The sequence below is a fragment of the Hyperoodon ampullatus genome (assembly GCF_949752795.1).
Source record: "Hyperoodon ampullatus genome assembly, chromosome: 1".
NCBI classification, from domain to species: Eukaryota; Metazoa; Chordata; class Mammalia; order Artiodactyla; family Ziphiidae; genus Hyperoodon; species Hyperoodon ampullatus.
In genome coordinates this window covers 159,783,656-159,855,744 of record NC_136914.1, presented here as the reverse complement: position 1 = coordinate 159,855,744, position 72,089 = coordinate 159,783,656, and the positions used below count along the sequence as shown (strand labels likewise).

Genomic DNA, 72,089 nt, shown 5'->3' with positions numbered 1-72,089 from the left:
CCCTTCCCAGGCAATCTCAACCATTTCCACAGCGGCAGCTGCATCTATTTTGTGGTGATGCTCAAATCGATATCATTGGTCCAGAGCTCTCTTCTACAGTCCAGTTTCTACATGTGAGTGTCCCACAGAAAAACTCAACCCCAAAGTGAACTCTCTTTTCTTATTATTTTATCCCCAAATGTATCCTTCCTGTGAACTACAAGTCTCCTGAATTGGTACTACCAACCAGCAAGCCAGAAACCTGGGATCATCTTAGAGCTTTCTTTTTCCTTCACCTCCATTTCTAATAGATGGACAAGTTCTATTGGTTCTACCTTTTTAATATTGCTTTATATTATGATTGCTTTATTCAGTCTCTTGCCTCTTCCACTGCTTCTTTGTTCTTCCCCATGTCTCCAGTCTTGTTCTCCTTCAAATGAGCTTCACTGTCACCAAAGTACTCTGTCTAAAGACAAAACTTATTTTTCTCCTTTATAGGGTACAACTTATTTTTCTACTTTATAGGGTACTTTATAGGGTACAAACTTCTGGGGTTCCCCTATGACATACAGAATTAAATCCAAATTCCTCAGTATGATATATTAAACCCTCTCATCTTCAGACTTGTCTGGACCTACATGCCCCTTCTCCCACTATAAGTTCTGGCTATCATGAGTTTGAAGTTGTCTACAAACAGAATGACATCCCAGGCTTTCCTGTTTCTCCAGGTCTGTTCCCTCATCGGAGAATGGCCTTTCTGCCCCAGTCCCAGCCCAATCCTTTCATCAAACCTTGATAACCGGTTCATTATTCCAGGCATCACTCAAGCATTACTCCAAGAAGCCCTCTCTGATACCCTCTTCCTAGATGGAATAAATCACCTTCTCTTGTGTGACTTCTCTGTACATTATATCTGCTTCTATCACATGTTCTATAATTCATAATTCACTTATGTGTTTACATGATTGACTCTTTTTCTACAGTTCAACTTCCTTAAAGGTAACAGCTATACATAACTTCTCGTGGTGTACTCCCAAGTCTATGTCAGTCAGTTCAGAAGACAGATGCCACACTCAGAGTTTGTAATTTGGGGGGTGTTTAATAATGAGACTCATTTCAAGGGGTGTGGTGGGAATTTGGGGGACCAATAATGGATGTCAGGACTTGGAAGCTAACATAGAGGAAAGCCATACTGAAGGATAAGGGGAGGGAGTAATTACAGAACCCGGAGAGGGTCGTTATATGGAAAGGGCCTCCTGTGACCCTGAAGCTGTGGCCTTTTCTACAGAGATAGCATCAGCCTGCAGACCCCAAAGGGAGAGAACTAAGGTAATAAATATTCCTGCTTCAGTGTCCTCCGTCTCTGCTAGTGTCTCCCATATTCTGAACCCAACCCACAAGCCAGAGGGAAATGAAAGTAGCCCACATGGTTAGCTTTTTGGGGTGGCAGTTGAGGGAAGAGCACACTGGAACAACAAAGGAAAATGATATACAGTGCAGGGTCTAAAGGGGCAGACAGATCCTAATTGCTTAAAAGGTGTATATTGAGTGAAAATTCACTGAAGGATTATTCATGTGCCTTGCAACTTGTACAAAATGGACAATAACGAGTTAAACACAAATGCTCTGAAATAGCATTTCTGCCAGCTTTATACAGGATTATGTTGTGCAGCCACTTAGCTGCTTCAGCAGAGAAATGCTTTAAAGGGAAAGAACGGGAAGCATTGGAGAGAAAGGTTTTTGTCATATTTCCTGGGGGAGAGATGTATTCCTGGTGGTGTTACCCAGAAGGGGTCCTTTCTAACAAAATGGTTATGTTTAATGGAGGATAGATGCAAAAAAAATTAGGAAGGCCTGCATACCACCACAAGTAAGCAAGTAGATATAACAAGACTGATGTCTAAATGAGAATGCCAACAGCACAGGGATAAAGAGAAGTGAGCGCAGAGAAGTAGCAGCAGCATGGCTACAAAGGAAGGAGAAAATGGAGAAATAAAGTGAGATAATAAGGATTTACTGCAAGGAAATCAAGCAGTAGTATCAGCAGGAAAATGAGATATCTGCGGAAGGAATTTGTAAATCTCCCATGAAACTTATAACAACTGTGAGAGCCTTGGAATAGCATGTCTGCCAGCTTGGAAAGATTGTCCAAGAAATGACAGACTGCTCAGCCAGCAGGATCTGCAAGGACAATGTAGGCTCTTAAGAAACACAAGGAAATAAGACCAAAAGAGGAGAAGATCTGGACCCAGGCCACCCAGATGGAAACAAATGCATTCCCAACAATTAGTTAGAGATTTCTTTCCTTAACTGTACATGCACAAATTAATTCTTTGATAAGCTGATTATCATTTTTACACTCTGTTATAATGAACTAGTTTCAAATGTATCATATAGTTGATTAAGGTTCTAATCATGTGGTGTCAAAATATCCTAACCAGGTACTGTTTTTGAAAGAAATGGGTGACTTCATCGATGACAACAAGGAAAAGTTATAGGAGGCAGTGTGACATCATGCTTAAGAATGTGAACTCCACATCAGACATACCTTTTTTTTTTTTTTTTTTTGCGGTACGTGGGCCTCTCACTGTTGTGACCTCTCCCGTTCCGGAGCACAGGCTCCGGACGTGCAGGCTCAGCGACCATGGCTCACGGGCCCAGCCGCTCTGTGGCATGTGGGATCTTCCCGGACCAGGGCACGAACCCGCGTCCCCTGCATCGGCAGATGGACTCTCAACCACTGCGCCACCAGGGAAGCCCAGACATATCTTTATGTCAATTCTTGCTCTACTAGCAAGCAGTTATGTTAACTTGGTTTCCATCTTAGTTTCTTCTTCTGTAAAATGAGGTTAATGCCAGTTCCTCCTTCAGAGGTTTCTTATGAGAATTAGAAGAGTTAAGACATTTTAAATTATACATAGTCAATGCATGTTAACACAGTGTCTGACACGTGTTCAAATCCTAAACTACTGTTACTTCTAATGGAGGCTACTTTTTTTACTTGATGTGCATGAGATTGAAAGGAACCTTTAAAAATTGTTATATTTTGAAGGTTGTGAAATATTGCACAAATTCATGATATCATCATTATTACATATAATTATTTATGATGTATCTGGTATGGAATTGATCTAAAAAGTAGTTTCAAAGTAGCAATTTGTAGCACATCAAAATGCCACACCTATATTAGATCGTTGGATCATTACATTGCATTATAGCGTCCCTCAGTATCCACAGAGGACTGGATCCAGGACTTGTTGCAGATACCAAAATCCAAGAATGCTCAAGTCCACAGTTGGTCCTCAGTATCCACAGTTCAGCATCCACAGATTTAACCAACCACAGATTGTGTAGTACTGTAGTATTTATTGGGAAAAAAAAAGCCCACGTTAGGTGGACCCGTGAAGTTCAAACTCGTGTTGTTCAAGGGTTAACTGTAATTATAGTGATGGATGAATGCAGAATATTATTTTATGAATTAACTATATGTTAGTCACTAAACTACAATGTCTTAAAGTGTCCCAGTTTTTTTTTGTTTTGTTTTGATTTTTTTTTTTTTTTTTTTATTGCAGTACGCGGGCCTCTCACTGTTGTGGTCTCTCCCATTGCGGAGCACAGGCTCCGGACGCACAGGCTCAGCCGCCATGGCTCACGGGCCTAGCCGCTCCGCGGCACGTGGGATCTTCCCGGACCGGGGCACGAACCCGTGTCCCCTGCATCGGCAGGCGGACTCTCAACCACTGCGCCACCAGGGAAGCCCCCCAGTTTTTTAAATTACATTTTTATTGAGTTACATGGTTTTAATGAATAAAATAAGCAGAGCATACTGTATTTGTAACATCTGAATCTTAGTTTCAAGAGTTATTTCACTTTACAAATAAAGCAACTACCTGTGCTTAACACATAGTGGGTTTTTCTGACCAAATAGGTAAGACTTGTTTTGATTAAAATTGTGGTATAACTCGGGAATAAAACACATGGAAAAAAAGCTTAATGATTAATCACTTTTAGCTAAATGAAAGTCTTTGTGAACATAATTGATGCATCTAACTGAAAATTGAACAGGTTTTAAATACTGAATTAACACATTTGAGCCAAGAAAAACATTGAAACATGCTCCACATTCCCACACCGCAATTCCCAACTACTTCCTCCAACAAATGAGAATTACAGGTAAGCCAAAATCCATTCTTGCATAAAGTAATATTTATCGTGTGGAATTTCTCTGCCATAACTTAAAATGGATGATTTTTGAGTCAAAACACTGATATTTTTTCTGTTCATTTCTAATTTATCTTGACTCATTGTAGAAGAATGTTCAAAAAATATCTTTTCATCAGAAGAAAGCAAATAAATGGGTTGGTTATGGTATACTTACTAGAAGTCATTGAGGCTGCAGTATACCCAGAACAAGTGTGCCTCCTTGGTATTTTCCTAGTTCTGGCAACAATGCAAACTGGTAAGAGAAGACACTTGAGGTTAGATATTTCAGCTATTTTAATCTAGAACTGACTGTCTCTATTATGTATCTAGAATGCCTATAAAATAAAATTCAAAGTCGTTCTTTGGCCCCAACATCCCTGAACAAAACATCACAGTGCACTACCCCCCTCCACTAACAGTGATTCACTAAAGCAGTGACAGTACTTCCAAAATTGGTGTGTAGAAGGGAAGCCAAATGGATCTGTGATTTTTATATGACCCCTAAATGATTCTATTGAGTTTTCTAAGAGAGCGGACCATTCTTCCTACTGTGTGCCTACTGAGAATCTATGGGCAGAAAACAAGGATCTCAATAATGTTAAATGGGAACTACTTCTTACGAAAAGTTGAAAAAAAAAAAGAAAATGACATTTAATCTTCATAAGCTAAAATTTATCTAGCACTTTTTAGATACTTTTAAAATATCTTTATTGGAGTATAACTGCTTTACAATGTTATGTTAGTTTCTACTGTATAACAAAGTGAATCAGCTATATGTATACATATATCCCCATATCTCCTCCCTCTTGCATCTCCCTCCCACCCTCCCTAACCCACCCCTCTAGGTGGTCACAAACCACCGAGCTGATCTTCCTGTGCTATGCGCTGCTTCCCACTAGCTATCTATTTTACATTTGGTAGTGTACATATGTCCATGTCACACTCTCACTTCGTCCCAGCTTACCCTTCCCCATCCCCATGTCCTCAAGTCCATTCTCTATGTCTGCGTCTTTATTCCTGTCCTGCCCCTAGGTTCTTCAGAACCTTTTTTTTTTCTCTTAGATTCCATATATATGTGTTAGCATACGGTATTTGTTTTTCTCTTTCTGACTTACTTCACTCTGTATGACACACTCTAGGTCCACCCACCTCACTACAAATAACTCAATTTCATTTCTTTTTATGGCTGAGTAATATTCCATTGTATGTATGTGCCACATCTTCTTTATCCATTCATCTGTTGATGGACACTTAGGTTGCTTCCAGGTCCTGGTTATTGTAAATAGAGCTGCAATGAACATTGTGGTACATGACTCTTTTTGAATTATGGTTTTCTCAGGGTATATGCCCAGAAGTGGGATTGCTGGGTCATATGGTAGTTCTATTTTCAGTTTTTTAAGGAACTTCCATACTGTTCTCCATCGTGGCTGTATCAATTTACATTCCCACCAACACTGGGAAACAGCATTTATTGTTTGTAGATTTTTTGATGATGGCCATTCTGACCAGTGTGAGGTGATATCTCATTGTAGTTTTTTTTTTTTTTTAAGAAATTTATTTATTTTTGGCTGTGTTGGGTCTTTGTTGTTGCACGCGGGCTTTCTCTAGTTGCAGAGAGCGGGGGCTATTCTTCATTGCAGTGCACGGGCTTCGCATTGCAGCAGCTTCTCTTGTGGAGCACGGGCTCTAGGTGCATGGGCTTCAGTAGTTGTAGCACGTGGGCTCAGTAGTTGTGGCTCGCGGGCTCTAGAGTGCAGGCTCAGTAGCTGTGGTGCATGGGCTTAGCTGCTCTGCGGCATGTGGGATCGTCCCAGACCAGGGATTGAACTCGTGTTCCCTGCATTGGCAGGTGGAGTCTTAACCACTGCACCACCAGGGAAGTCCCATCTCATTGTAGTTTTGATTTGCATTTCTCTAATGATTAGTGATGTTGTGACGCAGAGGCTGGTGTGATGTTGCAACAGCCTGAGGCGCGCTGTGTGTTCTCCTGGGGAAGTTGTCCCTGGATCTCGGGACCTTGTCAGTGGCGGGCTGCACAGGCTGAGGGGTGTGGATAGTGACCTGTGCTTGCACACAGTATTCTTGGTGGCAGCAGCAGCATTAGCATTTCATGCCCGTCTCTGGGGTCCGAGGTGATAGCCACGGCTCGTGCCCATCTCTGGAGCTCGCTTAGATGGTGTTCTGCCTTCTGTGTTCAGGCAGGGAAGGAATCCCTTCTCCTCGCACACCTCATAACTATGGTCTCTTGCCTCTCCGGCAGGTCCAGACTTGTTCCCGGACTCCCTCCTGGCTAATCGTCGGGCACTAGCCCCTTCAGGCTGTGTTCACGCCGCCAACCCCAGTCTTCTCCCTGGGATTTAAGCTCCGAAGCCCGAGCCTCAGCTCCAAGCCCCGCCCGCCCCGGCGGGTAAGCAGACAAGCCTCTTGGGCTGGTGAGTGCTGCTCGGCACCGATCCTCTGTGCAGGAATCTCTCCGCTTTTCCCTCCGCACCCCTGTGGCTGCGCTCTCCTCCGCGGCCCCGAAGCTCCCCCAACTCCGCCACCCGCAGTCTCCGCCCACGAAGGGGCTTCCTAGTGTGTGGAAACCTTTCCTCCTTCACAGCTCACTCTCACTGGTGCAGGTCCTGTCCCTATTCTTTTGTCTCTGTTTTTTCTTTTTTCTTTTGCCCTACCCAGGTACGTGGGGAGTTTCTTGCCTTTTGAGAGGTCTGAGGTCTTCTGCCAGCGTTCAGTAGGTGTTCTGTAGTTGTTGTTACACATGTAGATGTATTTCTGATGTACTTATGGGGAGGAAGGTGATCTCCACGTCTTGCTCCTCCGCCATCTTGAAGGTCCCCCCTCTTTTGACACTTTTGAAGGTTTTAAATATAGTGTTTCATTTGAAGTTCATAACAACATTAAGAGGTCCGACTTCCAGTTTCACAGGTGGAGTGCCTAGGCACTGAGTGGATAAAATACTTAACTAAGAGTATAGAGCAAGTTATAAGTGATAGAACCAAGATTTACAACTAGGCTGTCTAGCTCCAGAGTCCACACTGTAAACCATAATCTTATGTTGCACAGAAAATGTATTTTTGCTAAAATATAAACCAATCTGATTTTTTTTACATAAAAATACATAATTTTGTTGCTTTTCACCACCATGTTCTTGCTTATGCTGCCAAGTCTGTCCCTCTACTTTTTCTTTCCTTGCCTGATTGTTGTTCATCCTCTGAGACTCAGCTAGGTCACAGCCTCCTTCAAGACTTCCTTGGGATGAACAAAAGTTATCTGCTCTGTGCTCCCAAGTAAACCCAAGCATAACTCCATCAGTTTTTAATTCATTCCCTCTCCAATAACGTTCTCAGAGCTACCATGTGTCAGGTTCATGTGCTAGGTATATGTGTCATTTAAATGTCTTGTTTTGAGAACCTCTATCATTGATGGCAAGCCTTATTCAATTTTTCACCTCCTGAGTCTGGTAAAATGGTTGGCACATAGTGCACTTAATATTTTTTTAACTGAAATACAGATGAATACGTTGTATCTAGTTATGTTAGGGAACTTTTGACCAAAACCGCCTGCCTTCGCCAATCACGATAATAACCACTTGCCTGAGTTGTTGAAGAACAGGAGCTCCTGAACGCGGTGCTGCTGAGAAAAACTAACAGGGAGAATTCCAGAGGGGGCCAAAAGGAGGGAGGAGACGCCAGCCCATAATATGGCTAAGTTAACCCGGAAGACTTTGGGAGGGGCCAAAAGGAGGGAGGAGACGCCAGCCCATAATATGGCTTGTAAGCTAACCCGGAAGACTTTGGGAGGGGCCAATAAGAGGAGGGAGGAGAGACCGGCCCACCTGTCCTGCCGACCTCCCAGAAACGCTCACCCTGGAATCAATCTTGGCTGAGAGATGCGCCTGCCACCAGGAAGGACCCTGAGGTCAGACCGAATATGGGCCAAGCAAGATGATTGGCCAGAGACAACCCAGAAAGCTAACCCTATTACCATAAACCCTGCGACTGCGAGTCAAGGGGCAGAGCAGTTCTCCTGGGTTCCTTCTCCTGGGTTCGTTCTCTGCCCGGGCGCCCCTTTCCAATGAAGTCTTTTGCTTTGTCAGCACGTGTCTCCTCGGACAATTCGTTTCCCTGTGTTAGACGAGACTCCACTCTGGGGCCCTGGAAGGGGTCCCCCTTCCTGCAACAGTTATATAGGTATCAATGATCCATAGCACATAGGCCTGTTCAAAAGACCAAAAAAAACAAAGGTAGAGATTCAGGCAGGAATGTAAACCCTTGCTATAAAAGCTTCTTACAATTTGTTTAATTGTATTCACATTTTTAAGTAGTTCTATGTGTCAAGCCCTATGTTAGGTACTAAAGAGAGTATAAGTATAATGAATAGGGTTTATTCCCAGATCACAAGTAGCAATAGTATAGTGGGGAAAATAGAGTATGTACCAGCCCATTTCAAATGTATGTGACAACTACTGCATTCATAAAATTATAAAAAGAAAGCACCTTGGACTGGAGTGATTAAAGAGTGCTTCCAAGAAGAGAAGGCATCCAAATTGCAACTTGAATATATAGGATTCTAATTGGTAACAAAAAGGAATTTCAGGAACAGAGAGGAGCCTAAATAGAAACATTGTAGAGGAATAATATTTTGAGATATTAACTGAGATTTGCCTCTTGTAATGTATTTCCTTTTACTCTTTGCCCTGTATTCTTCCTCTCACTTTAGGAGAAAGATAGAATATCACTATATGCAGAGAAAAACCTTTTGATTTTCAAAAACTAAAGCTTTTAAATCTCAAAAAGCAAGGCTTTTGCAGTGAAAGAAACTAAGCCCTGAACCATTCAAGGTATAAAGTTTATGCCATAAACAAGGAATAAAGAAACATACCTCCCCATTCAGATTACATAAAGATTCCACAGACTGAAAAAAATGGAAGATAACCCGGGAGGAAGCTAGGGCTTAGACATTGTTAGATTCTTGAAAAGGACCCTGCCCTCTGCCCTACCTTAACTTTGGAAGGTATAATTAAACCTTTAGGCTTGAGATACCAAAAACAGGATGGGACTAATTCAAACCCAAAAATAAGAACAATAAGGGCCAGCCTTGATTAAGCACTTAATAGGGCCAGGCACTGTTCTCACCAAATTTTGAGTCCTAACCAGATTATGAGGGACTGACCATTATAGTATTCCCATTTTATAGATGATATGAGTAGGTCACAGAGAGGTTAAGTAATTTATCCAAAGTCATTCCATTAGAAATGGCAGAGTTGGTATTTGAATCTGTAGTCTGATTCTAAATAGGGCTCATAATCATTTTGTGCTATCTAAAGACACATTGTGCTACCTAAGACTTCGTTTCTAACCCCAGCTAGGTTTAGGGATCAACATGAAAACAAGTGCAGTTATAGAAAAAGAGAATTACATTTTTTTGCATGACTGAATTGTGGACATAATATCCATAATAATGAGAGCTTTTATGTGAATGATCTCCTTCAAATCCTCCAATGGCTCTATGAGCACAACTATAATTATAAATTTAAATATGAAAAACTGGAAGATCATATATATCAACTTGGCCAAGCTATCAAAATTAGTAGGTGGCCCATTTGTCTTTGAACTCAGGCAATCTTACTCCCAAATCCATGTTCGCAGTCACTATGCCATCCTTTTACAGGAAATGGCAACTGTGGTATCCCTGCAAATGCACTGCTTACATCTCCTATGGGCAACATGATTGACTGATGCCCCAACATGACTACTGTCCTGTTAAGTCCACCTCTGCCTTCATTTTAATGCTACACTTCTTACTATTTGCTCCCATGAAGTGACTGAGCATGGCAAGGCTATGCTCAGTCCCCTCCAAAATCCCCTCCAGTAGGGATTTTGGCTCAAGGATTCCCATTGGCCTAACCAAATCTTCATGGGAACTGTGTTACAGTCTGAGACTCTACCTAATTCCCCTTCCTTGTCTCTACCACAGCTGTCAAACCTATATCATGATCTGAACCTTGCCCTCACCTTCTGTTGCTTCTTCCCCCAATAAACCCCTTCCATGTCTAACCCTCTTTTGGCATTTGCTTTCCTGGGAGCCCCAACTAAGGCACGTGGTACAAAGTGCGGTCTGAGAAAACAAGTGGTAATATGGGAATTTGGTTATGTCTCACTAACCACCCATTCTGGGTGGAAGGAGGGTTGCAGAAAGTCCCTGGCACAAGGCCCAATTGCTAAAGATTTCACTGTGGATGATGATTTGCCTTTCAACTATAATGGTTCAGACATTTAAAATAGGGTGGATTTGGCTGATTACTGCTAAATTGTACTGATATTGACACCCTACAGAGAGTAAGACACTAAGAGCCATTATAAGTAGTTAATAAGTATAAGAACTAGAGGGACCCTTAGTAACCTACAAAAAGTCTTTGTCCCCTAGAATGGAAGAGCAGATCAGCTAAGTAGCAGACCAAAGATCTGTTAAGTCACAGAGTTCCACGGACTTTAGAATGCTCAGAGAGGAAGAGCTGTTACACTAAACTCAGGGCTCTCTTTGGGAAACCTGGGATCTTGAAATATGGGATGTGGACATGCAGACAGTTGCCACTGAGGATGTTTGCTCTGCACTGACCCCTCAGAACTTGCAAAGGTGGCCTACAGCTTCACTCCCCCCACCCCATGTTAGAAGATGCTGCAGAGACCACAATTCTGTATGGTAATGGGTATCCCCTAAAGGACCTACCCCTACCTCCTCTCCTGGCTTCCAGGACCTTAACTAAAGTTAAATCCCAGAATTATCCATCTGGGTGTTGCTGGGCTTGATAAGGGAGCACAGAGACTGTATTTGAATGTATTTGTAAGAATTAGCTAGCCTGTACCAGCAAAAGCCTGGAAAGCAGCCCTGGGGTTGCATCTAGAAAGTGCTTAATCAAGAGGGCCAGAATATAACACTGGATAAGGAAGAATTCATTGACTTGGAGGGAAGGGGCACTTTCTCCAGATTCAACCTTCTACAGATTTAACATCCTGACAAAGGCCCTCAGGGAATGGGCAAATTCACTGCTTGCATGGATCAGCTTAAGCAGATCTTTCTTGAAACTGTGCTACATGTCAATGCTCATGCTACCCAGTTTTTAATCCTGCACTTTCCTTATACAAGTCACACATCCCTTGTGTTCTCAAGGTTCTCCCCACCTTCTCCTGATCCTTCCTAGAATAATTTTCTTGTGCTTCTCATCCTGTATTATTGTGTGCTTCTAGGTGAACCTATACTAACACAAAAAGTAAACACAGTCAGCCAAAGGTTTTATAGGAGCAAAAATAGGAAATGAGGCTGGAAACTAAGGTCCAGATCTGATCATTCACCTTAAAAGCATGTCTTTACCCCTCAGTGACATGTTTTAGTGAGAACTGGTGATTTATAGCAAGTATTTAACATAAACAAAGGTTGCTGGGAGTATAATAATTGAGGAGTCAGGGTGAGAAAAGAAAAAGGGATTAGGAATCAGACATTTGAAAATCATACAAAATTTTTCAAAACTTGAGGTAATAATGCATATATCTTGGCATAGATAAGTAATATAGTTATGTTTAAATGATTGACTAACCAATGGGAAATAATAGGAGGTCAGTAATCCCCTTTTTCAATTTGCCTTGGAGCAGTCACCAAACCCCAAGGCCCACTTAGGAGGCCTTTTCATTCACCCCTAGCAGAGCTCTGGTGAAGTAAGAGATGGGGCAGCATCCATTTGAGAAAGTATACCTGATTGTATATGAAAGGTTAATACATTTAAGAATGAATTAGTTCATTTAAAAATTAATCACCACACATGCGTTGATGTCTGATAGAAAAAAATCATTAAGTAGTAATTAAGACGGGACTATTTGTCGTTGGATGAAAGAGGGTTTTCAGGGCTGAAGGCTGGGTAGGAGGGAGACCTCAACAGAGGCAGCTTCTTTTAAAGTTGCTAAAGTTTGTTTAGTGAGTTTTTTCAGCACTTTCCATTTCTTGAAATATGTTCTTGCTTACAAAATAGAAAATGATATAGAAGGATATCAATCATTCCTTTAAAAAAGAAAAATAAACTAAAATTAATGTCATGCTGATACAGACATCAAATGTAGATGAGGCTTATTTAAATGTATGTTTGTTTGGTGTCTAGTTTAACTGTATACTTGTTTTAGTGGAAGCTTTTGAGAAATATAATATTCATGTAATTATATAAGTTCGTGAGCTATTTGTGATATTAACTCTAAGAAGCTACCTTTTTAGGACTGAACAGAGCAATGGATCCACTTAGTTGACTTCCTCATCCTGAAGAAGGGACATGCAAATAAGTAATTGAACAATAACTTGTGTGAAATGTTACAGAAAAATAAAAGTAGCAGTAATTATATAAGAATTGTCTAATATCAAATTATATAAGAATTCTTTATGTCAACTATCATTTAGGCTTTTATATATGTGAATTTATCAATGTTATCAATGTTGTAAGCATAAATGTCTTATTTTTAGGATGACTACCATTGGTGTTTTAAAAATCACTCTTAATATGTATGTGTATATATTCTACTAATGACTCAGGAATGACAAATAAATTGAAAATTCATAAATATGGATAGTCATTATGAAGTCTAACCATTTATTTTAAATAAAGTATTCCAATTAGATTGAAAGCATTCATTGTCATAAATAAAAGCAAGCATTTTCCTACAAGCATAATTAAATTTCTTATAAGCATACTTAAATGTCATCCTTCTTGGATTTCACAGCAGTGTCCCTGGATCAGACTTTCCATGTTGATATCTGTAATAAAGGTCTATTTCAATCAAAAAGTTGTCTCTTACTATTCAAATATAAAGAGAATATTAACTCAGGATTTTACAAATTATTCTTTGTTAGCATTACCTATTTTATGTGTTTTACTTTTATACATATGTATTTTAATCTGGTTTGGCTTGTACTCATCCCTGAATCACTGGTCCACACATTTATTGATCAAAATGGGCTCGTGGGCTCCCTCCTCCCCCTTAATGTTAGGCGTGTGAAATCAGTCTACCTGAACCACAGGGACAGAGAGGAGAGAAGGGTCTCTCTCATGTTGGCCCCAAATTGAGTACAGATTCAAACACTTGGGAATACTACCATGTTTCTCCAACAATATCCCAGGCACCACTTACTTCTTTCTTCTCTAGCTAAGAGATTTAAGTGCCGGCAATGATTAGGGTGTCCATTTCCCTATGCAGTGGACAGTTACTGCATTTGCCTGCACTGCATCTACTCCCCCTTATCATGGTTTTTGACTCCTCTTTTCCTCCTACACTGATCCTCCACTCCTCTCAGTACAGTTGAGAGTGATACACTTTCTAGCTCTCTATATTTCTAAGTGGAAGTCCGGTGTACAGGAATTAGACTTTCCTTTTCAACAAACATACTAAGCTATCACTACCACCCATGGTTCAGCTTCTTCAATTGTGCCATCTTTGTCTTCAGAGTAATGTTGTTATAATCATTTAAGTATTTTATTACATGTAGTTTTATTATTTGATAAGATAACAGCATAAAGTGGGAAATATGACTTTGCTCTTCCTAAGAATAACAAATAAGAATTTTCTCATGAGCATAAAGTAGTTGAGTCTAAGATGAAAACATTAAGTGCGATGAAACTAGTAAACCTTTGGCTTCAATCATACTCATTGGGTCGAATCCAGTGAAATGAAGGTTCAACGATGAAGCAGCAAATACAACTTGAAGAATCTGTGCAAAATTCATGTTAGAGTTGGTGGCAAAAATCTGGATTGTATTTTGAGATTTTGTGATCTTGTCTTAGTTCCCTGAAACAATCCTCTCCTGTATAATCCTATAGCTAATCTTCTACACAATCAACATTTGTACCCATTTCTATAAAGTAATGGGGTAATTATAAGGAATGGAATTTTGCTGGTAAGTCTATCAAACTCATTGTAAATTGTCTTCTTTACCCCAGAAGTAGTGTTGTGCTCATGTAGATCCAATCAGAGACATAATGGTATTGTGTGCACCTGTGTGTTGTATGTGTGTTTACGCATCTACATGACTAATTAATAAAAATGGACCTTTCAAGTTAACCAAATAGAGTTATCATACAATTACACAGAAATTAATTATCCTATTGGAATTCCAGTGAAGATGTTTCTGTCTCCTCCTTCCTGCTGCTTCCTTGCCCATTAACCCTTCAATAAAACATAGTGTAGTAGGTATTTATCAACAGATCCCCTTCCTTCTTTCTTCCCTCTTCCCTCCTTCTCTCTCTCTCCCTCCCTTCTTCCCTCTTCCTTCCTTCCTTATCTTATCTCTCCTTTCTCTCTTACTTTCTCTCCTTCTTCTCTTTTCCCTTCTTCAATCCTTTCTTGCTTCTTTTCCTTCCTGTCATTCTATTTTTTTTTTTTCTGCCCAGTATCAATTTCCTTTTTTGATTCTATCATACCCTGATTTTCCCTGGATTACTATTCTTTCATTCTCAGTAAATGTGGTAGGGAGAGGTTTATCTCCACCCCGATCTTAAGGATAGGTTAAGATTAAACAAAATTTTGCATTTTGCATTTGTATAAGATAAACCAAAGCGTCCCTCTTTACAGTGACTAGTTAATGTGTTGGGCACATAATCCAATATAGGCCAAGGATTTGTTCTGTGATTTTTGCTGAACTTGTCAGGAAAGAAAATTTTTTCCTATAAAAGCATTCCTAGCAACAGAAAATAAATATTTAGAGGCGCTAGTGGCCACAACATAAACAAATAAGGCCTCAGAATAAAGCCAACTGAGAGTACCATAGCGACAGACAGAATAACATAAAATAGTGTGATCCTTGTTTTAGTCTTTCCTCAGGACTTTTCAGTTACCTGAAATAATAAATTCCTTTCATTGTTTACACCATTGTGAGTAGTTACACTTTTTATCTTCTTTAAGGTGTGGCTGACATAAAAAGTTCTGACTGGAGCCATTTTTATAGAAACCAGCACTTCATTTACTCTTCTAGAAAACAGGAATACTAATGATATTGAATCTAACCATCTGATTTGTGGTTCCAACTTAGCAACTCAGAAAAAGCCTGAGAAAGTTGGGACTACGATTATGAGGATATGGATACACTAGATTTTTTATATTATCTGATATTTATTTTTTCCTCCTTTCTCTATACAACTCTGCTGTAAGTCCTAATTTGACTACAAGCATAAAGTAAGGAGTGACACACTTTACTTCCTTTTAAATGCTTTAGGACTTCTAGTGAAATGCCTTTTTCAAACTATAACCCATCATTTAAAAACCTGTTTACCCACTAGTCTCTGAAGAAACCAGTAAGTAGTCTGTTAAATGAGGCTCACCTAGAAGTCGTTGTTTACTTAATTCTCTTTTTAAAAGTAAGTAGATGAGAGAGTCACCTACAATATAAGGATCAAAATGATCAAAAGAGCTATTCAGAGATACTCCAGAGGCAGTGAATAGCCTCATTGTTTCAAAGTTCACAAAGTAAGACATATTAACTTTATGTCATGAATGAAATGCAAATTTATCTTCCAATTACAATTGATTTTTAAAGTTTACTATTGGTGGCAGCTGCAGGGACAATTAAAGAATTCTAATTAAAGCTATTTAAAGTGGATAAAGCCTCTGCCAGATTCCTCCATCTAACTCAGTTTCTGTCTTTTAAAGACAGAAAAGGATACACAGTGATTTTTAATCTAAATCTAGAACAGGTTTATTTACCTATTACATGTTACTTCCACTAATAACATAAGGAATGCATACATAGATTATGTAATAGAGGATATAAATGTTCAACACTGGCAGCGTGTGTGATGATTACCGACAAGAATTAATCAGCATTCCTCAGGCCATACACAATGCAGTTAGAATAGAAACAGCAAATCTGTTCAACTAATGCAAACATGCTGAATAAAAGGCTAAATAAGTAAAAGTATATCATCAGCCGTGACTCAAATTACATCTTTAAATTGTGTGCCAGCTTCCTTTAAATTAGCCATTTAAGAAAGTCTCTGCCAGAATTTATAAAACTGGAAAGTACTACATCTTCTCAGGTTCACAATTTTGTTATGGTGTGAGAATGCATTTAATAATTCAGTGTTTAAATTAACCCTTCCTTGATGCAACAGATAGAGTACGGTGGATACTTATGTGATGTTTTTCTTAATGATTAATCTGTTGATAAACTTCAGAAGTTCTATAGCCATCCATGGGGACAATGTGCCCAAGTTCCCAAAAGAACGTGTAAATTGTAGCTTTATTGCTAAATTATTTTCAACTGATTTTTTTTATTCTTGACATTTTATAAGAGTCTCAACATTTTCTGTCAAACTGTGAAATCAAGCATTTCAGTTTTTGTTGTAGTCATTGCTTGTTTTCTTGTTCTGGATATATTGCGGGTCCTTGGGATTTTAATGGACTGAAATAATTACCATTCTTTTTTTTCAGATTTGGAACTACTCATTGTTTAGTCCTCAGAACTCTGGTGGTAAGGATTCAATGGGGGAACTTGTGGTATGTAGAGATTTCTGTCAAATGGTAGGTTTAAAACTGAAACTCGGGTCTCAGGAAATTCTGGTACAAAATGCTTTCTCTTGTATACAATAATGAAGAAACACTTCTAACCATGCTCTCTGGAATGCATTTAGGCTATTAATGAAAATGGGCATGGCTATCTCTGTAAAGAATCAAGTGTAAAGAAGAAAAACAATAAATATTAAGAAACTTGTACTCTCATATTTTTAGAGTCATGAGTCAACTTGTTCCTCTGAAGGAAAGTTTAGACAAATCTGAAAACCTTATTATTCCTTTTGTGACTGGGAGTCAACTAAACAATCTCAATTCTCGATTTGTAGTTTTAACATCTATCCATTTTCTGCTCAAACATTTCGGTTCCCAGAGATGTTAAATAAGAGAGAATGATTTTATCTCCTTTGATGAAATTGCTCACAAAGAATATAAAAATGGACAGATAAATTTTGTTATAGCAGGTACAGAATTATGCTTAATAGTTTTAGTGAACTAATTCTGGTCAGCATCAAACTTTGTACTTGATGTATTTATATTTGTGTTAGGAGAAAATATTGTCATATGTAATTACTGCATTAGAATGTTTATAGATAAACATAAATAATAAGTGCAAGTTTTTTCACGCAGTGGAGATGGGATAAATTGAGGGGGATGAATAGTCAGTCACCTGTGGATGAAAGGTAGGGGCTGGGGTAACTAAAGGCCAAAAAAATATGGGTCACTGGGAAGAGGGGAAAATGGAAGAATTCACCTGTAAAAGTTTTGCTTGGGTTTCCATTTCTTCTCTACCCTGGTCAGTGTGGGAGATGAGCACTAATCAAATAATGCTTAGAATGAAGGTGAAAATACAACGGCTGTAGGTGAGTCCCAGATCTCAGTCCTTGCCCTTCCTCTCCTTTATCTATCCACACTCACTCTTTTGGTAATCTCATCCAGGTTCATTTTTAAAAAAAATACAATGTATATCCCCAGCCTATAAATCTCCCTTGAACTCCAAGTCCATATATCCAATTGTGTGCTTGACATCTTTACTTGAATGTCTGAGAAGCAGCTTAAACTCAGTACATCTAAACCCAAAATTCACTCTTCCCTTTCTCAGTTAAGGAAAGGACAACTTCACTTCTCCAGTTATTCACATCAAAGGCCCTGGGGTTATTATTAATTTCTCTCTTTCTTACATACCTAAAGCCCTACCTATCCATGCAAATTCTGTTTCCTTTATTTCCAACTATGTGCTGAATTCAACCTCTTTTTTACAACCTCCACTGCTACCATTCTGTTTCCACCATCTTCTTTCATTTGGATATGGCAATGGCTTCCCCAGACTGGTCTCCCTTCCTCCATTGTTGACTTTCTGTAGTCTTTTCTCAACACGGTAGCCAAAGTAGTCCTTTTATAATATAAGTTGGATCATGTCTCCCTCCAGTCAAACACTCCAAATATTTCCCTTCTTACTCTGAGTAAAGGTCAAAGTCCTTAATATGACACGGCAGTCTTATCTCTCTTCCTTCTCTAACCATATTGCCTACTCTTCTCTCTCTTACCCATTGCTCTCCAGACACAGTGGGCTTCCTGCTGGTCCTTGAAAACTGCAGGCCCATTCTTGTCTCAAGGTCTTTGTACTTGCTCCCTTTGCCAGGTAGGCTGTTTCCAACATATACACATGGCTTACTTACTTACCTGCCTCCTTCAGGCCATACCTCAAATGTTACCTTCTCCGTCAGGCTTTCCCTAAATACCCATTTAAAATTCCAACTCTTTTCCTCATCCTCTCACCCCACTTGGCATTTGTAATCTCATTTTCCCTCCTTAATTGTACCCATATTATATATTACCATGTGACATTTATATTTATTTACTTCTTTGTTTATGACTTTTTTCTTTCCACTAGAATGTGAACTGTATGAAGGCAGGGATTTTTGTCTTATTTGCTTGTGAATATATTCTGGTTGCCTAGATGAACAAAGAGCACATGATAAATGTGTAATATCTTTTTATTGAATAAATTAATTCATTAATAAATGCTATGAAGAGGTACAAGTTACTCTGAGAGCCCATAATAGGTGAATTTGACAAAGTTGTAGAAGTCCTTTAAAATGTGAAGCATTAGCTAAGTTCTGAAGAATAAAGAGGAATTTTCCAAGAAAATAGAGAAGGCAAGAAGATTCCAAGTATTAATAACAAAATGAACAAAATGTTCTAAGGTGAGAGGCAAAACCCATCTTGCAAGTGTAAGGACTTGAAGAAAGTCTAAGTGGCTGGAGCAGAGAGAAAGGGATGACATGATATGGGATGGGACTGCAGAGCCAGACTACAAGATCCTTGCAACTACATTTAGGGTTTTATTCTAAGAGAGATGGGAAATCACTGACAATAAGCATGGAATCATATGAGCTCTGTGTGTGTGTGTGTGTGTGTGTGTGTGTGTGTGTGTGTGTGTGTTTTAAAAGAACTGCTCAGGCTGCAGCATAGAAAATGTTTGAAGACAGATAGGAGTGGATGGAAAGAGAATCCTGTGGTAGCTAAAGTGACTCATGAGAAATGACAGCAACTTGGACTAAGGTGGTGGCATATCTCAGGTCTTTTGAACCTTCCTGTTTTTCTCTTCTGCCATTCCAGTCTTTTTGGTTCACTACTTTACCCTCAGGTTTTACAACCCAGGGGTGCACGAGTCTTGCCCTCTTCTCTCAGCTGGGAAGACTTTGACATTAAAGAGCTTCACTCCACCATCTCTTGCCACTCCTTCACATGATGCCCGCTCCATTCACAACAAACATTTTCCACTGTTTTTATTTATTTGTGTATTTATTTCAACTACTTGGTTGAGTTCCATGGTGATGGTAAATGTGTCAGGAACAATGTTTTATTCATTTTGATATCCCCAGCAGTTGGCACATTGAAAATAACAATAATACTTATTGAATAAATGAGAAATTAAAGCAATTGCTGGTTTGCCAACACAAGTTATTCATGATGTTCTTCCTGCTGCTGCTCTGTAGACATCACAAATTTTGGAGAGATAAAGGCCTTTTCCATATGGTCAAAGTATATAAGCTATATATCAAGTCATCTATTAGTGCTTGGATGTGCACTTGAAGCTCAAATATACATACATATAAACAGACATCTCAATGATATATAAATATAGCTAAAATGTTCAAATTATATGAAGAAAATTAATACATTTGGGGAGCAAATTGTATACATAATTTTCAAAACAGTCCTTTAAATGACTGCAAGTAGGACAGAGTGAAGTGTTATTAACTTATTAAAAGAGCCCCTAAAATGCTCAAAAGATTCCATGTAGCCTCCTCAAATTCCCTGATTCCCAGAGAAGTTAAGTATTAGAAGATGCTGAGTCACTAAATTCAGTTGCAACTGTACAATGGTGGCAGAATCTTTTACATGAAAGACGTTTAATAACCTACAGTGATCCTTAGCTACTGGGGTCATGAATTAAACTCTGTCAACTAAAAGCAACACACACATATGCACACACAGATTAATCTATCTGTCTCCATCCCCCCACATGTTAATTCAATATTAATAGAATTATAAATATAAATAAAAAATTATGAATAAAATTATATGGTAATTCATGGAAAGGTGAGAAAATTTCTTGAAGACTACAATGAATAAGAATTTTCAGCTACATATGTTTTATGATGGCATCAAAGATTAAGCAGTGCCATTTAAATATTGTTCTTTTCCAACCTCCCTCCCAACTGTGCAGTTTTCCTGAATCCACATAATTTTAAATAGAAGATCGTTTTTCAGAAAAGTCATAAGCAGAAGATCATAATTCAAACCAGGCAACCAGATTCTCCTAACTTCTAACTATTAAAGAAGTCAGTCCTGTATTAAAAATGCTTTACATGTAGTCTTTACATGATTAGAATAGCTTTTAAAAGTGTTGTTCTTGGAAAGAGACATGGACACTGCTTCCAATTTGTGAAATTACAACACCTGTTAACTAGAATGATTTTTGTCATAAGGAACATACTATAAACAAAGCACAAACTTAGACTAAAAAGATAGTTGACATTTCATTTTATATAAATACATGGAAAATAAGAAATATTGACTTAAAAACTGGCCAAATAAACTGAATTGCATAGGACACAAAGATAGAACTTAAGCCAAGATATCAGAATAAAAGATCAGAAACAAAATTTCCAAATAAGCAAAAATGTCCTATATAGCTATGATACTTATGGAGTGTATGCAAATAAAACCTTCAATTTGTGTTCACTGTGTTTACTGCAAATAACATTTTTTCTCCATTAAAAAAAGAGTGGAAACAAATGGGGAATAACTTCTGCATAAAACATGTCAACTAAAACAACTGCTACCAATAAACATACTTGAAAAAAATGCATGATTTTCCAGAAACCATATGAAATTATTATCTGGTTCAATGTCTAAATAAGTTATAGAACTCCCCTCTCCTCCCGTTTTGGTTACATCAAACTATTTTGAAGAATTATTCACTTATTACATATAAACCTCCAAGTATTTGTGTCCCTGAAGATGTCAAGTAAGGAAAGTATTATCTGTGAAAATCCAGTTTTATATTTTTGCCATATTGTTGCTTACACCAAAATATAACAAAGAAGCATAGCAACTCACCTGCAAAACTGCTGAGTATCCAGAAACTCTCAAGATTCAAGTTTCCTAATTCATCTTTCTCACACTATGTAATCCAATTCTGTTGCCATGGCCAAGATATTTTATATTCGTGATATTATTCTAACAGAGCACATCCTGAAATTTATAAAATTTACAAAAATCTTCTAAGGTGGTCTTTTTTCTGTGAACACAAACTCTTTCAATTGTTTAATGCTCCATGTTTGCAACCATATTAATGATTTCCAAGATATAATACTGTGTTCTACGTTTCTTGTAGTTTATGAAGCATCAAAAAAGTGTTAATAAGCAGCATGGATGGACGGCAATATTCCACAATAAAAAAAAGTAACACAATAAAAATGTAATCTCAGAGTATTTCTGGGAGTGGCTGAAGATAGAATTCCAGTGTTGCACATTTCTTCATGCATCTTAATGCTTTCAAGTATTATCAACAGGACTTTTCATTCACAGCACAAGGAATTCATGGGATGCTTTCTCCTGGCATGCTTACGAAGAAGGAAGGAAAAAAGTTTAGATAAGTTCATTTCTTCTTCTATTAAGGGGACTTTTTAAAGCTTTCAACAAAAATATATCCTTTAGAAATATGAAAAGCATCATGTTCTTCTTTTTTTCCTTTTTAAAAAATATATAAGAAAGACAAAATATATGAAGAAAAAAGATGAACAAAACTGGTATATTTTATGAAAAAAATTTATATACAGTATTTATTCTGCTGACTTAAGGGCAAGTGTAGAATTAAAACTGTTTTTATCATAAAAAAATTAGACTTTCAGGATCTCAAGATCATATGCCGATTACTTAAAATCTCACAAATAAAAATTTGATCATGGAAAAAGAGATCTTTTGAATACTAAAGTCCTTTATTCAACAACACAGAAATTTCACAAAAACAACTTTACTGGGCAAATTGAATGTGTTTTTTTTAAGTTTTTTTTTTTTTTTTTTTTTTTTACAGTTTTGTACATGCCCCGTAAGTAATTTTCTTTAATAAATACACTGTTTTCCAAAACTGCTTTTTTAATAATTGCACAAGCATACATACACCTTACACAAATATCTATTAGAAAATTTAATAGATAACTGCACAGTTCAGAATAGGAGAACACTGTGAAAGGAGTACATTTTGTGGCCCATGTTCCTGAAATATCTCTGACTTCCTCACAGTTGTGAAAATGGAATCCCTCCTAACAAAGTAGCTGTCTTTTATTCACTAGGAATACAGATCTCAGTGTGAAACTGCCAAATTTAATAAAAACAAAATCTGAAACATTTAGCTGTACATGAGAACCAACTGTTTGATATCACTGTGAATCTAGCCATGATCAAAGACCCACTAGAGCTTTTTGCTGAACATACTTGACCCTGAATAGTATGCTCATTTAACTGCTTTCTTTTTTTCATTATTTGATTACAGATACTACCAGCTTAAAGACTTTATTTGCTTTAGTATTAATTATACAACTTACATGCCAGGGGTTCTGAATGAAAGGAAGGGAATATTCCTTTCTTTTAGTGATTGCTTAATATTAATTCATAGAAGCCTACCATCTCTTGCTCCCTATAAATGTATTTAGAAGAAGAAAGTTGGGTGTTGGGAATTAAGCAACCAGGAGACATTTTTATACACTCTTATCCTGGGGGAAGACTATTACTATTTTTTCTCCCAAGGATGGACGCATTTCTACTTGTAAATATGCCTCTACTTATGCACAGACAAGCAGAATCCATCAGAAAGCCACTTTGGGTTGAAGGCCTGGAAGGAGAAAGATTTGCACTCTGATGTTCTTGTGATGTTAGGGTCCTGAGTGACAGCTGACAAAGGAATGGATCCACTGTACTACATGCCAACACCCCAAATACTTTCCATGGTCTCCCCAAATCCTGACAGAATATGGCATCTCCTCATCTACACCTAGAGAAGGCAAGACTCCTGTGTACACAGATAGACCTCTCATACATAGTTTTTTATTTGGCTTATCTGATATGTAATTTTTAAGATGTAATTTTTAATCAGATCTACATCTGATTGCTATCTTCTGAATTTTCTTGATACTGAATATGAAACATACAGTGAGGAACTTTTAAAAGTTACATTTCATTGGTATTTTAGAATCATGAAAAATGTAAATCTTTCAATCCCTCAGGGCTGTAATGATACGCTTTACAAGTTCTCGATACATTGACTTACAGGGGAGAGAACTGAGGGGAGGCTGGAAGAGTAATATCTTTCAACATCACCAAAGAGAATCATATATGCACCCTACATTATATAAATACAGTTTAACCAAAAGCATAAAAAAACGGGCGGTTTAAAAAAGAACAATATCAAGAACAAAAACACATAAGAGAATTCAAGAAAAGCTGCACTTCTCCATATCAATACTCAACAGATTTTCTTTCATTAAAAAATTGAATTGACATGTAAAAACACCACATTTTACAATATACAGATTCATTAATTCTTTAAGAAAACAAACAAAAACACATCTGACATGCAATACTAGCATGTATTTTAGACTCACAGTACATTGAGATCTTTATATGTTATGAGATCTTTATATGTTACCGTATGCCTAATGCAGCCTGAATAAAAGTTTGTTTCAATTCTGTAATAATAATCATCATTTTCCAAAAAGCCAGGCAACCTTACCATTCAAGTTTGAAAGTAAGTTTCCACTTAATTGTAATTCATTAGCAAACTGGTTAAAAAAAAAAGTCAAATAAAAAAATGGAAAAAGAAAGAACTCATACAGCTCTCATTGGTCCCACAGCAGAAATAGAAATTCCAACTAGAACCTTCAAAGGAATATACATCAAGTAGAAAGCTATCTCAAAATTAATATACAGCACGTTTTAATTTGTGATCATATAATTCTCTTCTCTAAACATGGATAAGTGAAATACATAACGAATTTTCTTCAACAAGCCTACTTGACAGTAACTGTAGACCTTGCATTCAGACCCTAGGCAAGTTAAGTCACATTATTTTTCACACTGGCGTTTGTAAGTTCCTTCTCCACACCCAACGATGAAGTGCTCTTTCTGCGTTTAAAAAAATCTCCTCTGTCCGTATTATGTCCCATTCAAAACTACAACTAGCCTTTTAAAATTATTCATCTGTTAGTCTTTCTAAAACTTTACAGTCCTTTTCATCACCCTTTCTCTTCTCAAGTTATTTTTCTTCACATGATCCATGTTGCTAACTTTTCGGCAGGCTTATGGATTCACGGGCTACAACAGCTGGCTAGTGACTAGAGGACAAAAGTTACAGTAACATGGCAACTTAGATACTCTATGTATTTTTACTAAACTCTGTTTTATTCCTGAAGCTGAAAATAGTCTTTCTAATCTGGCAGAAGAAAAAAAAAAAAAAGAAAGAAAGAAAGAAAGGAAGAAAAGTCTTAGGGATCATGTCATCACAAACATTTGTCTTAATGGGACAGCCTTAAGAACCCTGACTGCCAGAAGAAAACCAAACACTACCTGAAAAGGTAGCACGGGTCCTATGAAGCATTAGCTCCTTTTGTTTGGGGGCTGTTTGCATTTATGGAATTCCACAGACTGTGGTCCTGCCTTCTCAGGAATGAAAGCATCCAGTGACAAAAATGGGAATGGAAGCAATGGAACATTCCACTGAGGGCCTAGGGGAAGGCCACCGCTGTAACCAGGAGGCTGTGAGAAAGGAAGATAAAAAGAGATTTAAAAGCCTCACTTTCATGAATGTATTCCATTCTTTTGAATTTAAAAATGTACCTAGCCATGCCTCATGCAGGAGGCCTTTACGTATTCAAATTTTAAAACAAAACTACTCTTTTAATATCATACATGGAATTTAAACATTTGGATACATTTTATTAAGTGTTTATTTTTTTCTACCAAAAAAAAGAAAAAGAGCAAAAAATAGACAAACAAAAAAATACATACAACCCTTGTTGTTGGGCTGGGGAAAAATAAAGTCAGTCATAAATTTCTCCCCTAAGATATGATACTTTATCCTGTATCCTAGAAAACAGTTTAAAGGGGAAAAAAAATTATACAACTGATTCTGCATGTTCCAACTACTCTGAGTACTCCGCCTTACAGTGCCACCCGAGACAAGTCAACTACACTAAGGATTTGGGAGGTATACCCTTCTGTACAGCTCGTTTGTAAGCAATGCAAGTGCATAACCACTACTCTAATATAGTGCTCAAAAGATTAATTGAAACTTTCCTAACATCTTCCCCTCTTAGAACAATACAACTGAAGGTAATTGCTGGATGCATCATCATCTTTTAGTCTTATAAAACTTGGCATCAAGTCTCTACGGAAAGATGCATGGCAAAACATGCCACTGCTGTTGCTGCTCCTAGAAACAACTGGCAAAAAATATTTAAAGCTAAAATTTATTGCTCCAGATTTAACTCTCAGAACCAGACTGTTGTGTACAAACTGTTAATCTCCATAGATGCTCAGAGATGATTGTCTCCTTGTGTCTAAACACACAAAATACAAGCTGCTATCTGTACAGTTTACAGTACTGAAACACATATATTTGAAAATGAAGTATAGATATGTACTTTGCAAAGATACATGATTTTACAGCAGGGGTTTACCCAAACTTATTTTTTACAGCCACTTTCAAAATAGACAACAACTTCACTAGGATAGCTAAATTACATCAAAGAAAGAATCAGAGTATTGAAAGTAAATAGACTGGCCAATTCCCCAAGCTCCCAGATTATTTTTATATGTCTTTTTTCTTTTCTTTTCCTTTTTTTTTTTTTTTGAAGAAACCCCTATACATAAAATGAAAATAATATCTGGATATTTTCTTCAGTGGTGGACTAAGCAGTTTCTTAAAACAAGGCATTTAGTTTGCCTTTCACTTCCAAATGCCTTGAAAATAAGATATACTACTGCTTTAAAAGAACCATCGGAATGCTTCAGCGCTGGGAACAGGTGTTCTCTATAAAAAAAGAGCAAGAAAACAAGTTAAGCTTTCTTTCTATGTCAATATAAAATTAGATTTTTCTCCTTTACACTTCAGTAATATTTTCAGTCAGCTATACACAACATAATGACTTGTATATTTCAACATTTAATAAAAAACAAATGTTTAATCTTAGAATATTACAAAAATTAGAATATTGAATTTAATGATAATTTACTAAATATAATGATTAAAACACATTGGTCTAAAAAATATAGGACACATGGCCTAGAACATGGATAGCAATCAGAAAAAAGGGGGAGGTTCAAACTATTAGCCAATAGTAGGAAGACCAGATACAGTATATACTTACATCAGCCTTACATAGGCTGCATTTTAAGTACGCTTGCTAGAGCCAGCAAGCATACTTAAAATCTGTATCTGCTACATACATATGCAGCCTATGTAAGGCTGATGTTCAGAAGTCAGTGAAGTAATTTCTCTATTCTGGAGAATTTCTTTTATGACAGGACAACAACAAATATAACATCAATATTACCTCTATATTTAATAACTACTAATGCTAAACATTCCTACATATAATGGAATGAGAACTATATGGACAAAATATACCACTATTTTAAAATGTCTGCATTTGCAACAAATTGATGTCATATATAGGGGACAAACTTATAACTAACCAATGATACTCAATGGAGCATAATGATCCTTTTGCACCAGAAAAATATTATAGTTTTCCAAAGGAGTAATAAGCCAGCACTAAATGTATGAGCAATCCTTTTAACAAGAGGGCTTACAGTTACTGTGGGTTTTTTTGTTGGATAAACAGTAGTTAAGCTATCAAATTTTCTTTTATATATTAATGTTACAGTAATTCATCATGCCATACTCTTCATTATAAAACAGAATTACATGAGTACCTATTGATGGTACATGAGGAACAACAAGCTAAGAGTAAATTTTCCCAGAGGGCAAAAAAAAAAGTTGCTTTTCTTCCTTAGACCTGTCCAACAAGCCTGTGTAGCCTATAAGACAGCTGCTATAGATTAGTAAGTATGTAAATTGGTAGTTGAATATTACCAAAATATCTAGTAGGTATAAAAGAACACACACACATCCCCCCTTGTAAACACATCTTAAGACAGTGTTAACAGCACTTGAATTTTCAGAAAATACATGAAAAATTCTACAAACACTCTTTAATAACTGAGGTTAGCTTTTATTTACTTTCTCATATATGACTTATTTGGTTGACACAGTCCTACTGTAGCAATGTCATCTAAAAATAAAACTGTGTTAATTGAGATGTCAAATGAAATTTAAAGGAATAAAATAACCATTTTGGCTTATCTGCATTAAATAGAAGTTTAAAAAAACTTCTCATAGTTTTTTGTGCTCATAGTCAACATGATATATTTCACAATGAATGCGCTAAGAACAAACTAATGCTGTCTAATTCAAGTTTGCATATAGGTATACAAAAAATATTTAAAACTTGTGAATATTTTCTAAAATCACAAACAAAAAGGTTCATTATTCCCATAACAATAGTACTTACTAATATTGTACTCCCTATTCCTCATGGGTTAATCTATCTTCTTCTCGCCAGTTCACTATGCATACCTGGATCCCCATCATTTGACTTGGTTGGTGAGAAAAACCCCTTTACTACTTTTAAAAAAGTAACTTTTAAATGATATATGTAATTATATGTGCTCATTACACTTATTTAATCATTATTAAAAGTACTGTATGAAATAATAAGAAAATATATTCATTCATCTTAATATTCGTGCTTTACACACACACACATATATATAAGCAGTAAATGAAAACTTAGTTTACACCAGATGCTAACTTGCTGCCTGATGCCAACTAAGAATAAATTTTATATAAGTATGCATACTTATATAAATGTAGTCATTTTTAACAAGATAAGTTAGATCTAAGCATATCCATGCATTGCAGAATCACACATGAAAAATAAACATGTGCATATATATCCATATATATTCACATTTATGTGTACAGTATGTGACAAAGAGATGCCAACTTACTCTCAGATGCCAACTGGAAATAAGACTGTAAGTATATACTTATATATCTTGTATCCTGATAAACATATATGTTTATGAAGATAAACAGAAGAAATATATGGAGCACATTTTTTAAATGAGATGAACTCCTTATGTCTTAGTTTCATTTTTAAATCTCTCTTCCAATTCTTGGCTCTTCCTGTGCCCCTTTCCACCACTCAATTTTATCTGCAATATTTAGGAAAAGCAAGCTTTATAAAATGCCACTCGAGATCAAAGGTCATTGTTGTGAGGAAAAAGATAATCGCTTCTCAACGCTTGTTAGCACTAAATAGTAATTAGATAATGCCGATATGAGAAAAGCAGAGAGCTAGTTTTCTTTACTGTCATGACCTGTCACAAAATTGCACTGTGATGTGTACATATTAGTATGTATACAATTTTGAGACCAGTATGTATCTCCAAAAATAAGGATACAGACAATCCATTGCTACAGGGAAAGGGAGAAGGTAAGCAGGGATGCACCTATTAAAAATTATTTCTCCCTTATATTAAGATCTTTGAAGTTGAACCCTAAAAATGATTAGTTGGGAAATCACTTAAAATATGTGAGAAAATTTAGGAAAACCACTGGTGCATTAATTGGAACAAATCTTCAAGGCATTCATCAGAAACTTGAAGTGAAGATTCTCTAAGTTTTATTTCAGGGTTAAAAAAAGAAACAAAACTCTTCAGCATCCCACAGGCCACACAAAACAGATGTATATCCAACCTCCTGCCCAATTTTCACTGGGCTCACTGGAAATTTCCTTAAGGCCTGGATTGATTCTTTTAAGCCAGAATGGGGGTAGCAACACTGTTTTCATATGTAAAACATTGAGTTAAATTATGGGTTCTAATTAAGTCTGTCCTAATTTGGGGACATATCTTCTCTAAGGAGGTCGCCTTTGTAAGAGGACTTCTATTTTAAATGGTTGGGGGGCTTCACCACACCAATGTGGTGGATTAAGCACCCTGACCAGCTACTTTCGGGTTATATAAATTCAAGAGTCCCAGCTGGGGAATCACATTCTTGATGAGATTACAGTGACTTTCTGGATCTCAGTGATGCTTGCAGGAAATCGTTATCCTGAGTGACAGGGAAGCCAGATTCCCCAGGAAGAGAAGGGGGTGGGGAGGTAAAGAATAGAATTGAGTTGATCAGCATTGTTTAAGGCAGTCTTCACTGCTCACACGGGTGCAAACACTGGCAAACAGCAGCCTTGCTCCCAGGAGGCCTGGGGAGAAACCTGCAGCCCCCAGCTCTCCTTGTGGTACTGCTGTAAAGCATGGTGTTCCAGGGAATTCACCCCTACACGAGCCAGACCCGGTATGACCTTCAAGTTTAAAGGAATGCCTTCTGTTTTCCTCCTAAATAACTTTAAAAGGCAAATTATTGAATAAAATAATTATATAATCCAAACCTAAGTACGTTTTACATTTACTTCTTTAAAAAAATGAATACAAAAATTATCAATATGTCTCTGGCAGAAATGTATTTCAGCTTGATTTTAATTAAATCATCAATGAAGAAATAATTAAATGACCTAAAATCAGTAAATATCCCCAAATCTGCTACCTTAAGAATTTGAGCATAACTTTCTCTTTTGGTGCTTGGTAGGCAGTCATGTGAACTGTGGTATCTTTAGGTTGGGCATGCATCTACATACTCTTGTTTAAAATATGTCAAGCCTAATAAAAACTCATCTCCTAAAAACTGAAATTGGGTATCTATATTTTCCTACATATGAATTTATATGGGATTGGCTATTCACATCTAGCTCGATACAATATGTAAAATGTTGCAGTACTCAGGACACCAAACAAAACTAATCATTTTAATAAAGCTAGACATGAATTTTTAAAGAGCAAATAAAAGACAACTCAATGCTGAAATTTACTTCAGAATGCATAAAAGTTATAAATTGACATTAGCAAATTCTGTAACTAAAGTTAACTATATCTTTCCAATATTTATTCATGTAGTTTCTAATCCAAAAGTCTCACTGATTCACATAGGCCTTCAGAATTCTACTATGAAACAGGATGGCTCTAATACAATACTTCCCAAGCTGAAGTCAGTATTTTGGGGTACCATTATTCTTAGATTAATCAAAAAATAATTTCCTGTTTCCCCATTTGTTATTAATTAAAGAAACATAAACACCCAATCATTTTCCGATCCCCACATAATTATGGGAAGTATGCTTTTTCCAACCAAAAGCAAAGCAATTTCGAATTGTAGTTAGCCAATACGGCTTCTTATAAACTCTTTTGAAATACATATATTTCAAATAAAAACTTTTGTTTCACTGTGAGAACCTCCACTATAAGTTTCTTAGACTTCTGAGCATCTAAGTCCTTGAAATTGGAACCCCTCACTGCATTTGATTTACCTCTTTGCACTAGAACTTGAAAACCTTAATGAATCACTGAAATTCTGCAACAGGAAGTACATGAATAAATATGACAAAAAAAGAATAGCAGGAATCATTGTTTGCCTTTAGACATTTGATTATATTTTGTTTTGGCTTCATATGAAACTTTCAAACTTTGGGGTATTGTGGCTAAACAAAAGGAAAAGGATTCCTGATGGTTAAAAAAAAAATTCCTTTTTTCTGATTTGATTCACAAAGAATGCTAAAATATCAAGTTATATAGTTCTTAATTTTTGTACTAACAAAATTTCAAAACCTAATTGGAGAAATGGAAAATTGTATTATATATACTGTACAATATTGTGAATGTGAAAACACACACACATGCACATTATTACAAATTTGGATGATCAGTAGTTATGGTCTAAAATTATACCTAGTAAATGTTAGAGACTCCCCAAAATGTTTTAGGCAAAAATATTTTTCTATATCCTATTTACAAATAGTATATTTAAAAAACCATAATCCAATAACTATAGTAGAATTATTAGCAAGCACAGGTATAGCATAGTTCAGTAAGTTTGAGAGAACAATTAATTTATGATCAGTGATAAGCTCACAGCCCAATAATTTACTGTTATTATAATAAAAAATAACTTTATATTTTAACAATTCCAATATTTTAAAATATATGGATTAATATAAGTACACACTGTTTCCACTTTTCAAAGTACAGCTAACTTACTTTCTCGCTCTGTCCTGTTGTACTTTATATGTATCATATATGTGCTGTCTACCAGATTAATTTTTCTCATAATTCAGATTCATTCATCATATAACTGTACAAGTCTTTGGTATGCTCACACCTTATTTTGGCCATGATCCAGGATGTAAACTAAAAACACCTATCAAATACCACTAATGGGAATATTAGACCCCTCTTTAAAAGGGAGAAAGCACCAAATAAGTAACTGCATAACTTTTATGACCCACATTTCTGGAGGTCTTAAATATGATTATAAGGAGCATTCCACTTTTCTGGTTTCCAAACTGACATTTGGGGCCAGGATTTCTCTGATTAATGGTGCAACTAGAGATGACTTTTTCTTTAGGATTGATGCTCTGTGGGCTATTGCTCCTGCTACTTCTTCTGCCTTGCAAATATGAGGGCTCTTCCTCTTCCCCCCCTCTTATGAGAACACCACCACCCTCCCCATCACCACTGTGATGGCATGACTTTAAATTTAGCTAACTTTTGTAAATGGAAAGATGAGATTATGTACTATGTTGGAAAGGTGCTAAATCAAGTCAATATGGTGGTAGAGCCAGTAAGGAAAACAACTGTCCAAAGGTGGGTGTGTGTGTATATGGGGAAGGAGTGGGTTGGTAGGAAGAGAAGTAACAGTTTGACACCAAGATTCCCACTGGCCCAGAAGTGGCCAAAAGAGGCACCCATTTTTGGCCCCAGTATCTAATGTAACTACTTGATTTAGGCAAGTGTCTTGATTAATGTTATATAGGATTATACTTCAGTTGCTTTTGGTAAAAACACTTCAAACCACATCCTTCCAACAATAAGCAAATTTATTGTATTACACATGGGTAGTTTAGTGAGTAAAATATTCTTGGATTTATAAAAATAAACTATAACAGGGATGGTACCAGGATAAGCAGAAAGAGAAAAAAATTTCAACGATCCATAAATTTAAAAGATGCTTTTGAAAAAATATTTTATATATTATTTTTAGCCTATGTATAAGAGGAAGTGTGAAAGGAAATTAAACTTGATATTAAAAAAGCAAAAATCAGGTTAATAAAATCAATACTGTCAAGAATGATTAAAATATTTAGAGTTAATTTTATTTATATATGCCAATATGTTTAAATCTTTATGAAAAAAATATATGGTTATACGATAATGAATCTGAATATATATACATATATATGAATGTATGAATTCATATATGTATATGTATATATATATATATATATATATATATATATATATATATGGCAGACACAAGATAAATAATTCTATCTCCCCTCAAAGTCACTCTACTGATTCCTGTTGACTACAACAATACCTTTAGGTGAGATCATTGCTAATTAGCTATCGAAAACACCACCAGCATTCTGTTCATGACCAAGTTGTTGGACATTTTTTTAAAATTTTTGGTTTTTTTTAAAGCAGACAGTGAACTGTCATCTTTTATTAAAGAGAAGAAATATTCACATAAAATGTGAAGAAATGGGAGGTCAGTTAAAAAAATTGAGGTGATTTTTAAAGCCATCAGAACCATGATTTGGACAGCCTCTAACTTCTATTCAAATAAAATACAATAGTTACACCTAATCTCTATAAGAAATTCAAATTATGGTGCTTCTTTTTGATTATTAGAGATGTGGGAATTTGAGAAATAGTCATTTTTTTCTATATTACATAAAAAGTGAAAATAAGTTTAATAGAAAATTCCTCTTGGGCTAAGTTCTATAATATTTTGAATGTAGTCACTGAACTTCATTTGGTTCAGAATCTTCTATGACAAAAAGCCAACCGCTGAGATAAACCCAGCCTAGAAACCAAAGTGTGTTTTATGGCCATTAATTGCTTGGAGGAATTTAGAGAAAATTCCAAACTTTTCACAGTCATTAGATATTATCAGCAAAATAATGTACTTGATTAAAACTATACTTCTGAGAATCACATGTTGCTTGGAGTATTTCTTTCAAAAAAAAACTTTTTAATAACTGCAATTGTCATTACACTGAATGTTTAAATTCAGTCATGCTGACTTCTTGGTTTCTTCCCTTAATTTTCTGTTTAAATAATAAAATTGAAAGGTATACAGTCAACAATTATAATTTAATCAAGTTATTACATGTTACTTGGCTCTTTAGAAATGTATTTTGGTTAATCTCCCTCATTAAGAGGACATACACTCTGAAGCAGTCTCCACTAACATGGTCTCACCGTATCTTGTTCTAGAGCAAGTCCTTAAGAGTCAAATTTCTCCTTAGGGAATTTCCATGTACTACTTCTTTTTCTATGTGTATCATGTACTCCATCTTCATGCAAACAGAGTCACAATCACATAGTTAACTAACTAGTAGAGTAAATTAATAAGCTTAACTTTTTTCAGGCACAGGATTTATAAGCTGTAGTGATTAATATTCTTTTTATCATTTTTCTGGAGTCTTTTCTATATGTGAAATTCTGTATTTTCCAGGAAATTCTCTGTATAACCCCTTAAAAATTACACTGATGTTTTTGAACAGTTAGTTGTTTATAGATGCTGATGGCCTCTATCTCCCTAAACACCATCATCAATTTTTAGCATCAGTTTTCCCATCTTGGCATTTCTATGTTTCTAATTACAGACTTGAGCAAATTACTCTTAAAGAGAAATTAGGAGGACAAAAAATCTAGTTAGTTTACATAAAACTATTTTATCCACTATGGTAAATGAAAAGAAAAAATGCTGAGTGGTTCTAGTGAATCTAAACCCAGACTCATGGCATCTTTCAAAAGAAATTTGAGGCATTAACCATTTCTACTAATTTCTTATTTAAACCAGACTCAAAAAGATGACCTTGGACATGACAATCCTTTCTGCCAACATGCTCCTTTCTCATTTCTCTTTAACCTATAACACTACAGTCTTCCTGTCCTCCCTCTCTCCCTCCCTCCCTTTCTTCTTTTCTTCCTTCCTTCCTTTCTTTCTTTCTTTCAATATAGCTCTTTCTCTTATTCAGGTCATACAAGGGTTTCCAGTGCTCTGTAAAATATGCTTGAAATAACAAGTCATACTGTAGATTCTCAGTATGTTCAAGGCAAGAATTCCTTTTTCTTTTCTTATTCCTTGAAAAATTCTGGAGTACTAATAGAAAACTTAATACTACACTACATAACCACATGAAGTAGCCAAGTAGAAATCACAGATAGCAGTATGTGTTTCTTATCTAGATCTGGGAACAACTAGGCCAAGGATGAATTAAGGAATCCCAAGGCTTTTAAATATGTGTGAGATTGCTTTCAGAGTTTTCTAAAATTACAATTATATCATTTGAAATGCGTCCATTTTTGGGGCTGATAATTAAGAATGTAAGTAGGGAGCTAATTATCTTGGATGAAAGATTAAGATGTAGAATTAGGGAATGACATAGGTATTTTAAAAAGGCAGTTAGGAATAATGAAAAGTTTGAGTTCCTTAAACGAAGATGTGTGTGTGTGTATGTGTGTGTATCCACAGCACTTACTATAAATCTTAGAAAATAACAGTTCCTACCTAAAGATATGTTGAATTGAATTGAATTTATCAAGGGTTTACCATGTGTTTAGTATATACCATGAATTCATGAATATACCTCATAGGTACAGACCTGCCTAGGAGAAGTAAAGACACACTGCTTATAGAAACACATTTACATTTTACTCTTTATCTTGGTAACATTGTTCCATTTACAAATATAATTTCTTTCCTCACTACAGATTTGTTCAATAGTGTTGTGGCTGTCACTAAACTAGTGTTTTTCAAGCTTTTTTGACTGCAACCAACAGTTGGAAATACATTCTACATAGCAGCCTAGTACATGCATACACATACATTTATGTGTACATACATAACTGAAACAAAAGTTTAACAATATGTACTCTTACTACATGTGATACACTCATATATTTTCTGCTCCATTCCATTCTATTCTACTTTCTAAAAATCCTGGTGATAAGCCAACACATTGGTTTTCATGGACCACTAATGTGTTGTCACCTGCAGTTTGCAAAACACAGCTTCACGCCATACAAATAACATGTATATGTGAAAAGCATCACATGAGGAAAATCCAAAACCACTCCACTTCATAACACATTTAACTCTATGGATAGCAGCCTTACATAGAACAACCAATATGTATATCCTTTGGCATTTTAAAGACTAGTGTTCTCTATTTTGTTTTCCATGACTGACCATTAGAGCACACTGAGTGTTTCTGAGAAGATGCCACATCTCACTTCGCATTCATCTACATACAACTGAGAATTTTATCTCTTTTCCTTATTCTCGACTCCATTAAAACCATCCCTGATCTCATTTAACCTATAAACAAGAACATTTCCCATAGAGAAGTCTTTGCCCAGCACAGTTATTTTTCTGCCACGGATTCACCATCACTCATAATCATCATTTCCAATTAAATCTATATAGTCTATTATTCTTTTAAAAATTTATTTCATCTCTTTTCACTCTGTAAAGTTTTAAAGAAAATACATCTTCTCCAGAATTTGCCAGATTTGCTGAAATACACAGAGATGCCCATGACTCTTCCTGCTCTATAAACATTTATCCCTTTCTTTGCTCATCCTACTTGATCTCTATCCTTTTGATACTATCAATCATCCAGAGTTTTTTTTTTTTAAGCCCTTGAGCAAGAAGCAGAACTTTCAGCACAGTTTCCCCCATAGTTTGACACTTTTCTTCACTTGCTCCAGAATGTCCTCTGAAATATGAATTTAGATGAATATGACACCCAAATGGAATCCCATCTTCCACCCATCTTGGAAGTATTCAGTTACACTCGGGAGTTATCCTACCAAATGTTTCAAAGGCATAAGTAAACATAATAACATCAGCTAAAACACAATCTGTTTTTCCTTGTCTCTAATTCAGCGGCCACTCCACTGAACTTTAGACTCAGCTCTGACTCCCTAACCAAATGTATTGAGTCAAGCATGAAAACATTATCTCCCCCCCTTATTGTTTCCATTCTCTGCAAAACTTCTATAACTGCTTCAGCAGTTATAGTCAGCAAAGCAGATGTCCATACGCTGTCCTGACAAAACTTCTTCTAGATACTGCATTGCACCCTGGCTTGAATATCTCTTTCTCCTTCGTTTTTAAAGCTTTCTTGGTTAGTATTCCAAATCTTTTAGGGCTTATCACTATTTTCTCCCAGAAAACCAACAGCATTTTCTATTATTGCTCACTAACTTTCTTCATTTCATAAATACTCTCTTCTTATTAAAAAGAAAAAAGATCTGCATAGTCACTTCACTTTTTAATCTCAAAATGTATATCTACCCGTTTAACTTCCTACACACTCACTCACTCACACACACACACACACACACACACACACACACCCCATCTTCGAAAACAAGAGTTACTCTACACTTTTCCAGTGTTTGTAAATATGTTCTCCAACCAGAATCTGTGACAAGCATTTAACCATTTCTTACAATGATTTTCTTAAACTCACAAATGCACACTTAGAACAACTCCTGTGTCTGTCCAAATAAAGGAAATAGTAGCCAAACAAAGATATTGAGTTGAAACACACACACGCACACACACACACACACACACACACACACACACACCCACAATGTATTAAAAGATACAGAAATTAATGGTAGTGGTGTTCCTTTGGTGAGGAAGGAGGATTTGTTTATCAGGTTTATCTCTTTCCAAGTGAAATCATGCCAGATGTTTGGTGAACTGGATGATTAAAACAAATATTCAGAAAACTCAAAGCCACAAAAGAGTCTACATGGGCTTTAATTTCTGATAACCATAAATAACTTGTTGGTATACTGAATTATCTATAAATGTAATTGTCTTCTCCTCTACTTTTTATTGATGACTTTAAATTAGGAACCAGAAATCGTATAGCATCTTTCAGTATGCAAAGAACATGAACCTACACACAATATTAAAAGTTGTAGTGAAGGTTGGTATTACTATGTCCATTTCACAGTTGAGGAGATAAAGTTCAGAGAAGTAATGCTGATGTAGCTAATATTGTTCAACTGGTAAGTTACTTGAAACTAGTGGCTCTTCCCACAATCTATCACCTAAATGTAGCCACAAGGGCCCAAATATTATTTTTAATTATAAAATAAGTGAAAAGCCAAGAAACTAGTAGTTTATTTTTCCTAAATATAATTTATATTTGCTTTTATATCAGCCAAAGAAATGCATCTTTAGTTATTAGTTCTTTGAAAAAGCAGTTGTTTGCTATGCGACTGTCTTCTGAGTAAGAAGTGTAACATGAAATAGATAGGTTAAAGATCAAAAAAATAGAAAAACAAAAAAAATTCACAGGCTCACTCTCATACCTGGCTATGGATTCTTATGCTCTTGAAATAAATTAAGAGAAAGCCTTGAAGTTTCACAGAAAAAAAAATATTTCTCATAATGTTTTAGAGTAGAAGTTAACAAGCCTGCTGGGATCCTTTTAGCCCCTGCGGAGCTAAGTCTTCAACATTATTAAATGGCTGTCGCATCTGAAGTATGCTGCAACATAACTCAATAAACAACAGAAAACATGTGATGCTGAATAGAGGGAGGCTTTTCGATTACCCTGCAGAATAATTCAAGTTCAGGACAGGTGTTTGCATGTGATGGAACAAGATATGACTGAAGGATAAAACCACCTGTGTGTCCCTCCCTCAATATTTTGAAACTACTAAGGATAATAGCATAAATGCTAGATGAAAAAGTATGTTAAGAACGAGCAGAAGCACTGCAGCACAAATGAAGGAATACAATTATGCATGCACCAAATCCTCAAAATTTACACTGATCCCACCAAAGAAAGTACTGTCTTGAAAACAGGCTTTTGTTAAAAAAAAAAAAAAAATGATATTATCTAGAGCGCTCTACTTCCCCAGCCAAGATCATCTGACGTTCTAATTGGTAACTGAAAAATCACACTTATAAAGGTGAAAGGTTTTACCATTATTTTGGGTTCATTTTTGCTTTTTAAAAATTAATCTAGGGCTTCCCTGGTGGCGCAGTGGTTGAGAGTCCGCCTGGCGATGCAGGGGACACGGGTTCGTGCCCCGGTCCGGGAAGATCCCACATGCCGCGGAGCAGCTAGGCCCGTGAGCCATGGCTGCTGAGCCTGCGCGTCCGGAGCCTGTGCTCCGCAGCGGGTGAGGCCACAACAGTGAGAGGCCCGCGTACCGCAAAAAACAAACAAACAAACAAAAAAACTAATCTAAAACTAAGAGGAAAACTGAAAGAGAAGTAGTCCTTTGTCCAACTTGCATATTTACATGGGCCTTTCAATAAATCTTGAATTTAACCTATTAATTTAAGTAGATATTTTTATATGATGAATGAGCTCATTTTTAATATTTGTAAAATATGAATAAAAATAAATATAAGAGACTGAAGCATATCCAGGCTTGTGAAACTTATTGGATAGTAGGATATTTTGGTACATTTTTCCAAAGCAAAATTAAAAAGTCAATTGTTTTCTGGTAAAAGTAAACTACATATTCAATCTGACCAATTGAGATTGAACAGTAAGTTCTAAGAGCACCAACTACTTCAGATGAGTTTTTTAAAGATACACTTCAACCTGTTCCTGGGGAACACTCCAGTAGTTTTTTGGTTTATGTTTATATCCAGAGGGAATATTCTACCAGTGTCTCCAGGATCACCCCGACAGTTCTTCAGTCTCCAACCTTGTACTCTAGAACAAATATGGATGAAATGCCCATGTCTTCTTACATGCCTTTCAGTTTTTAGTCTTACAGACTATTTTATTAAATTGTCCTGTATTTGTCAATCTGTAAGTCTGCACTGTGCAAAATTCTTAACTATTCACCCAGGAGAACAGTTGACTAAAACTAACCAAAATATGCAGCAATGCTTCAGTAATCAATTCATTAAAAAGTTTAAAAATCAAGTAACTTTTATTTCCTTCATCACTAGATATACTTTCCATTCTCACTTAAAATTTCCAAATATTTTTATATGATTAAAGTCTAAAGTTTGTTGTTGTTATTGGCTTTTTGATTGTTTATTTTTATGTTGTTTAATGATGGCTGAACTTCAAACAAACATTTTTATAGGATAATCTACAAATGCTTTTAATTGCTTTAATTCTACTATTCCTAATTGCCATCCAAAAGATTGGTTAGAATTTGCAAGATGTTTGGATGAGAAGGGGTATGATTTTCATTTAGGAATTATTTTAAAATGTGTGGTTCTTTTAAAAACAATTTTGACTAACTTGTATTAAATCTAGTGATGGAAACAATCTCACTGGACTTGCATTACACTTTGATGTCTTGGCAACAAATCTATTTTCTGCCTTTAGTCAAAGCTGAAATTTTCTGAGCTTTTTTCCTTAGCATTTATGAAATTCAGACTATTTTCCCTATGTTATTTCTATATTACATTCTAGTGTTAATCTACTATCATTTGATTTGAATTTCTTGAAAAGTTTCCTCTTTCCTTTTGATTAAAACAAAAATGTGTATTTTTATACTGGGATGTTTTTGATTCTTGAAACTGAAAACTGAAAACCCATTTTTGAACTATGATATAAAATGACAAACTGTTGTATGTTGCAATTTAAGATACGAAACATCTGTATTTTACCTGTAGGTTTTTTTTGTCACAAACTTCCAAATCTTATATGACATGTTCAATTGTTGACCAGTTTCGTTATTTAACCATACAGAGTCTGAGTTTGAGTGACACACCTATTTTATGTGTGGTCTACAAATGAAAAGGTGAGGAAGCAGGTGCCACCTTCCTGCAAAAATCGCAGACAATGCTCTGTCCAGAATTTTACAATTGCCATTTGTGTGGTTGAAGCTCTTAGAACTTAACGTCGTATACAGGAAATGTGTCCCTCCTCCCTTAGAACACTCTTCGAAATCCAGTTACCAAGCGTGGGGCAATATCTGGATGCTTTCCACGAGACCTCTTAGGACCTCAACCTAACTTGTGGAAAATTATTTGGGGCCCGTTCATTCAGCAGATAAATTTTTAAAAGAGAGAAAAGAAAAGAAAGATGAGATTATCCTTTTTCCTGACTTTCCAGTTTCTCAGTCTCTTCACTCTAACGTTCTTCTTCCAACTCCCGCCTCCAGCTCACAGAAAGCCTGGGTGGCAGCGGTGTGTACGCTCAGCAGAGAGCCAAGAGCGGGGGCAGGGAAGCCTCCCGAGGCACTGCTTACTAATGTAATTCCATAAATCAGCTAATGGGAGAGAAACCAGATCTGTGTGGTCTCTAATGCTGTCCCACAGAGATCAATCATGTCACCTGAACAATGTTCAGGGACTACGAGGCTGGGGTTACCCACGGGACAATTTTCTCCCTTGAGTCATATCAGGTTGAGAGATTTAAAAAAAGTTAGATCTTAGTATCAGAAATGTAACTGCTGTGACTATAAAAACTACAGGATTCCCTTTGTATGAGATTACCTTTGTGTGAGACAAAGGTCTGTCATATAATGTATTATCATACTATGTAATCACATTTCTTAAAATATCTGGGAACTTAATATTGATCATTTAGGATACAAGTTTTTAAGATAAGTTTTGTTGCACAGGGGCATACAGAATTTGTAATGACTGCTTTGAATAATCAGTGATAATTTTTTTAGTAGAGTAATTGACTAAATGAATAGTCTTATATGCAACTATACAGTGCACAATATCATAGGAAAACTAAGTTTGTTTTATATGCATTGTTATCATATGGAATACTATAAAGGGGTGATTTTATTAATATATTTTTAAGGAATTAAGATGCTCTTAACATGAGGCTAAGCAGGAAAACGTGGAAATAAGTAAAGCAGTTTTAAAAGGAATGCCAGAGGGGAGGCTTTAAAAAATGTGGGCAAGAATCCCAACACATCTATGTGAATCTGTCTTAATTTCAGTTTACTCACCCTGAGAATCTGATTACACCTCCAGTATTTGGCATGAGAATAAGTCAAAGGGAAGAAGAGCACATGGGGCTTGAAGTGATAAATAAGAATAGTAGTGATGACTATAATCCAGATATTAATTGGTGTCCATAATTTAAAGTCAACAAATATTAGCTACTGAACTTACACCTGAAATCCACAGGTAATATCCATAATGAATCCCCAAATCACTATCCTTAGCCAGGGAGTCTACCTGACATCTAAAACATTTCCACAGATGATGATAAGTTACAGAAACCAAATTAGAGAGGGAAGCAGGTCAGCAGGGGTACTTTTCACCATCCCATAACCACTGCTCCAGCTTTGGTTCAGTCATGTAAACCCTGTCACTCTGACATGCATCCAGCTGGTTTCCTACAACCATAACTGTGTGGTTACACATGTGCTTAAGGCAATCATGCTGCCTTTGCCGCTTTAAAATGACCTAGATAGAATCTTGGCCAATTAAAATTTAAAAGTAAACAAAACTTTTTCTTTCTTTCTGCCAAATTGCATTCCATTAATAATCTTAGCTTTGAACCAAGAACAATTCTCTGGTAGGAAGGGGGGTATAGCTAGGAGAACATCTTCAGAGAGCTCTACAAAGAGAGAACTGTGTTTCCCCTCCCATCCACACCCCAGTTTCTGAAGATCAACAGAATTTTAAAACAGAAGAAAAGGTAATATTATGGAATTTTGTGATCAAAAAGCCTAAGAAACTTAAGGATCATGATAAGTTTGTGGGAAAACTATCAAAAGGAAGAAAAAAGGAAACTTATGAAATTTGTTTAGACTAATAAATCAGCATAGAAACTTGTGCAGAAAACCTCTTGGTACTCACATTAAACTCGTTCAGAGAGGTTACTTACTAAATAAATGAGAATTATTCAGTGGTCCTATCTACTACATACCCTAAATTGGGATGCAGGCAGTGCATGAGTCTAGCAAAAAATGAAGGCCACTTAGCAACACCAAATCTATAATTCTAGATTTTATAATCCTAGATACTATAGTTCAAGAGGAAAAAAAAGTAAAAGCTATGTAGTGCTTATCAACTGGGCAATAACAGGAGGCTTTATTATGAACTGAATTTTAATTGCCCATGGGCCTTAGAGACCTAGAGAAGTTATATTAATCCAGAGAAGATCATTCAAAGCTAAAAACTAATTTTTGCCACCTAAGAAAACACATGGACCTATGCCTTTATAATTGCTATTATCTTTGCTTAAGCAGAGTTGCCAAAGGAAATGTAATAAACCACCCTGGAGTAAAGTCAAACTTTCATCAGAGATGGGTTCTTTTATGAAGAGAAATCAATGCAATATTTTGATGGAATTGATCATAATCAATAATGATATCAATATAAATTGATTTTGAGGGAATTCCAAAGTGCTATTTGCTTTGACTTATATTAATAAAACTTAAAAAAAAAAACCCTGTATCTTACTTGTGTTCAAACATGCAAAGATCTTTAACTCTTTTCCCTTCTCCTTTTAAAGACCAGTCCTTCTTGGAGAAAATTCCTTTAAGCCACATTCACAATTTTTTAAAATAATGTGCAGATTTTCCTCTGATGATAACTTGTGAGAACCACTCTCAGCCTACAATCCAGCCCATTGAATATTCCCTAATGCTAAATCCACCACCTATATATGAACACTTAGACATCTACTCTGTAAATTATATCAAGAGGCTAAATATGATTACCTGTCTATATTTCTTTACTAAATATACCACCAAACCCATTTACCTCTGATTTTTCATTTATTCCCCTTTTGTTTTGATCAGGTCACCATATGAAATTTCCACCAAACACATCAATCTTTGTATTTAATATAATTAAAAACCTAATTTAACAATTAATTTAGTGATAATCTGTACGTTGTCTGTTTTAAGGGCATATATGAAAAAGAAACTATTATTGACCAAATAGTGTGTCCAACAAAACAGTGCTTGGTGTATAGAACAATTTTGTGACTACAAAATGGTTAATCTGCTAAATGCAGAACCCCAAATTTATATTTTTTGTAACTGAGTTTTAGGAATCATTCGTTTCTAAGCTATGTAAGACATTATTAAATAAAATTACCATCACCTGCTACAAATTTTATCTATTCTAAGTCATCTCTCCTTAAAAACTGCAAATGGTGTTCAGCTTTCTATACTATATCCACTTTCCGGAAAAACACCAAGTATGCAGAAAATAAAATGAGGAAACAGAAACATTTTGTCATGGTAAGGAGAAAAATTATCCTAGAAGAGGGTAGAAAATCCCCTTTTGAATTAATGTATTTCCGTTTCAATGATGTGTGTGTGTGTGTGTGTGTGTGTGTGAATGGGAATGTAGGCTTGTGTGCCACAAACTGTGTCCTCACTGTTACAACTGGGCCACTAATAAGTCTCTCTTGCCCAATAAAAGTATATAGAATGTGATGTGTCCCACCCGTTGGGCAGAGGTGCTTTTAAAAATAATAATAAGGGGGGAGGGGTCATTTTGAACCACCAAGGGAAATTTCTGACCATATTGAATGTGAAACTTCTGATTTTTCAAACCAATTACATTAGTTTTCCTCCCGGAGCTAAAAAGGAGGGGCGCCCTCCCCATATGGAGGGCGGTTCCAGGCGAAGTGCAGCTGGGGAGGGTGGCGGAGAGGCCATGACCTCCGCAAACCACCTACAACTGTATCTTACAACCTGAATGAAGCTTCAGGAAAGGGGTACTGCATCTTGAAGCCAGACACGAAGCCCTGAAGGGGAGAGGAGAGGGGAGTGAGGAGGGAGGGGGGGAGACTGGGAAACAAGAAATCATCTCCTCTGACCTCTAGCGAAGTGCCAGGTTTTTTCTTTAGCTCTTCACATTTTCTAAATTTGCAGATCTGGTGTCCCGTTTTGCGGTTCCTGCAACTGCTGCAGACGCCACAGTTGATGAGCCTCTTGCAGGGCACGCAGACCCCACACCTTTTCCTCTTCTTCTTGGCCGGGTTGGCTCCGCCAGCTCCCCCCGAGGAGGACGAGGAGGAGGAGGAATGATTCTGCGGGCAGTCTGCCAGATTGGCAATTTGAAACGCACTGTCTGTGACGGCTGCTGAGGCTGCTGCGGGGGAGTGAAGGGCTGTCATGACGATGACCCCTGGAGGTAATGAGATGCCCCCTAAAGCCGGGATAGCGGAAAAAGTCCCCACGCGCTCGGGGAGATTCATTATCTCTGCTTCAGCAGCGCCGCATTTGAGCTTGTTCATGCATTCCCCCGCCAAAGGTCTGCAGTGTTCGGGGGATAAGGTGGAGAGGAAATTAGTATTTGCCATTTGCAACGACGGCTCTGGCGGGCAGCCAGCTTTCCCCAGCCTCTGGGAGTCGTTTCGGTGGTGCATGCTGGTCCTGCCGCCGCCGCCGCCGCCGCCGCCACCGCCGCCGCCGCCACCACCACCGCCGGTGGGGAGGATCGCCGAGGAGGAGGCGGAGGAGGAGGCGGCGGCGGAGGAGGATTTCCTGCTGCCCCCGCCGCCCCCGCCGCCGCCCCCGCCGCCGCCGCCTCCGCCGCCCCCGCCCCCGCCACTGCCCCAGAGCATGGCGGTGGCGGCGGCGGCGGTGGCCGCGTTGTCGCAGTTCCAGGGGGACATGCCGATGCGCGCGGCGGCCGCGGCGGCGGCGGCGCTGCTGGGGAAGATGGGGGTGGTGATGCGCGCGATCTTGGCCGCCTGCGGGAAGGCGCCCCCGTTGGTCTTGTAGAAGGAGGTGGCAAAGGAGCGGTAGCGCTCCATCTCCGAGTTGTAATCCACAAGGCTGTTCAGGGCCCCCTCGGGCAGGTGGCTTTCCTTGGGCAAGCCCGGGGCCTCCGGGCTCGGCCCGGGCTCCACGCAGACATTGGTGTTCATGGTACAGGGGGGGAAGAAGGGGTGCAGGGTGGAAGTGGGGACCGTCTGGTCCGACACCTGGGTGGGAAAGGGGGGAAGGTGGGGGGGAGGGAAGGGGGTGATGGTGGTGCCGGGGTGGGGGCCGAGGCGGGAGGGGAAAGTGGGTCCGGGTGGGGAGAGCAAGGTGAGGACTGCTTTATTCCTCTCTGGGGCGCATTTCCACAGACGGTGAATTCCCAGGCAGCGTCTTCCTTTGCATTATCCTCCAACTGTTACAACTAAAATAAAGAAAGTCATTCCAACAAGCAGCACGAGGAAAAAGATCGACAAATAAATAAACAGCCTCCCTCACTACCCCACCGCAGACGCTGAAAGCTCCCACATTCTTCGTCAGGTCGTTTGCATAACAATCATCAAGGCGTGACCCCCCCCCCATTCCCATCCTTCCCCCACGCTCCCAGCCCCGCTCTCTCCCTCCCCACAGCACACCACGGCTCCTCCCCCCTATTCTTATAACCCTCCTGAGAAAATGTATTAATAGCCAGGATACCCAGGGAAAGAGGAAAGACAGGGGTGACAAATGCCGAGGGAAAAGGGCAACTGGAGTGCTTAAAGACATGCAAATCAGGGGTGGGAGGGCGATACTACCTATAAGCAGAGGGCATTTAAACATTATGAAATGTATGAACAAGTGCTGCCTGGGCATGCAAATGCTTTAAAGTAGAAAACAGCTATGGCCCTATGAGGAAAATGAACAGGAAATTAGCAAATGAAGTACTGAGAAAGTCTGCAATACATCCGAGTATAAACTGTAAGCAAACACAATACAACTGAGAGCTAAGAGACTGCCCACATACAATCTGAACTAAAGAGGCAGGGAGAAAAGAACTACCAGCTGCCACAGTGTCCTTCTGTGTCTGCGGTCATTAGTTTGAATCCCAGCACAGCTGGCTCTGTTAGGGTCTTAATTCAATGGACCAAGGACGGGTCTCAATTGTACAAGCCATTTGGTGGTGGGGCTTGGAGGGGGTAAGAGGGTGGTGTTCTACTTGTTTAAAAGAAAGAAAAGAAAGATGGACTAGATTAAAAAAAAATTTAATTATACAAAAAATGTCAAACGTTTTAAACCAAGTGCCTGCAGTCTCTGTAAGAATATTTACAATAATTTCTAATGGAGACTCCAGTCTATTCCCAAGACAAGAGGAAAGCATGGACTTTTTGAGGATCTCTCACAGTCACTGATTTTTTTACATTGAGTAAAAGTAGGGGGGAATCATTTAAGGTGTTCCATGAAGAAATAATCATTAAAATGATTTTTTTTCTTTTGCTCTGTCTTATAGGAAAGTTTAATGTTAACTGGGTATTTGCATTCATCTCTTTGCTTACAGGCCATTATTATGCATAGGAAGAGGTATTTTAGTTGTTTATCACAGAGGGAGAGGTACATCACAGCCTTTTGAGAAGTAAAGCAAAAACATAAAGTGTATATAAACCTAAAAAAACAGTTTCTTTGTTTCCAGATTTTTTTGGGGGGGGCAGAATATCTTTTTGTGACATCTTCTGAAGCCCACATATTGGTCTAGAATGTGGAGTTCAGGGAATTTTAAATGGGGGCCCAGTAGTCTGTCTCAAATATTCAGTTCAAAATGGATATCAATTATAGCAATTATGCTTATAATTAGATTAATGAACCATGTATGCCCAAACTCCAAGTGCAAAAACTTCAAGACCTGATGATGAGGTGCCCTAAAAAGAGGGGTTTATGTAAACAAATCCCTATTAAGCAAAGTAAATCAAGATAAGGAACCTCACCCCAGGCTGGATTAGAAGCTAGCAGGCATCTTTCAATCACAGCAAGTCCCTAATCATTCAGGAACCACCTCTGTGGTTTCGCATTAGGGAAAACTGCTCCCTTCAGAGGTCTGAAGGCAATACAAAGGGTGCCCCCAAAATGCTCCTGGCTAAATATTCTTGATGCTGGGAAGGGGGTGGGGGAAGACACAGCAAGAATATGCATATAGCTTCAGTTTCTGCGAATCACATTGTAACTGCAAGACCATAATAACTGCTACTCAGTAAAAACTAGTTATGCCAACCATGCATTAGATACCAGCACACTGAGTGGAGGGAAAAATTTCAACATTTTAGTCTTTTGACCTTGTTCCAAATAAAGAAATAATTTAGTGTCCCTTTTTCCGAGTATTAGATTGGTGTCTCCAAAAAGAAGCTTTCCTTATTACCATCACCTCCCCCTTCCCTCCTCAAGGTTTAATGCCACCAGAAACTGTAGAAAATGATTGTGCCCAGCATCCAGGTCATTATTGTTTAATCAATGCATCTTGGAGCATGAAAAAGGTACCTAAACCACAGCTATTGTTTGGATTTTCTTTAAAAAACGAAATAAAACACACACAAATAACTATAGTCCTATTCCAAAGCTAAATTAGACATCCATACTTCATGATCCTGTTTTGCCTTTAAACAATGTGACTGTACATGCCTAATATTGTATGTCTGGTCTACCAGAGACATAGAGATCAAAGGTCATATTTAACATTCAGGAGGAGGGGCGGGTGCAGATTAATTAATAAATTAATACAGCGACGCCTTTTATCGCTGGAGTCCAGCATTAATAATCTACTTTTACAATCCCAACGGACAGCAAACATTTAAGAGCAAAAAGCCAGAGAAAGAGAAAGAACAATCACTTACCAGTCTCTTTTTATTTGGGGAGCCTTAGAATTTGCAGACGCTGCCAGTCTGCCTTTAATTAGTTGCACATCACCCCCTAACACAAAGAAACACAAATCCAGATGTGTCTTGGCAGCTCCCAATTACAACTTTAATACTTGTAAACAAACTGTTGGGGACGGGGGGATAAATAAATATGCGGATCAAAAAAAAATACCTGTAAATGGCTTTTTTTTTTCTTGTTGCAGAGAGAAGGAGGAGGAGATGGTGTTAGTGGTGGGGGTGGAAGGAGGAGGAGGTGGGGGGAGAGGAAAGAGCCGAGTGTGAGTGTATGTGTGAGAGCGCGGGGCTGTTCTCGGTGGTCTCTCCTCTCCCAGCGCGTTGCTCTCCGTCCGTCTCCAGTCGCTGTGTGCGAGGGTGGGAGGGAGCCGGGGAGTCTCTCCTCTCTCTCTCTCTCCCCCTCTCCTCTCCTCTCCTCTCTCTCTCGGTCTCTTCTCTCTCCCTCTGCCCCCCTTTCTCTCTCTCTCTCTCCCTCTCTCTCTCTCTCTCTCTCTCTCTCTCTCTCTCTCTGTTTGTGTGCGTGCGTGTGTGCGGCTGCGGGGGGAGGGGAGCGGGAGAGACAGAAAGGCGAGGGAGGAGGTGGGAGGCGGGGGGCGGGAGCGGGGGGGTGATCGGCGCCGAGGTGAGGAGGACGCAGCGACGCGGACACCTACTGATGATTGGCTGCAAATTACACGGGGAACAAGAGGCGCACGCGGGCCGGCGCTCCCCTTCACAAATCCTCTCCTCGCCGGAGGAGCCACGTTTCCCGGCTCGCCTGCCGATCGCCCTCCCTCCTGGCGCCCCGCTCTCCGGCTCAGCCGCCCAGCCCAGCACAGAGGGCTGTTGATTATTTTCTTTTGCTCTTGGAGATAATTGTTTGGAAGGGATGGAAAGAGGGCGTTTCCGCCTCTCTCTCTCTCTCTCTCTCTCTCTCTCTCTCTCGCTCTCGCTCTCTACGTGTGGGGTGTGTGTGTGTGCGTGTGCGGGTGTGTGTGTAAATAAACTTGTCTGGGTTTTTTGGCTGGGTTGAGAAGAGCAGTACAAGAAACAGAAAAGGTCGTGTTTGTTTGAAGAATACTCTTATTTCACACCCTACCGCATGGCTTTTAAATAATACTCCTGATGTACCCAGGAAGACTTTTTAAAAATTATGATCATTTCCCGTAAGGGAAAACGGATTGGTGTTCTGCTTGTCCGGATCTGTTAAATATTATTATGCCAGAATGTAAAAAAAATTGGTGATGTGTGTAGCCTGACCGATCTCAAAATCAATCTCAATCTCTCTCCTCTCTTTCTCTCCTCCCCCCGCTTCCCCAACCCCATTCTTTTATTATTCCATCTGGTAGTTCCAATGATTAAATCTGATTTTTAACTTACTACCCTATTTTTAATTACAAACTTACTTAAACAAAAACTACTTTTATAGCTACATTAATCTATTTTATACTAGTATGACTTCTTGACACTTGGGAAAAATAGTTTCATAATTGAAAGATAAATCTTTTTACCACAGGTCAAAAATAAATAAAACTCACTCATAAATGCAGCCATGAATTAACTTCTTCACTGCTGCCTTAAAGAAAATGAGATACTCCTGGCTACATGCTATCCTACTATTGAAATGAACTGTGCTCATATTTATCTGAAATATTTAAAAATATGAATCTTTTGGATAATTTTAAAGAAAAAAATAGTGGTTCATAATAAGCTACAGAAGTAAGAAGGAAAAAAATTCAGTTTGTTTAAATTGGTCTTATAAAGCAAAGTAAAAGTTCTGTATTAAAATTAAAACTGTACTCTAGAATAATACAATAATATATGTTCAGAGAAGGAAGAAAAGTATAATAATGAGTTGTTTCTTTTATAATAACAACATGCTGAAAAGACATTTTAAATCATTTTGTTTTTGAATTTTCAAAAGACCGACCTTAACCATATCAAGATTCCGCCAACTCTGGAGGACTGATTATTGATAAGATGTTAGGAACCGTGGTGTGCAGAAATGCAGGTGCTGTACCAAGAGTGGGCAACTATTGAAATAGGGGGCAAATTGTTTTGTGACTCATTGATTAAGATGCATGTTTTGTAATTTAAAAAAATAGAATAAGTTGGTTATAAAATCAATCAAATCAGTTATATGGCATTTATGGACAAAATAACTGGGTGGTTAATAATTACTTAAGTTCATTGATAAGATATTTTTATACTTTTGTCAATGCTTTGTGAAAGCAAAGAAGGGAATTTTCCAGTTGATTTTTTTTTTTTTTGAGCTGAACATCATAAGAAATTTATCAGCAAAATGTAGGCACCTTTTAATGAGCGCCTACACTCATTATACTGGAAAGATGGTAGATTTTTAAACATCTTTTCAAAATATTTGAAGTAGTCCAATGTTAGAGGTTTTGAATTTGTAAATAAACAATTTTTAAAATCAAATAAAAATATCATGCTCTCTTATGCCAAACTTGCTTTTCTTTTCAGAATGCTTCAAGCTCACTTTCAAGATGAAACTTTAAACAAATGAGAGAAAATAAGCTCTAAATTCCAAATAATTTTATTTTCTAGTTGATAAAGGGAAAACTCTGAACACTCAGTCTTAATGATTAATAAGAGCAACTATTAATGACCCATCTGTGTCAGACACTGTAGTAAGTAATTTGCAGGTAGTTTATTTTGTCCTTGAAATAACCCTATGAAGTAGTTAGTATTATTTCCACTGGAAATAATAGGCCCATAGATATCAGATAACTTAGATGGGTCAAAAAGTTAGTATGTAATAGGGCTGAAGTTTGTACCCAATCCAGTATCTCCAAAACTTTATGCTTATAACCTCTACTCTAGTCTTACTATCAACAATTAATCAATAACCCTCTCTGCATACTAGAACCTTAGCTTTAATTATGATCATAAGCCCCTCATTTATATGACATACAGAATATATTTTAGACAATATACTGCATACCTCGGATATAACAACCATTGCCTTTCTGCTAGGGAGTTGATTACATCCTTAGCCAAATGTGATAAAGGGAAACATCTCTCTTCCGGTCTGGGATACCTCATATCCTTTATTTTTTTATATATATACTAGTTTTACCACTTACATATCTACCATGTCTCACATTATTCCACGTTCTCCATTGTGTTCTCCAGAATGATGTGTCAGGTTTTTTAGGTAAATCATTGAGGACACTTAGTCCTGTATTAACTCTACTTCGGAATTCATAGTTCTATAAAGTACTAAAACTTAAGTTTCATTCTCTTTACAAAATGCCTGCTACAGCTTCCAATTCCCTGGAAATGGTTTGTACTTTACTCTGTATATTTTATGACCTGAAGTAGGAGCACAGGGGCTTCATTGATATCTTCATGGGAAAGATCAACTTGAGTATCACTTGAAGAAGTGTCCCTACTCTGCAGAAATTTTGTGTTGTGCTGTGAAATATCTCTAAAGCATGGCTGCTTTCATCATGATCATGATCAATATTGTCATCATTATCCAGAATCTCTAAAAAGGTAGTTTATCTGTTGTAACAGATACACTTCAAAATGTGTCAATGCAAAAAATTGAAGTATATTTGTTGTTCATGTCACAGTCCAGGGTGGGAATTTCAGATCAGAGGATGGCTCTCCTCTTTGAGTGATTCATGGATCCATGGATTCATTCTGGAACCTTGCCATCCCTGAGGGACTGCTCATCAACTACATCAAATGACCAGAAGAGCATGAATGGGGCATGATCCCTTCTTAAAGACTTGGTCTTGAAGTGACCCACAGCACCACAGCTCACTGACAATTGTCAAGAACCAGTCACATGCCATGACTAGCTGCAAAGATGGCAGGGCAGTTACTTCCTAGATGCAAACTCTACTACAGTGGAGTAGAGAAAGAGTTTTGGTGGACAGCTGGCATTTTCCCCCAAGAGTAACATTGGAAGGAGAATAACCTGCTGCAGAGGTTAAGTTGGCCCACACAGCCATGAATCGACTGTAAGAGCCCTCTTCCCTTGAGAACACTTTTGCTGATTACCACCCTTAGAGATTACCACTAAAAGCAGTCTTAATGACTTTGGGGAAAGTTTGGCAACTATGAACAAACTATGTTTCCTTAAATACCTGTAGGACAGCCAAGCTATGGATAAAATAGTCAAACAAGAATTTACTAAAGAATAAAGAAAGCAGAAGTAACACAAGCAGAGGAAATACCATAAATCTAAAATAAACTGACTTAGAGATAAATCTTAGGCATTAGCAGCTTGTCTGCTGGTGTTTTCAAAACCCAGAGGTAAGCTTTAATCCCTCCACCAATAATGTGTAACCTATTAGTCATAAAAACTACTCACTGTCCAGGTTAGGAAAGGTGTGTGAAGCTCTCTCACCTAACATCCTAGAATCCAGCTTCCCAATTCCTGTTCACAGTATCTGAGGACTGCTTCTTTCCATAGTAATTCAGTCTGTAGATAATAATACAATAACCACTCTCTTTGCAGGAGGAATATGCCAATAAAACAAATGCAGAATAATGTCTTCAATTCTTTGCTAACTATAGCTATCTGGGATTTTTATTTATTTGTCTTCTTTACCAGAACTGGAGATCCTTGATATCAGGGATTGTGTCTTATTCAGCTTCATGTCCCAGCTCATACATTGCCTGACACATGGAAGGTTCTAACGTTCTGTGCCATGCTCATTGAAGAAAGTAGCATACACAAAATGTAGAAGTAAGTTCCCCATGGTCCATAGGATAAAAATGGAAAATTTGTAAAATGTCATTCAAAGCTCTTCTCCAATTGGCCCCATGTTTTGAATCTCGTCTCCTATTACACCTGGCAAGAACTCTCTACTCCGGCAGATCCACTTTATTAAGAAAATGTCCATCACCTTACCATCACCAGATAAAAAAAAAAAACTAATTAATAAAGAACCATAAGCTAAGATGAAGGTATTATTATTTACATAAAAGAGACTTTTTGCTTATAATGAATTATTCTTTTATAATGAAATAATATTTTAAAATCCCTTAAGTGAACATTTTAAGGAAATTTTCAGAGATTTTCTTAGTGACTCAACAAAGTGAAATTTGATTAAATTAGTCCTTAAAATCAATATTCTTCAAACCCGTTATTTTCTTTCACTTTTAATTAAATATCGATACATTATCACAGTGTTGACCTTCATATTCGAAGCTGGTACTCTTAACCTGCCAACAGCAGGTCATGTGCTTTGAGCTGTTTTCTAGCAACAACAAATTTGTCTTAAGCTATGTACACTCTCTTGCCTTGACTTTCTAATGACTAGCAGGATGCGTTTATGGAATGGCTGACCACTCTTAGGGATAAAATCCGTAACTGTTGAGGATAATGAAAATAATAGGTTCACAGGGTTAAACCCATTACCGTGGCCTCATTAGCACCATATTCAAATCAAGTATGCTAATCGAGTACATACATTCATCTGTTTTTTTTTTAATATTTTATTTTATTTTTTTTATTAGTTTCTGCTTTATAACAAAGTGAATCAGTCATACATATACATCTGTTCCCACATCCCTTCCCTCATGCATCTCCCTCCCTCCCACCCTCCCCATCCCACCCCTCCAGGCGGTCACAAAGCACCGAGCTGATCTCCCTGTGCTCTGCGGCTGCTTCCCACTATCTATCTACCTTACGTTTGGTAGTGTATATATGTCCATGCCTCTCTTTCGCTTTGTCACAGCTTACCCTTCCCCCTCCCCATCATTCATCTGTTTTTACATACAATTTGGACCCTAGACCGATATTTACCAAATGCTAACCTGAGCATTACTTTTTGGAATTGTTCTCTGGAAGATCTAATTTGGTCTAGGCCATTTCTTACTTCTTCACGGCACTCCTTCTTATTATACAAATTTTCGTTTCTATAAAATTACATCTTTAATACTCCATGACAGTATAATAGGAGTTGTCCCCAAATGCGGAAATCCATACAAATGAAATAACAATAGGCTAGAAATGAAAAGTCTCCAGAAGAACACTTCTTCTATAGGCTCCCTAATTTGGCTTGATTTTGATAAGATATGGGCTTCCTTGTATTTTACCATAAATATTCGGTATATTTTGTTCATTGGATTATTAGGAAACCCAAGCAATAACATTCCAGATTTTTTTCAAACTATTTACTCATGAAGGAAATAATGCGTCAATTTTGGTCAAAACAAAACAAAACAAAACCAAGTCACGGTGAGTAGCTTCCAGACACTCACAGATATAAACACAAATTTGCAGTTTGAGCCCCAAGTTCCTTTCGGTCTCTCTTTCCTCTGCCTAGCAATATCAAGGCACCCTTCATTGACTTTTCTCCCAGGAAAATTTGCCTTAGGCATGGAATCACCTGTATGCTTTCTTGAAAGCATATCTCTTAAGATAGATCAGTAATGATAAAGTAATATGAAGCTTGGGAATCTTATGAAATTGACAATTAAGAGCTGACCAGAAAACACTTCTTATAGCTCTGTCAACTTGCATTCAGTGTCACAGCACCCCTGTTTCCAGGAGAGCAGTCCAGAATGTGGCAGCATCATTCCTTGTACTTTCAGCCATTCTCCCTGCACACAAGTTGTATCTGACAGGATTTACAGAACACTGGAAAGCAAGTGACAGAGTCTCCTCTCTCAATCCCTCTCCTTATTTTCAGTCAAAACTTCAAACCCAGTAACTCAAGTAACTAATGTTCTCCTTAGCTCAAAGGTGGAAACTGAATCTATATGCAGAAACTGGACATTTTATAAATAGCCTACTGAATCTTCAAATTACCAGATAACACTTGCCCAATTATTCAAAACAAACAAACAAAAAAACTCAAAGAATTTTAATAATGAAGTTATTTCTAAAATTTACTTTTTAGAGACATAAAATTTGTCTTATAAAAGTCATACTTTTTAAGCTCTGTCAAACAACTCTGAAATTAATCATAAACTATTTTCTATTAAATAATGTTAATTGAAATTTTTTGATTTGCCACATTAAATACAAGAAAGATTTTTCATAAAATGTTTGTGATTTTTATTTTTTTCTCCTGTACTTAGATTTTGATTTCCAAAGTAACCAGGATGCCCCTATTTGCAAAAGCACAGTTTTCTAATATTACTCTCAAGATTTCATATCAAAACCAATTCTTTATGCTTGATTTTTAAAAATGTAGGTTACCATTGTTTGGTTTATCTTCAATTAACTGTTCTCAGTATAAAGGATTATTATCTTTCTCTATTGGGAGGAAAAAATCAGAATAATATCCCTCAGTAGTTAACGTTCAATCCAGGAAGGTTTTCTTTTTTTTTAATTTTCCCCAGTGCTGACCTTTGTTATGCTGTAGTTATAGCAACAAGAAGAGTTCCTTCTGTCTGTCTGTTGTGTTCTCTTTTCAAACTAATGACAGTCTTTTCTAAACTGTTGTATAGTATAAAGAGAGCTTTACATGCATTGATTTCTTGATTTATTGATGCATTTAGCTAAACCAGCAATTTAAATGGAAATATTTTAAATAAATGCAATTAATTAGAATTTGCATATTATAAATGTTTAGAACTATGGATTGTTCATTTAGCTATTTTTCCATATTGTCTTTAAGCTTCCCTAATCAACTTGCAGTTTAACTTCTCAGTGATCAGGTTTATTTATCCTATCATTATATCTTCTTAATCTAAACATGCAAAGAGAGAGAGATTGAAAGAGAGAGCTAGAAAAGCTCTTTCCAGAGGAGTAATACATTGTAAGAACATGTAGTTTGTCTGCCAAACTAGGCCACACAATTTTGACTATGACCTTGGGCATTCTAAGTCTCATTGTACGGATCCAGAATATCAGTTTAATTATAGTCATTACCTATCTCAAGGGTTTGTGAGGTTTAATTAATGTTAGCAAAGTGTTGGAGCTATTTAGTAGCATAGTACTATAAAAGGCAAACTACCTGAAAATCACAACTTCCTTCTACCTACATAGTACTTAATTTTATACACTCCTTTTCTTTCTTCTTCAGTTAATATCACATTTATTACCTTTTCCCCTGCCCTCCATATCTATATCTATGGTCTCTCCTACTTGAGACTTACCTTGGATGACAAATGGCTTCTGACCCACATCTCTCACTTGCACCATCACCTCCAGGAGCTCAAACATTCCTGAGCCCAACAGGATCAGGATAAACATGGTATCTGAGTAAGCAGCTATGGCTATGCACTTCCTTTAAGCCAGAGTCACAAGCATCCAGTCCACAATTTAAATTTGGGCCTCACACTCCTTTTGCTTGTGTCCATGGTGTTAAATAAACTGCATTAGACTTCCAGCCTCTTTCAAAAATTGGGAGATGTGAAAACACTGTGTCTACATTCCCTCCTGAAAACAATAGCTGGAGCTATGCTTAGATGGGGTCTCTAGCTTGCCCATTCTCAGTGCTCCCTATTGTCTAACACTTGTCCACCTAAACACTGGAATTTGCAACCCAGGGCCTCTGAGTACATTTGTGCTGGCTGTTCACCACACAACAATGCCTGGCCAAATGGACAAGAAGGAGCTGGAATCCAGCCTATTGCTCTGCTTGCCAAGCCATGTTCTGGTGGGTTTCATTTGCATAAAGGCATTCTAGGGACCAAAAATGGCCTGGTCGGTATCCCAGCTATAAGTCAATTAAATAGAGCAGTGAATGTCAAAGCTACCTTAATTAGTATTGAAAAATTGGCATCCAATTTTTGAAATTATATCCTACAACACTGTATCTAGACTGAGCTTAAAAGTCATATTCAAGTTTATCCTTACCCACTTTTTGTCGTGGACCTTTTTTCACCTAAAACACATTCCAGTATGAACTACTTTACAAATAGGATGAACATAATATGAAAATTTGAATTGTTTTAACTCATTGCAGCTGAAACAGGAGCTGTATTTAATTGAAAATTAAAATGACTAAAACCGTAATGTATATTGGATAGATAGTCATAATAATGTTATATTTCTTTCTCTGGGAAAAACTACTCTTTAAAAGATGAGGCCACTGTTCACACCCTAGTGTCTTGCTAACTGCTAACATTTTATAATGGTAGCAATGCTTAAAAGAGCAGTTGTTTTTACCTATTTGTAACTTAGCTCTTTTAGAATGCATGATGATTTGATAGCATTTCCTTTTGAGTGTTTCTGTTTTGAAAGCTATGCTATTCCTTTAATTTTGGTTACCTTATATTAGTGAAAAAGAAACAATTCTGTTACCCAATGGCAGTACTAATCGATTTACACTTCTTTCCTTACCAAATTTCAAATGTCCAAAATTTGAACATTGTCCATTGAAAGCTAATCTCTAGCTATGTTACTGTCACTAATGTACTTCCAAAAGAAATTCAGGTATCTGTATCCTTTCCTTATACAAAACATAATATAAATGTATTCTTTAACCATAGCGAGAAGGAAAGTTGTCTTATTTCTATGGACTACAAGTAAGATAAAATGACTCAAACTGGCTTAAATGAGGAGGTCCCAGGTAGGGCAGGTTCCAGGCAGGAACAATCTGAAGCTTCAGTGTGTCATGGGTGGTGTAGGTTCTTCCCACTCTTTTGCTCTGTCATCCCCATCATTTTGGCTCTTCCCTCAGGCAGGCTTCCCTCACAGGTACTGTTGCAGCAGTTCCAGCCATCATATGCAGGCACAAAAAACATTCAAAGAAAGAAAGTGACTATCATTTTTTGTGTCTATCTCTCTAGAGAAAAAATTTCCTAGAAGCGCTAAGGTTGATTTCAACGAAGATCTCATTAGCCAAAATTAGGTCACATGCCCACACCTAAACCAACCACTCTCAAAGAGAATAAGATTGACTTAGTTTTATAAGTATATACTATCCCCGGAGCTAGAGGTGAGATCATCTTGAAGCAGATGCCAGTGTGGAGGATAGGAAATACCTGAACATAATGGTGGTTCAGTTAAGAGAGAGGAAGAAGCAGATAGGGGGATCAGATGGATGTTTGTGAGACAAGTATCAGTGTCTATTGTTGCCTTATTCAACTCCATCTTCTCATTTCTGCTCTCTGAGAAAAGCTAACCAACTCTAAATCTCATGACTCATGCCAAATTACACATGATAAGAGGGAGTCAGTTTATGGACACCAGCTCTTTATCATGAATGAATTAGTGAATTATAATTTCAGCCATGAATGTCTGTAAGTAGAGCTTGTTTTTAGCAACATGACTTTCTGCACAAAGTTTTGATATATCAACATACCCTTATAGAATCCTTCAGGTTCGTCTCAAAATTGTATATTGTGCTACACAAATCAGGTAACATCTGACCTTAAGATATAAGAGAAGGGGCTAAAAACTCTGGATAAGAGGAGGAAACAAAAAGAATGAGGAAGTTAAAATAAATTAAGAGGAATGGTAAAAATTTTATAGTATGACACATCTATTTCCATAATTAAGTCCATCATGAATAATTTCCTCTTATAACTTCTGCTGGCCCTTAAAACTGTTACTTTAATAGGTTTGCAAGGTATCAGAAGCAAAGTACATAGCCAGTCTTTAAAATTTCAAGTTGATCCCAAAACTGACTCAAATTTGCAGAAATCTGGCATAATTTAAAAGTAAATAAATAGAAGCAACACTTAGCAGAAGGTTCCTAACATAAACAAAGCTGTGCACGTTTTGTTTATTTATGGATCCATGCAAAAGTGCCATATTCATTTAAAAATATCCAGCACAAGAGTGATTGATTTAAAAAATTGAATAGAATTAAGGAGCATTCCTTAAACCTAAAAGTTTGGTAAAAAGAAGAACAATTCCTTTATTGTAATATTATGCTTGGGAAAACATTTTTCTCCTTTATGTATATTCAGATTTTTTTTTTTTTTTTGAGGTTGACTGTGAGAAAAGTAGACACCATTTCTGAAAAGTGAACTTGAATCGGGATGTAGCAAACCTCACCCTTAATATAACTCCTGTATGTTGTTCAAGGTTAAGTGTTGAGATATAAGTGTGAAATCTCCTATATTAGTCTTTTTCATTCAATGAATTTTTACAGCACTCCCAAAAGACAAAGCAGTTTAAAATCCTTATCTTTGTGGAACTCACATTCTACTGACATCTCCTTATTCAGCTGATGGCCATTCACTCTTCCTTGCCAGCCTCGATTATTCCCTGTCATATTTTAATTGAATAAACATTTCTTTAACACCAGTTATATGCACAGCACAGTGTAAAGTACTGAGGGAATGAGAAACTGCCCTGGAGAAACTAATAATCTAATAGAGAGTGCTCAGACAGGGAGAACACACACACACACACACACACACACACACACAGATTTAATGACAATTATCTCACTTCTTTTTAACAAGAAGAATTTAAATGAATAGGTAAAGTGTAACAAAAAGCAGACTCTGAAAACATCTATATTGGAAGTGTAAGTAGACTGTCATGATAGCAAACAGGAAGTATTGGGCAATTTGGAAAGTTGAGATGCTCCTCCAAAAGACCTCACAAAAGAAGTCTTCTCTGAACTGGATTGACTGACAAATGGAGAAGAGGGGAAAGAATATTGGGGGTAAAGGAAATAGTGTAAGAAAAACTGAAGGAACACAAGTGTATAGTAGAACCCACAATTTGTGTGTTGATAAATGTGGTGACAGTTAAGGGACCCCTAAGAAGAGAAAAAGTGATGGAAAATGAGACCCAGGAAGAACAGAGTCAAATTTGCATATAATCTTCAACATTACGCTAAGGAAAAAAGACTTGCTTAGTAGTAAAAAGAGGTCATTAAATGTTTTGAGTACTGGATGTTTACTATCAGTTTTTGGTTTTTGAAAAAGTCCCTCTGATTTACATTGGAGAGGATGATTTGGCGGAAGGAGAGACATTCTGTCCCTTGAGGGCATTTAAGATTCAGATCCCTGCCACAGAATAAAATAGGAAGGAGACCAAGTAGAAAATTTTAGGAATGCCAACAGTTTATTTAAGGGACAGATGAGGTTCAGAAGACGAGGAAGGTGACTCAGAAAGTGGCATCAGGAAGGGAGACAGCGATAGAAATTCCCAAAAGGAAGGGTATTCCTAAATTGCCAAGTGGTCCAAAGAAATAATGATGCTGAGAGGTCCAGGAAGGCCTGAAAGAAGCTGCCAGGGGCAATCCTAGGGTTGTATTCAGAGCAGTTTTATTTTCACCACTAACTGGTTTGGTAAGAGATGGCAGACTTCCACTACTATTACTGCTCTGAGTAAAACCCCACAATTGGCTTCTGCTCATTCATGTGCCAAAACTATGGTTATTTTATAATTTATTTTATGGGAATTTATTATTTATTTTAAGTGGAGAAATGGAAACTTAGAGGTGCCTGCTACGTATTTGAGCTTGCCCCCTAGAGAAGCCAACAAATTTGTCAATAAGGACTTTTGGCCATAAAGAAAAAAGTCAAAGACTTTATGGTTATATGGATAACTATGCAGTTAGATCACCCCTTGATTGAGGTCCCCACACCTCCATTAAGATGATGAAGAGAGGTCCATAGATTCTAAACTTTGCATACTTCCAAACACTCACCTCCTCATCAGGATTCATCTATTTATTCACTTTATCACTACTTTTGTCAGTCACAAACTAGATTCCCAGAACATAGTTCATTTTCTGCATTCTCATCTCTATACAGCTCTCCACATCTACCTTTTAGTTGCCAGCTCCCTGACTCCTAAAACTGATTGTCATTAGCAAAACCCCTCCATTGTCCTCAACAACTTCTCTGAAAGTTCCCTTTATCTTCTTGTTCTTGCTGAAATGTGGTTCCTTTAGAGGCCCTGCATACCCTGTATCTCAAATGGTGAGGGTAAGGAAGGTTCATCCTTGCTCTTCATTGCCACTTACATACTATTCTATGCTCCCCAACACCTGCCTTTCCTGCTCTAATATAAATGTCATCACGCTACACCATCTACTTCTGTTTTTTTGTTTCAGTCATCTCAAGGACTTTGGGGTTCTCCTCAATCTATGAAATTTAGCTTTAGCTCCCAGCTCACTCCACCACAACTCTTTCCTTGAGTCTGGGTCATTTCAGTATTTAGGTATGAAATTCTTCCAGTAGTCTTGCCTCCTTGACCATCTCCCTCCAATGATAGTTTCTTCCACCTTGACTCAGTCACTAAACTCTATGTTCACACTCTAGACCCACTGTATACTCATCACATCCTGTCTTTCCAGATCACTTTCTCAAATCCTCAGCTCTCAAATATCATTCAACACACCCCCTCCCATAAGACCTATAATCCACTTATCCTACCACCCCTCACCCATCATGCTTTTGCTTCCCTATATGCTCACCTTAGTCAAGTATTATAAACATTCTCTTTCAAACATTCTCAGTTTTACATGATCAATTATTATGAGCACCATCTTTCATAGATCTCAATTCACTTGGCTTTCTCTTGGCTAAATTTGCTAAGCAAAACTCTCACTCTGGTTAAAAACAGCTCTATACCTCCTTCATTCCTGTACCCAAATTGCTAACTGTGGCTGGAAAAAAATGTGTACAAATCTCTTTCTCACTTTAACTTTGTGGCGTTTACTCAAGTGAGCATTTAATGATACAGAATAATTGTATTACTTTTACTTTTCCTCTTTCCTCTCTATTTCATATTCTTCTCAAACCTCCAAAACCTCTTCCCTGTTCGTTATTTCAGTTCTCTACTTTCACTGAATTCATGAAAACCATGAGAATAAGAATTCTGTAAGCTCCCATCATCACATCTATTCATCTTCTAGAATCTGTACAGACATTTTTTCCTTTCCTCCTATTAGAATAAACTCTAAATGCTCCTTTTTAAAGTCAAACTCCACATTTTCACTAGATCTTATTTGCTGTGTCCCCACTCAGGAACCTCACTCCTGAAATTCTCCTGTGTGCTTCATCATCAAATTATCAACATTTCTCTCAACTGTACCATTACCATCATACCATCAGGATACAAAGATACATATATATTTAACTCCATTCCCCACCCCCAACCTAGAGTTGTTCTCTCCTTTGACAGAAAAATTTCTTGAAAGAATGGTGTGTATGCAATATCACAATGTCCTTTTTATCTATTGAACTGACTCCAGTCGGGCTCTTGTGAAGATTTCCAATTACTTGTACCTTGCAAAATACAAAGTTTTCAAGTATCCCTTTTATATGACCCATCAGCAGCATTTGACATTTTCTTCACATAGCTTTAGGAAACCACGTTCCTGGTTTACCTCCTGCTTTGCTAACCTCTTAATACTGAAGTGATCCAAGGTTTAGACATTGAACCTTTTTCTTATCTGTCTACACTCACTCCCTTGCAGTTCTCATCCAATCTCATGGCTTTAAATTACACCTATATGCTAAAGACTCCAATATGTAGATCTCTTATCTGGACTGTTATATGTAACAACGTGAAAATTCCATTTAAATTATTTAAAGTTGAACATTTCTCTTCCTAATGCCACCAAAACTGACCCTAAATGAATGGCGACTACATCACTCCACTTACTCATATCAGAAATGTTGGTGTCATTCTTGACTCTTTATCTTTCACAGTCTGCATCTAATCATTAGCAAATCCTATTTGCCCCATTACCAAAATATATCAAGAATCAGATATTACCACCTCAACTACTAACACTCTGGTTCATACCGCCAGCATCTCTCACCTAGAGACCATCATGACTGGTCTTTTTCTTCCCTCCTTCTCTCCTACAGTCTATTATCAACACTATGATTGACCCTGTGGTCAGCAAAGAACAAAAGCTGACAGCTCAGTATTTAAATAAATAGGAGTAGAGCTCTTTAGAAAGTAGAATCCTCTACTCCCGGAGGTCTGTTATGGCAAAGTCAGGTCCCAGACTGGGAAGGAGTAGAGCCCTGAAAACTGGGATGTGGATGTATGGGTTGCAGAACTTTCACATGTTAAATATTAAATAGATACTCCTGAACCCTCTGAGGCTGTCAAAGTGATATACTCCTCCTTGTTAATTAATAGGCTAGACTACCATTGCTTGAGGTGTCTTCTCTGCAAGACCAAATATGCTCTTCTCAGTATACGCCTCCACTTCTCCCTCTCCCTCTCTTCTAGTCCCTAAGCCAACAACTATGGTTAAGTCACAAACTAACTCATCTAGGGAAGTGTTGAATCTTCTAAAGTAGCAAAAGGATTGTAAGCTGAAGGAAGAACTAACCAATATATACTGGCTGGATCCAGGAGACTATACATGGGATTCCATTCTAAGGATGTAGAATAAAAGAGAGTTTTTTGATGTGAGAGCACTTTTTCAGGTTACAAGATTTGAAACCCATGTAAAGTCCTGGGAGGGGGGCAAACGGGGTGCTGGGATGGCTCCCAGAAGCTTAGAGAAAGTGATGGACTATACTCTGTGAGGCAGAAGTGCTAGAACTGCTGTACCTTACAGTTGTAGAGGGATCAAAGAGCTCACAGAGGTAGGCATACCTGAATGAATACACTAAATAGGTCAGAAAACCTACGAGACCACTAAGTTCCAGGAGAGAATATTCCACTTACCAAAGGAATAAGGAATATATTAGTGAGAGGAATGTGAGCATTAAAGAGATGTTCCCTAGATGGTAGGGATAACAGTAGGAGATAACTGTTAATAACTGGGATCACTGACAGCAATGGGACTCATAGGCTGTCTAGTTAATAGAGGCAAGGTGACAGTGCCAAACTGTCAGAAACCAGTTGGGGCAATTACTATAATGAACAGAAACATCGGAGTGGAGGTCAGGAGAGGACCTCCAGAGAGCTACAGAGATGGTTCTAAGGGCAAGATATGCGGGCAGCCAACAAAGGTTCTGCTCAAGCTGTACAGCCAAAATAAAGGATGGATGATCAGGAGACTAAAGGCAGTTACCCTAATAAAAAAATATTTCCATCTCTTACCCAGATTCCAGATATAAGTCAGTTTTCAGACCTAGAAATTTTTAATTGAAGGAGAGACTTGTACTTTAGAAAGAAGAAACCTGCAATACCATGGAATGGGTACCCAGTACTCACACAGTAATTATTAACCCAGTCCCTTCCAAGTGACCTTGCCATTTACTTGGCTAATTTTACACTAGAGTCAGAGAGAAAGTCCAAACCTTTCAAGATCTCTTGCATAGGGTTCAAGTTGACATATCTACCTGGAGGACCAAAGCATCATTATGATCCTTTTATATGGGACAGGAGTCAGGGTAGTTAATCAGTGGAGTCAAGTCTCAGGTATGGCTCACAGAGTGTTCACTGGGACCCCTGAGTTTTCAGACTTACCTGGTCTCTGAATGCACAGTTGAAATGGACATAATTTAGCTTTTGATAATACCCCATATCGGCTGCTTGGCTTTTAGGTTAAGAATCATCAAAGTGGGAAAATCTCTGAAACTTGTCCCTCAGATATATCTAGATATATTATATTGAAACCAGGGGAGAGTGAGCAAATATTATGTCCTCTGTTAAAGACATAATGGATTCAGGATTAGTGATCCATCTTACATTTCCATTTAATCCACTAGTCATGTCTGTACAAAACCCAGATGGATCCTGGGTTTACAGTGGACTGCCGACTGAAAACTCAACCTAGAAATCCCAAGTGCAGTTGCTTTGCTAGATGTGATGTCTTTGCCAGAGCGGGTTAACAATTCCTCAGGTTACATGGTATAGAGTAAGTGATCTGGCCAGAGTGCTTTTTCTCCACCTCTTCAGGACAGAGAGCATGAATATATTTGTATTCACTTCAAATGGACTATAGTATAGTTTCACAGTCTTGATCCAGCACTGTGATAACTCTCCTGCCCTGAATCCAGATATATAGTCTGAAAGTACCTTAACTATAGCTTCTACTAGGCTAGTGGACTTATTCCCAGATGAACACTTCTAACAGGAGTCACAGTGAGTGTGCCTTCATCTTGAAACTATGGCTACCAATTGGTCACTTTGGGCTACTTGTGCCTATTTCCTTCCTCCATCTTAGCTGTTCTTCCCAAAAGCATTCTCCAAAACACTCCTGAATGCAAATTACAGAATCTGATAGTCTGTTTCCCTGGCAGCTGGCCTTCAGCAACTTTAAATTTATCATAGAATTTACTCATTTATTGTTCTTTTTACTTATCTTCTCTTTCTTCCCTATAGGATGTGAGATCCATAAGAGTGGGAATATTTGTTTGCTTTCTTTTCAGATATAACTCAACATCCTAAAACAGATCCTGGTTCATTGAAAGCACTTAAGAAATATTTGAATAAAGCTTTTAGACCATCTTACTATGTGACCTAGACATCTTGACGTCTATTTAAGACTGTATTTTAAGTATATCTAGTGATTACATAATTTGCTATTAATTTTTAAATAGCTTTATAATTTTTCAAATTATCTAAATAATTTTTACTCAAATAGCATAGAGAAACACAATGGACAGGTAATGTTACAACCCAGAGAAATACTATCAGATGACCATTCTTTAATATTTCTTTCTCAGCATTACATAAATACACTTTTTATTTTACTTAAATAAGGTTTATCTTTTTGTTATCAATATTTTTACCTTCTGTTTTGTTTTGATTACTTGTACTACCCTCAGCCCAATTGTTTTCCCCATCACCAAGGTTTATATTCTACATTTCCCTATGCATGTGTGATCACTTACAAATATGTTTGCACCTTTTGAGTTTGGGCATGATTTGCTTCAGGTATTGTGATGCATGGAGGCACCACACACATCTCCCCTCAATGAAGGCCTAGAAGCTGGGGGTGCTGTCAACAGATGCCTTCAGCTCTCATTTCCTTCATGGATTGCCTTGGCTGCAGAGAGCTGCCTCACCCAAGATCACACAATTTCCTGAGCAGCCCACATTAAGTAAGTGCCTGATACAGGTCAGAGTATGACTTCCTGTCCATTTTGTCCCAGTGCAGGGACATTATTCTGATGTCCCACTTTAGTCCTAGACCGTCCCCCTGGGTCAGCCAAGATTCTCATCAGTCCTGTTTCACAGTTCAGTTTCACCCTCTGCCCAGTCTTGCTTTTTACCCCTCCCTTCCATAGGTGTTGATTCTTAAATACTCCTAGTAATTATCCTACAGTCTAAATTCCATCTCAGTTTCTGCTTCCTGGAGAACCCAACCTGAGTAAGAGATCACATTATGTATTCATCTCTGCATCTTGCTTTTCTCCCTCACTATAATCATGGACTCTGTCCCAGACAATTGACATAGATCTAATGCTTTCTTTTGAATGACTGTGTAATTTTCCAGGGTTTTCATGTATCACAATTTGTTCAACTTTCCATACAAGGGAAGATTCTAGTTTCCAATTTTTATTTTTAACCACATGAAAAGTTCTGAAATAAATGTTCCTACCAATTTAAACTCAAAATTACATGATTATTTGCAAAGTTCCTATTACTTTCTTTCACTAATCAACTGTCCTTTATTTGTTTAATGATGTCCACAGTAGTCCACTTATGTCTTCATCTACCTTCTGAGCGTTCCAATATTATCAATAATTTAAGGAACTCATGGTTGATATCTATAGAATCAAAGTTCTCCATAATTTCTCAGTCATTCTTAATTTTGTGAAATATCTGAAAACAGTACTATCAATATTCTTCTTTAGCTGGGATAAATCACTCCCATAAAATTAATAATGCCACCTTTACTCCTGTTGTAATCTAATACACATGCACTGAAAAAAAATATTAAAATCTATAAATTTTGAAATCACACACTAGGTTGGAGTCCTGGCTGTATAAAATATTGCATGTCCAATATCCAAGTTATTCAAATTCTCTCCACTTCAGTTTCCTCATTTGTAAAATATACCTACCTTACTTTTAGTGATCTGCAACCTTTACAGAACTAAAGATTCTCTAGGTGCATTGCCTAACAAAATGCTTGGTGTAGAGAAGATGGTCTATGAATCATTATACTTATTTTCTTCATATTCTTGGATTTCCATGCAGGAGTGTGTGTGTGTGTGTGTGTGTGTGTGTGTGTGTGTGTATGTACATGTATGTATTAAAATGCTATACTCACATTTTTTAAAGTTATTTTTTCTAAAGAAAGCCAACTTTGTTCTGTTTAATAAAACTAAATAATACTATCTCATGTGGCTTTTTTGATATCTAATTAGATGCATTTATATTCTTCTAAAATTTCAGGTTCCCTATATTTCTCAAGCTACCCAAGTACAGTTCATTGCCCACATGAAAAAGTAGAGGTAGATAGAACAAGTTTATGGACTTGATACATTGATTTAGTTTCAAAACAGAAGCAAAAACAAAAACCACTCCTGGTTCAAGGAGTCAGTTCAGATCTAAACTAGAACCATTGTAGAAGCCTCAGCATGGAATAAATCCGTGTCATTTCCCCTCTCTGTCGCCTGCATCAGGAGTTGGTTTCCTTAGCTGGGGGTGTCAGTGAGCCTTCCTCAGTCCTATGCAGAGAGCAGGATGCTGCTTTTCATCCCAGACAATCCTGATTTACTTTATAGGTAATATGCCACTCTGTTATATAGTGCCAATAGTGCAAATCTTCCTTCCCTCCTATACTGCTACATATTCTCTATTTGGCAACATTTTACTCTTGATTCTTATTTCCTCTGACTCCTAGCTTTCTCCTTGGATTATTTCTTCCATCCTGCCTAGCAACACTACTAACCCAGGTATACAGAAACATCACTCAGGATCTTTCATCTCTTCTTCAGGTGAAAGGTGACTCAACTCAACCCCAAGTCTCTCACCTGTTGGAGACTAGGTACTTAAACCACGAGTTGGAGAGCAATGGAGAGAGTGGAAGAAGCAGAGAACCTCCAAAAGAAAACACAAGAAAGGCAAAGAATTCTCTTTCAGAGAAATTTCTCTAATTATTATATCTACCCAAAGATTGTGGCACAGACAGTGAATCCAAGATGGAGCCAGCACTGAGAGAACACCAAAACACCATTTGGATATAGTGCTTTGTGAAACATTACAGAACAAAAACTGTCTTACACTTTAGGTAGTACACATAACAAAGTAACATTTTAAGAGGAGCTATTAGAAAGTCTAGTGATAAAACAAGTATTCGCTCAGGAACATTTTATTAAATGTGTCTATAACATCTTTATGAAATCTTTCATTTAGTGGTTCTCAAGCTGGGGTGTCACCTATCACTCTTTGAAGCATTTGAAAATGTATGAGGGCATTTCGGATCATCAGAATGACGGAGGTGTGTTACTTGCATTATGTTGGCAGTGACCAAGGACGTAAATATCCTTTGCATATTCCTGGAAATCCAGTCTAGTAAAGAATTGGTTTACATGAAATGTCATTGATCCTCCAACTGAGAAATACAACAATATAGATGCAGATATGCTGCTAGGCTATTCATAAACTCACTGTTTTACATGTTACCTGGTAGGACTCAATCCATAACATAGTAGTTACTCCTGCACCCATCACCTCTAACTGGCTACATAAGTACTTTCCATAGCATTCAAGCTGGCCTACTCGATATCAGGGGTAGAAAGTCAAAATACTCCCTTGCTATGGAAAATCAGAAAAAATACAAAGCCTAGCAGATGGGGACTTGCTCCTTTCTAAGATATTGTATATTTCTCATCAGCTGAGGGCTCTTGTTTTCAAGAAAATGTACACAACTGAGAAAACAAGCTGCTCAGAGACTCAGAGAACAAAGCTCACTTAGGCCAAAGGTTTTTAAGTAAAACACACAGATATACACATGCATACAAACACACAGATACCCACACGCAACTTGTTACACAAATTAGCAAAGACTAACGCTACTTTTACTAAAAGACAAATTCTCCAAGAAGAGTATTAATAAAAATGTAAATAATAATCTACGAGAATGTTACTGGGCATGCTCAAGATACAGATACTGATGGCTAAGAGATGTGTCATCATTATCACAATGTACATAGCAGGACTAGTAAAAATTTCAAACGTGGTAAGAACTTCTGCCAACTGAAAATGTTTTTTAGCTATTTGTAAAAGTGCTATTGTGCTCTTGTTACTGGGACAGAGACTTAAATATTCACATAATCATGCAGAGAAAGTTATACCTGCCTGGATTAACAGCTGTAACAAAATTTTTCTAACTAGCATTGAGTGGATTTGTGGAAAATAACAACTGAGAATATTTAGAATGATCCCCTCCTCTTTTCGATGTGCCAATTTGAATACAAAAGTTTTTCTTTACAACATCGGATTCAACAGTTCTCTTAAAGATCTCATTGCAAAGTGACTAGTTAATTAGAAATTTTGCTTAACATCTGAATAATTTTCATCTAGGAAAGATTTTGAGGGGAAATTCTTATTTTGAAATCCATACAACTAAATAAAAGTGGCTCCTTGCTCCTAGGACCGTGTTTCAACCTCTCTGTGCTAGTTTTTACATGCTAAACTTCTCAAAAATGATTTTCCTTTTTCTTCCTCTTTGCACTAACAACTGAAGGAAAATACTATTATATAGGGGAGATTCCCTCCAAAAGCACAAACTGCATAGAATTTCATTAATACAGCCAAAAATATTAAAATTGTGTTTACAGCAGAGAACCCCACTCTATTGTTATGCTTTAAACTTTTAATAATATTTGAATTCCATCCCATGTTCAAAAAAATCCGAGTATCTTTGATCCAGTTTGAGGTTCAACTTAAATAGAATCCATGAGACACAAAAAGTAACAAGGCACCGGTGTCATAAAAGAGAATTGCAGTCTGGCAGCTCCAGGAAAGAGGCACAGCCCCCAAAACCTAATCCTCTAGACCAGCGGTCTCCAAACTTTTTTGCGGGAGATGGTTCAGGTGGTAATACGAACGATGGGGAGCGATGGGGAGCGGCAGATGAAGCTTGGCTTGCTCGCCCACCTCTCACTTCCTGCTCTGTGGCCAGGTTCCTAACAGGCCGGGGACCGGTAGCGGTCCATGGCCTGGGGGTTAGGGAACCCTGCTCTAGACTATCCAGAGAGCAAAGTAGCTTTCTGTTATCATCTCTATGCCATATGAGCATAAGTGAAATTTGAGGCTTCCTAGCTTTGGAATATTAGATATTATCAAAAGAGATGGGATTGGGCCCATCGGTTAGTATCGTAAACTGCCCAGCAGTTAGGCAGAACTGCTCTCTGCCCTAGGCTGTACCGCTTAGAGGTCTTCTAACCTCTCTAAACCACATCTTTCTCAATGAAATTCTCATGTGAAAATGAGGACATCTAGCTCTAAAATTCTGTAGTGCTAAAAAAAAAATCTTTATTTTTCTGAACTTTTCATAGAAGTTTTGATAGAAGCATGGAAAATAAAACAAAGGAAGTGACTGATAGATTTTACCACTCAAATAAAATAAAACATTCTCTATGCCATATAAATAAAATAAATATTCTTTATGCCCAAAATTATGAGCAAAAATATAAGATGACCTCCCAAATGGAAAAATACTTATAAAAAACATGCCAAAGCATAATATCTTCGTACAACTCACACAAATTCAAAAGAAAATTATGACTCAGATTTTGAAAAATAAGTAGAAAACATAAAAAATGAGTCACAAAAGTCAAAATTCATATAGCTAGTAAACACGAATAAAAGTACTAGACTGCCTGAAGAACCAACAGTTTTCCTTTTCCCATACTCCATTTCCACATGCTTTAAGACTTTTATTTTATAATTTCAATTTCTTCTCACCCTTCCTTCTGCACCCAGTCCACTTCTCAAGTAATTGAGCCTTCTCATTCTACATTGAGGAAATAGAAGTAATCAAGCAAAAACTCCAATGCCACAGCATTAAATCTGTAAATCCATCTGATTTATTCCTATATTCCCTATCTTTCCATCACAAGGGTTGAAATGCAGCTAGTGTCTCTGTTGGCTATAGTTACAAAGATACTGCATAACAAATCACTCAATTTCAGCAGCTTAAAAAATACTCCTTTATTATCTCATTCACAAAACTGTGGGTTGGTTGGAGCTGTTCTGCTTCACTCTGCACACCTGAAGGATCACTGGGATGGTTCTGTTCCATCAGAATCATTCTGGGCTTCAGGCTGAAGGGGCACCAGTTTCCCAGTGGAAGCTCTTCTCATGACAGAGTCTGAAAACTCCCAGAGGAGAGGGTGGGAACACATGGTACTACTTTTTAAATTTATTTTATTGAAGTATAGTTGATTTACAATGTTGAGTTTATTTCTAGTGCACAGCAAAGTGATTCTGTTATATATATATATATATATATATATATATATATATTCTTTCTCATATTCTTTTCCACTATGGTTTATTACAGTATATTGAATACAGTTCCCTGTGCTATACAGTAGGACCTTGTTGTTTATACCTTCTATATATAATATTTCACATCTACTAATCCCAAATTCCCAAGCCTTCTCTCCTGCTTGGCAACCACAAGTCTGTTCTCTGTGAGTCTGTTTCAGTTTCATAGATAAATTCACTTGTGTCATATTGCAGATTCCACATATAAGTGATATCATATGGTATTTGTCTTTCTCTTTCTGACCTACTTCACTTTGTATGATAATCTCTAGGTCCATCCATGTTGCTGCAAATGGCATTATTTCATTCTTTTTAATGGCTGAGTAATATTCTATTGTATATATGTACCACATCTTCTTTATCCATTCATCTCTCGATGGACATTTAGGTTGTTTCCATGTCTTGGCTATTGTAAATAGTGCTGCTATGAACATAGGGGTGCATGTATATCTTCAAATTATAGTTTTTTTTCTGGATATATGCCCAGTAGTGGGATTGCAGGATCACATGGTAGCTCTATTTTTAGTTTTTTGAGAAACCTCCATACTGTTCTCCATAGTGGTTGAAGCAATTTACATTTCTATCTACAGTGTAAGAGGGTTCCCTTTTCTACAGCATCACCAACATTTATTGTTTGTGGACTTTTTAATGATGGACATGACATTTCTTATGAGTAGGTTTGGAACTGACATAGTGTCACTTTGCCCATACTGCAGTGACAAAAGCAAGTCATTTGGCCAAGTCTTATATCAGTTTGTTGGGAGA

The 72,089-nt window shown here is 37.4% G+C and overlaps 1 protein-coding gene across 1 annotated transcript; it reads right to left on the bottom strand.

Moving 5' to 3' along the window:
- Window positions 1-26,274: 26,274 nt before the first annotated feature.
- On the bottom strand, window positions 26,275-45,343 carry CXXC4 (CXXC finger protein 4; the record flags this gene model as incomplete). Its single annotated transcript, XM_079697699.1, has 2 exons — window positions 26,275-26,319; window positions 44,288-45,343. 2 exons carry the CDS (start codon window positions 45,341-45,343, stop codon window positions 26,275-26,277), a joined length of 1,101 nt encoding a protein of 366 aa, XP_079553825.1.
- Window positions 45,344-72,089: the final 26,746 nt, after the last annotated feature.